The sequence below is a fragment of the Saccoglossus kowalevskii genome, chromosome 21 (assembly GCF_978046115.1).
Source record: "Saccoglossus kowalevskii chromosome 21, keSacKowa6.1, whole genome shotgun sequence".
NCBI classification, from domain to species: domain Eukaryota; kingdom Metazoa; phylum Hemichordata; class Enteropneusta; family Harrimaniidae; genus Saccoglossus; species Saccoglossus kowalevskii.
In genome coordinates this window covers 1,044,593-1,116,681 of record NC_140661.1, presented here as the reverse complement: position 1 = coordinate 1,116,681, position 72,089 = coordinate 1,044,593, and the positions used below count along the sequence as shown (strand labels likewise).

The 72,089-nt window shown below is 34.1% G+C and overlaps 1 protein-coding gene across 1 annotated transcript; it reads right to left on the bottom strand.

Moving 5' to 3' along the window:
* Positions 1 to 21,210: 21,210 nt before the first annotated feature.
* LOC100371334 (atrial natriuretic peptide receptor 1-like) lies at positions 21,211 to 61,347 on the bottom strand. Its single transcript, XM_085494815.1, has 21 exons — positions 60,291 to 61,347; positions 53,716 to 53,901; positions 52,470 to 52,588; positions 37,693 to 37,828; positions 36,896 to 37,004; positions 35,691 to 35,812; positions 35,499 to 35,577; positions 35,219 to 35,351; positions 34,678 to 34,806; positions 34,457 to 34,561; positions 34,125 to 34,196; positions 33,765 to 33,930; positions 33,501 to 33,665; positions 32,407 to 32,581; positions 32,111 to 32,251; positions 31,537 to 31,660; positions 31,339 to 31,407; positions 24,026 to 24,200; positions 23,566 to 23,664; positions 22,357 to 22,448; positions 21,211 to 22,064 (listed from the first exon to the last, which is right to left on the bottom strand). Exons 1-21 carry the CDS (start codon positions 61,009 to 61,011, stop codon positions 21,957 to 21,959), a joined length of 3,225 nt encoding a protein of 1,074 aa, XP_085350941.1. The 5' UTR covers positions 61,012 to 61,347; the 3' UTR covers positions 21,211 to 21,956.
* Between the last annotated feature and the right edge of the window lie 10,742 nt (positions 61,348 to 72,089).

The window sequence follows — 72,089 nt, the reverse complement described above, 5'->3', positions numbered from 1 at the left end:
CTTATTACGCAAGCTTCCGTCGAAGTGGTGTTTTTTTCGACGATTTGTGGCATGTTGCAAAACGAACGAAACATGCGGCATTCTTAGCGGTGGATAAGGAATCGACTATGTCGTCACATTTATGTCTCGTTTGAAAGAGAATAAACAACCGCTCAGAAAAATATGTTGCTAATATTTAAGTGCGGTGCCTTGAAATCGCCTTCCCGACGTCCAAATTTCAAAAGGATGTTCGATTTGCAATGACGACCGTTCATATGTACTAGGCGACGTTACTAATTACTACTAGGGTCGGTGTTTGCATTAAGAATTATAGAACAAAAGATCAGCAAAGCGGTGCTTTTGTCGGCGATTTTGTCAAAGGGAATATTGATAAAATGTTGCAAAACAGAATCGCGAGTTGGGTGAAAAATTGCGCCGGCGGCATTCTCAGCGATGGCGACACCCGAGAAACACCGTGTCACGGTGCATTCGTGCATCAGTACACCGAAGAAATACATACATATTGTTGCGGACGACTATTGTAGACTGTGTTCGTGTAGTCTTCGAGTTTGTGGACAGTTAAAGCCGTGTGTGAATTTATTCAAGCCAGGAAAAGCAGGAGGGATAACTTATGGAAATCGTCTTTCCAATTTGATCCAGTGCGACGTTGTGAAAGGAGCGACTCTGTCGTCTCATCTATGTCTAGTTTGTAAGAGAAAGATTGATAGCGCAGAAAAATCCGCCAATAATGTAAAACAGTGGCGTGAAATTGTCAGTCATTCTAATATCTCCCAACCTGTGAACGAAAGGGTTAAGCGTGCTGCCTTGAAATCGCCTGCCAAAACTAAAATGGCGCGTGTCACGTGACTTTGTTTACTAAAGATAGCGTGGGCGTTTGATTGACACTCAACTCATTAGTATTCCACCAATCACAGCTACATCTACTTTCTGGATGTGCGCAGTCAAATTGTATAGGAGACAAGCTGGAGTCTCGTGTGGCGATAGCGATAACACCGGGACGAATGGTCTGGGGTATTATCTCGCACAAGATAATCGATAATACATTTGCTTATATTCACGTTTCTGTAGCATGCATATTTTAGTAATAATTTCTTGTTGAATAATTCAAAAATAACTAAAATTACTAGCAGTGTCATCAATTTAGAACAGAGAATTGACAAGATGTATTCACACACATTGATTTTACGAATTCTGATTTACTCAAGTACCCAGACTTTAAGTCAAACGTTCGTTTTGATACATATTTATCTCTGACTGATATTGATAAGGTGTACATTGTCACTCATCATCGTCACAACTTTCTAGAGAATGTCCTTCTACGTGTATGTACGCAATCTTACTCTTGTACCACAGGACAAACTTAAGGTATTCATTTATTGTGAACAAAAATAAAACATAAAAATAACAATAATTGTGTTTTATTCATCTAGAACGTTTCAAAGCCCTTCCTCTGCCCTCAGCTGGGGTGCCTGCTTTATTACAATTATTATGTAATCAGGGTAATACGAACTCAACTGAAGTCAGTAGGTATGTATAGTTTCTAATAAGCCTTTATTTTACTACGCTCACGAAATAATTTCACACGTATAGCGCCCCCCACACAGGGAGGACTCTGTAACTGGAATGAAACGCCGTATATTTTGTTTTTATTTCCATTTTCTCTCTGAGTTGAGCTGAATATGATTTTTATGAAGTTTTCATAATAGATATTAGATAGATTGTTTCTGGAAAGATCGACATTTTGGCTTTAGCTACTGTCTGCTCAATATAATCCGCAACCCAAATAGGTATTTTCCAGCATAACAACTGAAATTATTTCATTTTCATTCATTTGCTGATATTCTGGGTGACGGTCAACGTCAAAATATTGACATTCTTTGGAGAAATCAATGTCTCACAATCACGTACAATAAAACACCTGTCATTCAGTCCATTTTCATTTTGCAGACTTGCAACTCTGTTCAATGTGTTATCCCACTTCGATGAGAAACTCGTCTCAACTGATGATATTTTAGATAAGAAAGAGATAGACAAATATAAATTGCTTATATCTGTGGCACTGGGAAGAAAACATATGAGGATTACCTCATCAATCGGTAAATACCACATATTAGATTTCAACTGACCGTTATACAATGCACACTAAACTGTCACGGTGGATCTTCATGGGCTGATGTCATGTTTTACAAGCCGCTAGTAGTTTACCTTTACGCCAGTAACATAGTTGTGTTTGTAATATTCTTCCTTCACTGAAGGTAAACAACTTCACGAGTGGGTTCGGAACGATTCATACCAGTCTCAGCAAGTCAAGAAATTGGTATGTATTCGTTAGCTTGTGTTTATTTTGTGACGGTTACTTTTAAATTGGCGACCCGCTCCACTTGTTGGAGTACCATTTCACCAGAAACAGCATTTAACTTTTCGGTGATTTTGGGTAGAATTTGATAGAGCGGATCGCATATTAACCTACCGGTTTGTTTGTTTGTTATCAAAGAAAAGTTTGTGCAAATATCCAATAGAAGGATCCAATCCAAATATTGGCGCGAGCACGTGTAATACTGTAAATAATATATTTATTGCAGATATGGTTGTTCAGAACATTATCTAAACTGTCTGATTCAGTTGACAACAATATCAGCTTATTGTTAGAAAATGCTTGCAGCGCAGCCACGGTGAAACGCACGATTAACATTTGGAAAGACGATGTGTTTGGTAAAATATTATGCGTTGATACAAAGAAGGACGGGTTTGGCACAATGAATACATTTATGAAAGTTTATTTCCAAGAGGATTTTGAAATTGCCTACGCACCAATCACTAGCGATGTCAATGATATTATACGAAAGGTATGTGTATATTCACTATGGAATCTTCGATTAGATATTTATTAACGAAGAGTTTATAAAAAGAGGCATATATAAAACTGTGTTATAGTGGTCTCACATCGTGTGAAATGTGCATGATAGTAGTATTGAAAAGGCGACTATAATCGATTACCTACTGTAATTTTGTCTGCGCTGTATTTAATAACCCGCCCAGTGTAGAATTGCAACATACAATCACCCACGTCTGTGTAAGATGAGAATTCCTTATTACTAAACCTCAAAGTAAACCTATTCTATAAGTTGAACGGGGTTCAACTATATGGTGGAGTGAAGTCCATCGAACGGGACGCTGCATGTAGACTAGACTGAATTGAACTATGATGAGAAGTACATGCTTTGACCATGATAAACGTCCGGTGTTTCAAGGCATGTCCACACTTGGCAAATTGTTTATTTCGGATTCAAAACACTTGGCTTTGTTCCCTATAATTTATTTTGACTGGCCATTCACTATTATCTGATTAAATAGTTGACAATAACCCGTGGCTATCCATTCATATCAATATTCGTTACAAATATATAATTTGTATTCACGAAGGTCATATCCATATAACATTGGTCACATTTTCAATATTACAACATTATACAAAATATACATTTTCAAGGAATATTTTATCAGGAATCAGAAAGTAATGTAAATTATGGAAATTGTATTAATGGCTTACAATACATGAATAATCATAATAACATTGATATTATTTGTGCTGGAATTCCTATTGTCATTTAATATTTAGCAAAGGGCAATAATAAGCAACATTTTCAACGAGTATTCAAAGTAGGAATACATTCACAGAAACCCAACATGTTATTATTTAGATTGATGAAATAAAATCCAAAATGTATAGGAATTTCAGCATAGATGTCTCCACCTGACAGTGAGTAAGCTAATCCGAAGGCGCCGAAAGTTAACACAGTCAACGTGTGTTTAGTGATTTTTGTCTCCTCCTCGTCCTCTTTATGTACTATTCATGGTATAGTACGTGTTACCACGGCTGGTCCAACCATGGTTGTTATCTCTGTAGGTCGAGGATCTTTTACACGTTACAAAAAAGCTAAATACTGCGAGTAAGAAATGGATGCAAATGTCACCAACGATACACAATATGTTGAACACAGATGAAATGTTTGCTGCTTACCAACTTCTACAAACGGTAATTATAAACTCTGACATAGTGAGTGTGAATTCTCCGTTAGAAGTTAGACTTTTGAAACTATGGGAAGGGAAATAGTAGAAAATCTGTGGAAATTATTGGTTATTAATATTTTTAGGATGACGATGGTGTAAACATTTTGTGTTATAAGCGTGCCGTATTCATTGTATAACTTTATTTTAAAAACTTCAGTGTAGATTTATTTTCCTTATTATTCCTGTCAGCACTTGTAGTTTATACATGCTTGTCAACATCACCTAGAAATCACCATTAGACGCAATCAAGAACATACCGACAAACACACACAATATGAGAAAGTCCAGTGCGAAAAGATACCACTAACAGAGCCAATTGGGCTAGTTTATTGAAAAATGAAGAAGATGAATGAATAGTACACACACATCGTGCACCATTTTAGACGAACTCGGCCCGGATCGCCCAGTGCCAATGTTAATAACCACTCAATCGGTAGCATTACGTTATTCCTATATGTATCCCCTATATATCAAAACACATAGTTTGCCTAATGGTCATTTTATTCCATATTAACTGTAGATTCAGAGTGTTATCCGAAGTGATTCGTCTATTACGCGTAACCCACACCTTCCCGAAGAAATAAAAGACATGTTTCATCCAATGACTACCCCAGAGTACTCTCAGCTCAAACGAGGGGTCCATTTTATGGACAAAATATCTTGTCACTTATCGAATTTAAAAGTTGAAGGGAGTATTTTTAAAGGATTTCCGGATGAAAAGTCCGCCGTGCAGTACGTCAAAGAAGAAAACAAGTCACTAGCTGGTAAAATAAATGCTTTTCGAGCGCTGATGTGTTGTCGTCCTTGTTATTGTTGTTGTTGTTGTTGTTGTTGTTGCAGCTATTCAAAGGTTACCTTTGGCGTAATATTCATTTCAGAATCTCAATTCTATGCCTATTTATTTCGTATTACTCTTTGAAAACGCAAAGATTAGCAAAACTTTAAGACGCACTACTCGTAAAGCCGTTATTAGTTTTATGTTGGTACGTTGGTACGAACATATGAGCTCATCTGTAGCGCACTATGGGACCCTGCTTACAAATCACGTGACAGCGCTGGTTGTGAGTTTTAAAAGCAGTAAAATGCATACAATGGATGGGAATGGGATATCAAATCACCAGATTTGGAAAAATAAATGTAACTACTCTCGTTTTTATTTTAGTTTATATTGTATGGTCACTAATGAGATACCGCTTAATCTTGTATGTCAGTAACAAAACAAACATGTTCAATCAACTTGAAGTATGCTTCAAAATAAGCGGGGACACCTGCTCGAATGAAGACGGGGAGATTATTCACTCAATTATTGTCTAGGTGAAGGGTATTTAATGAAATGTAACACTAAACGGGTTCTCATTGGTATAGTACACACACATGCTTCTTTTGATTAATATACAGATATAGTACTTGATGGCTATATTTTTTCATAATTTCTTTCTGATCTAGGTAGCATACTTGTTCACTGGCAGCAGACTTTGATCAAAATGTTTGGAATAAATGTGACAACATTACGTAGGTTGTGAAAAACGATAACCTTGACTTACGCGTTCAAAGATATAAAATCATTGGGTTGTCATTGACGTTAGTATGACATTGTATCTATCGTATATTTTTAGCTCTTATATTTGATGTGGATAGTGGTGGCAACTTACTGTCTCATGCTACGTACACCATTAGACACACCATAGCATTCAATACCAGGCAAATAAGACATAAACAGTGGATAGATTGTAAGCGTAATTGCTTTGAATATTATGACAGTGGATTTCTATGGATACAAGACACTGTTGACAGGGCATTGGTGGAGAAACTAACAGGAAAGAACGTGACTACACCCGGTAGTTACGTCAGAAAATTCCCAACGCCATGTTGCAAGGAAGACGAGTGAGTAATATTTTGAGTCTACGATGTGTAATTTCATCGAACATTTTATTTCCAAAAAAAAAATAATAATAGTGTGATCAATAGTTTATTTATATTTTAATTTGTCAAAAACCTTATTTAAATTGACAACATTTGGAGAAAGTTTCGTTCGCTTTTTTTAAAAACACATCCTTCCCATAAATATGTTAACAGTTACCGTGTATTGCTTAGTTGACTGACACCAATGTTAAACTCTAATTGTTATTTCTTTAGATTTATATGGGATATTAGTGCTGTAACTAAAATCATATTCAGTATGTACATGCTGTGTTACACCGCATCAATATGTGGAAGTATCGTGGATGAAAAACAGAAAGGACTCACTCAGGTATCGCCATGTCCAATATTCCTTACATACTATATGTCGGCTTTCTGTTAAATTGTTTTGACATCTGATTTAAAATTGACACGTACATACTGATACACGTGAAAAGTTGCTACAACCAGTTAACAGGAAAAATTATATTTTTAGCAACAAATACATTTATAAATGGCTTTAATAGCATTTACTATGAACTATTGATTTAAATGATTGACAATCGGATTCATTTAGATAGTTCTTTACCATTCGTATTTCTGTTATAAATAACTGAACCTATTCATATATATAGGTAATGGAATCAATGGGAATGAGTCACATCGCTCACATAACGTCCTGGTTCATCGCAGCAATGCTGGAAATGTCTGTGTCGTTAACAATCATCGTTTTACTCTTAACCTATGGTGGAATATTTCTTCATAGTGACCCAACGACACTATTGTTCGTTTTCATGATGGCGGCCATGACAGTATTAACTTTTAGGTATGTTTTTTGGTTATATTTTACTGTGTCTGTTGCAGATTATAAATCACTTGAAAGTGGTAAATGGTAAATTAGATGTCATTCTCATGCGATGAAAAATAAAACATAAATATTCTACATAAAGTCTGACGAGTGAAGGCAGCAGAGAAGTTGGTGCAACCCAGGACCTTGCTCAAAATTACCTGGCACAACAATTTGTAACTAAAATCCGGACTATCCTTGTCAGATCTCAATGAAAATGTACGCGACATCAACGCAACAACAACAGAGACGAATTTAGAGAGGACGCCCTAAAACCAACTTAATTAGTACACAATATCGTCATTGGTAATGCGGCCCTCAACCCGAATATCTTTCATCCGCCCTGATACGATGTATATGTAATACTCTACTTAATTATATGTCTAATACTCTACTTAATTGTATATCTCTTACAGTATTATGCTTAGTACTTTCTTCAGTGATGCTAATATGGCGACGACCTTCTCTGCTGTTCTCTATTTCGTGTTGTATATTCCATATGCGAGTATTCTTATCGTAACGGAACATGGTGCAGTACACATTGTGACAAGGCCACTCAAGTTGCTTGTCGTGGTGAGAATCTTGTTTACGTGAATGACATTTGTTGTTGTTTTTGTTGTTCGAAGGCAATTATGAGCAATTGCAACGATTATGCCAGTCATTCGTAGGATAATACTGATCAAATACATTGTTTGATGAGAAGATAATTTGGTACAAATGAATATATTACTCCAATGTGTGTTCTTATTACTGTAGGCATTGTTCCCGCCAAGTCTTGTTGGATGGTGTTTTTCCAATATTCATACTTTAGAACTACAGTCTAAGGGTCTTCAGTGGCACACATTAGACACACCATATGAAGAGGACTATAGTAATTTGACTATGAACGAGCTACTGGTAATCATTATCATACAGAGTGTCACGTGTATGTGCATTGCTTGTTATAAACCTTGTCGACAAAATCGTGAGTTAAACATGTTTATTTCATTTACCAAAGGCAACGTCGATATTAGCTTTTCTACAGTAATTTACTGTGAACTTTTATAAACAACTAGATAATGTAGCAACTGTAAATACGGGCGCACAAAATTTTAGAGGAATACAAGATTCTCTCCTAAAGTAATTCTTATGGTTGCGACGTAACTAATTTTATATAAAGTGAACATATTTCGCCCCACTATATAAATTCTCTTAACTACTGAATACATTACCAGATGAAAAAATGCAATGCGCAATGGCAGTCATTTAGTAAATAAGCCAATGTGATCACATTTCAAATTATTAATAATTCATATCATGTTCTTATAGTAAGCCCATCGCCACAAGAAAAGATCTAATCCTAATACATGGATACCTAATTTTACATAATTCTTATAAAGATGTAACATATTAACAGGGATTTGTTAATAATGTTGTTTAATACTGTATGTTAAGAACCAAATTTGAGTCATGATTTATCGTATGCTGAAAGCATTGATTCCGCAGAACAGTATTCGTTTCATGACAAGTGAAAACACTACTACGCATGTCTAGCGAGAAATGTTATACGTACTATAGCAATAGGTGAACATGGCTATTAAATATTTGTATAGATTTATCAAACAAATACAAACCTGTGTGCGATTTATTTCACAATAATTGTAATCCTCTGTGCATATCAACATGCAATTATACTAGTACTACAAATTACATGTTTTCATCTTAATCACGAAAGTTTAATAATTTTGGCTTTGTTTACTTTCAGCTTTCAAAATGGTGTATTCTTATATATTGACAGTTTTTCAACGCCTAAAAAGTGATTCTCACCATTCAATAAACATACCAGTCCTAGGTATTTTTTACTTATCACATAAGAAACGGCGATTTGTGTTTTCACCTCTATCATGCATTATTCCTTTCAAGACGTATGTTAATATTATTCCAATTTATTTTAGATTGTGTTTATAAGTATGACCAAGAACGTGGTAGCCGCCAACCACCATCAGCGTCGGTGCAGTGTATTAATATAAAGAAGGTGATGGTTACTTATTTGTCATGCAATTATTCGAGAGAACACATATTTGTAACACTTTTATCGCATTTGAAGCTCACATGGGCAGAGATGAGGTACACTGGCTAGTTGATGCCGGAGACATATCAATGATTTTGTAACAGCCGCCACTGAATGTAACATCATTACCTGTATTGTGACACGTGTCTCATTTTCGAGCTTGGATTATGAGACTTTCCCGTGTTACTGCACTAGGTATTCAATGGATATAAAGACGTTGCACTTGACGGATTAGATTTAAGTTTACATAAAGGAGATGTCACTGTACTGCTTGGTTGTAATGGTGCTGGTAAAACTACACTTATGTGAGTATGTCTCATTTCTTTGCAGCTATTTGCACCTATGCATAACATGAATTATTAGAGTGCATTCTCGACGACTATTCTAATATTTTACATGATGTAATATATTGATTTATATATCATACCTACATTTTTTACTTTTATATTATAATAATCTACATACCATATTATACATTATACTGTACATGACATTATATACATTGCTTAAAATGCTTCTAAATGTACAAAACATCGTTGATAATATTTTCTATTTCTTATTATATCTATTCCTAAATAAATAAATATTTTATTACATCACATACCTTGATGATTAGATTATCTGACAGTCAACTTTTATTATATTTACGCTAACATTGTGGTAAAACTATGATTGCTGCTCTTAATGTGATATCCCTACTAAAACATTTAATTGTGGTGGTACCCACCAAATCCAGCAGTTCACAGCAATTTGACATTATTGACGCATAGGCTCCAATGAGTTTACTTCGTGTAGGAGTGAACTCAATGGCGAATCTTAAATATTTCAAAAATACAGATACATATTGCATTGAAATAAGCGACGTAAACATTTTGATTGAAATAATTCTCGATAGTTACGTTATAAATATTATTCAAATCATTGTCACATGTCTGGTAGATAATATTTCATTTTTTGGAATAATTTATCTTTAGACCAGCCGTATGACATGTCATTCAGAGACATGATTGTATGCACACATACTGATATAAACACCAGGTTTAATTGATTTACCATGTATTGGTACTGCAATGCAAATAACATGTTGCTACAAAAATTACGTATCACTTAGTTGCATATGTGATAATGGCATAGAAGACCACGTGACGATAGTTTCACCACAATACATGTACTTGAAACTTCTAGTTTAAATGCCTGACTGCGCCACGGAATCGAATTTTTAATTTGTTGTTTAACCTTTGAATAGTTGACGATAATATTCTGGTATGCCAATTACTGATTTAAAATATATATTACATTCTGTGATTGAAATGCTGTCGTGAATGGAAAGATGACGTCGTCCGAGTCGTTTTTCTTGACAATATTTGTCACACTGTCTTACGCCATATACAAAATAGTCTTCTAGAATTTTAATAGAATGTTTTGTACAGGTTATATTCACGATTTTATGGTCATTGATTTGTCTACCCTATCTATCTTTGATTAGATTTGTCTTAAATTTAAACCACTATACAACCATAAAATGAGACCATAACGGAAAGCATATATTTGATAGACGTTTCATTGTAAACAAAATAGTTGTCTCGTCTGCTAACAATATAATTTTAGAATCCTAGATATTTTATTGTGAGCTGGAAATTGAAAACCTTTTATATCCTGTCTGTGAATGATTTTACAATATTTCTTTAACTGTGACGAAGAGAGCAGTCATGTCTGAATGAATTGCCAAACGTAAACCGTTGTAATACTTGCAATGAATACACATAATAATGCCTTGTAATATATATTTGTAATAGATCCGTCTTAGCTGGCTTAGAGGAACCGACATCAGGCACTATATTGATACATGGTCGTGACACAAGATCACACCCATATCGCATCGGAGTATGTCCACAGGATAACGCATTATTCGATAGGTATCTCTTTTGCGGGTGAAAGTTACAGACATTTTTATGACTATAATACTACACTGTACACTGTACTGCAATATAGCTATCAGTTCCCCTATATTGCAATCGTAAAATGTACTTTTGACTACTCACTCCGAATCTGTGGAACACCCACCATGGTCTCTGATCGTTCCTTCCATGTTTTCAATATCAACATTTAACAATAATTGTTACGTAGGAACAACTATTAAAAAATCGTTCAGAACAAATCACATTTTGTATTTGACAAAGCCATGGTTTTATTTCAAAGGTTGACAGTTGGTGAACATCTCAGTTTCTATGCCAATCTCAAAAAGACTGACAACCAAGATGTGACGAAAGATATCGAAAGGTAGATTTATGTGTCGCATGTTTTTGTTTTAATTTTTTACGACAATTTACTCACACCACGTTACTTCTTTCAATGTTGAAGTATATGTAATCCTACATACATACCACTATTGGTCATGTGAGTCATAGGTTTGTTCGTATGCGTAATTTATGCCATCACCTACTTATTAATTAATACTTGGTAACACATTGATTTCCAAAAACCGATGAACATAACTATTTTTATTTGATGAATCTCAATACAAAACAACTTAATAATAAAATATCAAAGTGATAAAATACAGTTCAATTTGCCTATACTAGGCTTATTGACGAGACTCCATTGGTCAGCAAAAGGGACAGTTTCGTGGCTGAGTTGTCGGGTGGTATGAAACGAATGTTATCTGTTGCCATCGCGTTTATTGGAAAACCGTCCGTGGTGATTCTTGATGAGCCTACAGCGGGCGTTGATCCTTATACTAAAAGAAAAATGTGGAACTTTATTTTGAAATTCAAAACAGGTGAGGAACAATATCATAGCAAAGACTATCTTTTGAAAATTATACGATTAGTGTGTGTTATTTATATACTATTACGTCGGTTTTGTTCATCGCAGATTGCGCTGTTTTATTTACAACACATTGCATGGAAGAAGCTAAGTACGTAGGAGACACATTAGCCGTCCTGACTAATGGAAAGATTAACTGCCATGGCTCTTGGAATAATTTAGTCGAGAGATTTGGCTACGATTACAAGTTGTCTATACACCGAGCTGTTCACAACTATGACACAGGTATGAAATATATATGTTTGATAGTATATAATAGTTTTATTCATGACTAAATTGAAAGTGTGGCGTTCAACCGGCAACGACCTGTAAGACATGAATTGTAATAATTATTCATAATAATGTAGGACACAAGGACACGTGGACGCCATCTCTGTCAGCAAAAATCTTGCGTAATATCAAGTGTTTTCATTTCTACGTAACAAAGAAGTAGTTGGAGCTATACCCACGTTTCATAGAATGTGAGTATAACTTCACTAATGTTTATATAATGTTTAGAATAATGCAATATGTCATCATTTCCAGGATTGTACTTTTCTGAGGATCGTGAAAATTTACTAGCTACTTTACGCAAACACGTGCTGACCACAGTTCCACTGAGCTCGTGTTTATTAGACTCAGCAACATTTACCGTATTTGAGATACCCAACGTTGCTGTAAATTCAATTCGTGGTGGTTGTCTTCTTAAGCACTTTACGTCCAGACAAACAGATTTCAAGATATCCAAGATATCATACTCAAAAGCGAGACATGAAGACTTGTTTTTAACTACAACATGCGAACAGTTTTACTCTTTGGGAGGTACGTTTGTTTATCATATAGGGGTTAAGTTTCACTTGATAGTTGTGTCTCAGTACGTCATCAAGTTCGACATGTCGTTTGTTCTAGTTCTTAACTAGCCATAGTGTAATCGTCACTAAGGCTAGTATTTAAATAACTATTCAAACAAATGAGAAGGCTAATATTTAAATCGACCTACTGCATAATCATGATACTGTAAACAGGCGTGTTGTACCCGTGGACACATGTATGTGTTATTATTTGCTGACTTGTGTGTAGTATCTCATGGGTTCCGGATATGCCACGAATTCACTCGGTTGGAACAATAGATAAACATATCGAGTATGGGTTTCATCAAGTTAATCATTATACCTTAGAACTTGGATTAAACTATATTTATTGACCTTACATTTGAAATTTAATATTCAGAATTGAATATGTCTAGAGGGCGTCAAATGAAGCGCCTAATGGTTGTTCTTGAAGACGCGGTAGATGAACACTCCCAGTCGAACATTATTGGTAAGATATGGAATTATTATTATTGTTATTAATATATTATTACACGTTCAGAGATTAAAAGTATAATTTAAAATTGTTAATTTCAGATCTGTAATTGGCCAACAAACAAATAAATAAATCAATAAAAACACAAACTAACAAACAAATAAATAAATAATCATCCAGGTGAAACCAATTTCCCTGTAGTCGTTCATATTGGGTCGGTTCGACATGTACATAGGACTAAGTAACGAGTTGCACTGAAATAAGATCAGTTATCTTTTGGAAACATTTTCCAATTTCTTTTTTTTAGTTTTGAAACAAGAAAATGCCCGATATTTGGGGTTGGACCAAAAATAATAGTCGAATCCCGAGTAATAAAATGCAAACCAACAACTACTATCAAAGCGGAGTGGTGTATCTTATAGCCGACTTTTGGGCGTGCCGGGAAGTTTTAAAGTCTGGCTGATTAATAATAACTAATATCGTGTAGACTTTAAACTTTAATTTATTGTAATATGAAAAACAAATTGATCCACGTAGATAAACGAATTGGAATTTACATTTGCGTGCCTTCGAAATTCGAGTAAACAACCAACGCATTTAAGCTATACGCGTTTAAGTTAAAGAACGTGGTGTTGAATGCACGCTGTCGCAACAATCAGTGAATTTAATGGTTTATATATCGCACCACACTTATTGGGCAGTACTCACATGACTTGACTGCATAGGAATGTACAACATTGTTATAATATTAATGTTATAAATGACGACTCTATATGAACATATGCTATGGCGTTCCTAATATATGTTTCCTGTATTAGTGTCAGACTTTCAGACATTGACGATTCGAGACAACATGATTGATTGTTTTTCATCATAGACAAAATTAAGCAAGTATAAAAAAACTGAATCGATTAAAATGATTGGGTTCTGTAAGCGAGTGGTTGCGATGGCAAGAAAACGGGAAAAAAACAATTAATATTCTAGTGATCGGAATATAAAAAAATTCTTCATTTGCGTTCATTATCATGCTCCCATTTAGCTTATTGTGCCATATCACTGTGCAAGATGTAGTGAGCGTACATAACCTTACATTTCGCTCTCATTTAACTTCAAAGCAAGACATCGGTCACTCAAACTGATTATTTGAGATTAGGATGTTGATAGACAGGACTGGTTAGTTTCATTCTACTGACAAATTCAAACCAGGTAAAATAAAGAATTGCTAAAATTCTTCATAATATTATACATTTATAAATATGTTCTTTTATTTATAGCGCCTGGATATGCCCACCATGATCACTTTTGTCTAATATATACGGCGAAATCACAATTCTCTGTCTGTTTCAGAATCACATATCCTTAAACGAGGATCACGGAATACAAGAATTTTTGAGAAAGTTGTTGAAATGTTGATTTTCTTCTCCACTGCCTTACGATACTTTAAGAAGCTTATCCCTGTGTTTGCCAGACCATCAGTTATACAGTGGACATCCAGGATGTGCTGTCTAAACGGAAATTCAGCGTGGATACATCATTTAAAGGCTCTACTGTTGAGAATGTACCTACACTCAATACGTGACAACAAGTCATTGCTCATACAATTTGTTATCGTACCTTTCATAGCAAGCCTTGGAATGAGTGGACTGTTGTTTGGCAATAGTATATTACCGATGAGATCTTTACCACTTTCCCCATCAGTATATCACAAGAATCGGCTTTTTGTCCCTTTAGCAGGCCAGTTTTCAGCGCCTAGTTTCAAAACACTTGTTTCGACATTTAAACACGGTCTTAGTAGTTCATGTATTCAAACACAGAGGTTTCATGAAGATCGTAGCCATACTATAATGCCGAACCATTTCAGTCAGGTAGGATGTAAAGACAGAAATAAAATTGAGTGGTCTACCACACGGAATAATACTAATATATTTTGTAAGTATTATTTATTTATTTATTTATTTATTTATTTATTTATTTATTTATTTATTTATTTATTTATTTATTTATTTATTTATTTATTTATTTATTTATTTATTTATTTATTTACTTATTTATTTATTTATTTATTTATTTATTTATTTATTTATTTATTTATTTATTTATTTATTAGACGCCACGAGTGGGAAGGTTATTAAGGATATTGGAAATGATGATATGGAGGATTATCTTCTTGACACGTACAATTATTACAAGAATAGTAGGTACGTCTATTTCACTTCGGGCGATGTGAAAGTTGTACGTGATAGGTGTCAAATGTATGTTTAGTAAAGGTATTTTGAATCAAAATGGCCGACTGACAGCCTTTTTTAATGCACTAAACTGCACTTTAAACTGCCCAGGTCCAGAACTTGGAATGATGACCTTATGTCTGATGTCTGATGTATTCCTTTGAATCAAATCTTGTACATGTGTAATCTCATTTTCAAACCCATTGGAAGTCTGCAATATTAACCACGGGGACTGTGCCATGCATGAATTTCTATAACTAACTTATTGTACTTCCATAGATACTTTGCATTCTCGTTCGCTGACAATAAAAAACAAGCACGAGTTATGACGTCAGAAAAAAATAAAGAAATCAACGCCATTTCTGCAGCTGAGAACAATGGTGCCAAAATCACGGTATGTAACCATTTATGTATACCACGTGGTTAGTTATGATGACTGGTATTTCAATGCGTGACAGTAAATTAAATTAGTCACTTCCGTTTTTATACATATGCTAAAAAATACGGCTATGAAGGAATTTATGTCTCGGTGCGCCGTACAGAGATTGTAGTACCGGCGACGGGTATTGTTATGGAGGTTTTTGTAAAAAAAAAACACGTTCAGCTCAACTGCTACATCAGGAGTTCACCATCAATATTCAACATGTGTCGATCATGCCACAAACTCGTGCACAGATAAGGAGCGTTCTATTCATGCTCGAAGCTTCAAAGAGCCATACAGACTTTCTATATACTGAAATGCACCTAAAATGCGAATTTAAACTAATCACAACAACAGACACGATGATTAGTATATTTCATATTGTATCTTATGCTATGATACATTCAGCAACTACATCAACCCAACTTAATATATATTGTTATATCTTCCCAGGCATGGCACACATGTGAAGTGCACCACGGTGCTCCAATAGTATTAAATGTGTTAAATAATGCCATCCTACGAGTTAATGTGGACCATGAAAACGCCTCACAGTATTCGATAACAACATTGACTCATCCTATCGACAGAAGTATGGCGTTCACCGTCGCAGCAGAGATGTACGTCCCTGAATATATTATTACTAATTTCATTTACTAAGGGTAAAAATGACAGTAACTAGTAATGATCATTCTAATTTGTGATGCCCATTCAATTCTAGATCACAACTGATCATGCACACTCGATCCCAGTTAACATTGATCATTCGTCCCAAACCTTTAATTTGAATTGTTGGCAACACATAATTTAGTCTGTTCCTAAAACAAAATATATTCTTTCCGCAGCAAAATTTCAAGTTCAGTGTTTAATGTATACTTGATTGGGTTGGCAATGTCTATTCTACCGCCATGCTTTGTATCTTATAAAATATTGGAAAGAGTGAGTGGATCAAAACATATGCAACACTTGTGTGGCGTCAGTGTCCGACTTTACTGGTTTGCTAATATCCTGTGTGATTATGTAAGTATTAGTTATTAGGTTATTAGTTTAGTTAGTCTTTGTACATTGTCAGGACGTGATTTAACGTACAACTAGTCTGCTATATCAAATATATCTACAAAACATTAAACTGCAATGTAACTTTGGTAAATGCTGTTCCTTGTTCCATACGCCTAATATATTGTCAATCATATGATGACGTCATGGTCATATATGTTTTTCATCATTACTTTCAGATTAATTATTGTCTCTCAATTGTCGTGTTACTGTTGTTAGTAATCTGCTGTGAAACGTATCCATATGTTGTGCTGAACAATTTTGCAGTAATGGCTTCACTGTTTGCCTTGTATGGGTAAGTATATTGAAGCATATGTTAGATGTTACCCCAATAATAAATGTTATTGGTGCGCGCATGCGTGTTGTGTGTTTGGACAAGTAACGGGATTCATGTGTGAATTTCAACAAAACATATATTTATATATGTTGTTTGATTTCAGATTTGTAACTCTGCCATATATGCACATATTAGGTGGATTGTTTAAAAACGCCGGTTCTGCATATTTATATTTAATGCAAGTCAACTTTTTATTGGGTTGTATGGCTTCTACTTTTGAAAACTTGGCTGAGACATTTCCTGAATCAATGGTAAATAAACTCCTAATATTCTGACACTTCATTGTGTAATACGAAGTCATATTTCGACACATGGCAACAAATTACACTCATACAATTTTGAAAACGAATGAATCAATGAATGCCACAATGAGTTGTAATGACTCGCCTTGTGACAAAAGAACACATATGTATATTTAAATGCTGATTATTTATATATGTCCACTTTTCTTAATTTAGCCGTTCGAAGTAAAAACTCTGAATAAATTACTGATGGTTTTCCCTGCTTACTGCATGATGCGTGGTTATGCAATCATTAGTTATTCATATAGTGCTGAGGTTGCCAACTTCTCATTGGGTATGAAATTTACAATTGTTCGTTATTGTATATAATAAAATAAACATTGTAAATATGTGTAATAGTTAATTGAATTGTTGTATGACTGTCTAATCGTTATTTCCATTGTATTTTAGCTAGTGTGGATATGTCAAAATATCCATATGATGTAAATCTAGTCTATACTATGATGAATATTATGCTTGTGGAAAGCATCATAATCTTTCTAGCGTTTTGTATCTACGATCTGTATTCAACAAGGTGAGCTTCAAAATAGCTGTAATATCTTTTTTATAAATTGTAGTAGTCATGGTTACAGGGTTGTAGTTTTAAGCTTGCTTGTCAATTGTTTTTTTTTTAATTGCAGAAACTTCAACAGTGAACAATTCTTGGTGTTGAATCAGCAGACTGTGTATTTACCGAGTGATTATCTTCAAGTAGTAAACCTATCGAAGGTAACCACTTATCTTAGCAGTGCATGTGTGTTTACGTTATACTGATACAGAAAACTCATAGTCGATTTACAGTGCACGTTAAACTGTTATTAACCGTTCACAAGTCATACTATTTATTGTTACTGACAGATTTATCATAAAAGTTCCACAGAAGTAGTACATGGTGTTTCTTTTAAAGCGGGCATAGGGGAGGTAGGTAATGTATATAGTGTATTATTTTATTTCGAGCACATATTAAAATATACGTTGCAACGCATCATTGAAATGTGTTTTAGTGTGATGATTGGATATTGACCTACACATAGAACATATTAGATAATATCATATTTAATTCAATGCATAGATTATGACGTCAGTAATATTAAGCGTCTTTGTTATTAGTGTAAATTGGCTTACATTGTAAACAACTAATAAATTGTATGGCTTAAGACGATTGTTTTTTTTTTTTTTGTATTAGTGTTTTGGACTCATTGGTCACAATGGTTCAGGGAAAAGCACAGTTCTCAGTATGCTAACAGGTTTCACGGAAATGACGTCAGGAAACATACGGATCGCCGGTCACAGGTGGGTAAATTATTTCCATAATACTGCGTGGTGTTTCCTCTTTTTCACCGGAACTCATAATATTATGATTTTAAATAGCCGTATAATGTTGTAATTAGTCGGTTCATTGAAATTATATTGTTCACTTGTAATTTTATATTGCTGCTTCTTCTGTTTCGAATATACAAAAAATATAGAAAAATAACAAAAACATTTCCTTTGTTTATTTGGGGTTTAAATACCCCCGCAAGCATGCATGTCTTCTCAAAGTATGACTAATGGCAGATAGTCCAATTATTAATTATTTGTGATGCTTTAACTTTGCAACGCGTTGATTAAATACAGTTTTCAAAATTGGTGTCACATATATTGTACAACTAATTGATTTATAACAGCTTTTCAGATCGATTTTGTATTATTGATAAAAAGATTGGTTATTGTCCACAATTTGATGCACTCTATGACGAATTGTCTCCAAGGGAACACATGACGATATATGCCAGACTAAGGCTTATTCCTGACAGTCTGATGACACAAGTGAGTACGATGGCATTTATTATGATTCTTTCAGACTAGTGTTCAGTCTTCTATCTTCTCGTCACTGTCAAATAAATTCATTATTTATAAATAGTTTCAATCTTCGCAGGAAATCAACTGGTATTTAAACTGGTTGAATCTGGTAGCTGATTCTGACAAACCCGTGAAGACGTTGAGTGGTGGTAACAAGAGAAAACTTTCAGTGGCGCTTTCCTTTCTTGGAGTCAAAAGATTGGTATTTTTAGTAAGTGATTAAATAAATTGTGAACTAATGAATCTTTGACACATCTATCTAGTATTCTATCCAGGGCCATATTCTCATATCAATGGTTCCTTCATCTTACATTGCGACATTGAACATTATAGTTTCATATGGTAGCTTTTTCTGATAACAATTTGTGTTTTAATTAATGAGGATGAACCAACCAATGGTATGGATCCGTCGAGCAAAAGACTAGTGTGGAACCTTATCAAAAAAAAGAAGATGGAATGTTGCACAATAGTCATGACATCCCATAGGTATGTACTCTATAACTAGGTGGTACCATACTGCCCTCAACGGTATTTGGTTTGCAATCACAATTGAATTCATAGTAACATAGTAATGATTGACCTCGTTATTGTGTAGTGTAGTGTAGTGTAGTGTAGTGTAGTGTAGTGTAGTGTAGTGTAGTGTAGTGTAGTGTAGTGTAGTGCCGATCAAAGTGTAGTGTAGTGCCGATCAAAATACAATTATTCATATTTTGATTAAACCCTACATAGCATTGATGAATGCGAGTATCTGTTTGACACACTGGCTGTCATGCGCAGTGGTGAGATAATCCATCGGGGTAGTATCCGTCAACTGCGATACACACACAATGAAGAGTACAACGTGACCCTAGTACCTGGTGACGGAGGATTGCCCGTCATAATGAAATGTCTTGAAAGAAGAGTCAGAATTACCAACGAGGTACATTTAATAATTTTCCTAAATTTTTGTGCAATTATATGATTGGTATCAAGGAGCATTTGTCTGTTTTCATCCGCCGCAATATCTACATGTACAAATATAATGGCTATATTTGTTTAGTTTGTATAATAACGTCTTTATAAAAGTTCACCATTCATAATGAAATTATGGCACGCTATTTCGGGATGGATATTTGATGTGTATGGCACGTAAAGATTGAATAAAATAATGACAACTGTTCACAAAACCACTCAGTTAAGTATCGCGTACGCAATCTTGGAAATACGCGTCACCACTCTTAAATTGGAATTTGTATTATACAGGATATACACAGATCACTGAACGTTATGGTAGCCTTCTGACAGATGTGATGTGTACTAATAAACCAATTTATATTTAATATACAGACTACATCGGCGAATAACGTGTTAGTTTGTGTAGATGCCGAAAGTATATCTGTAGAAGACATGGTGACATTCTTAGACACGATGAAGGAAGAAGGCACAATCCAGGATTACACAATCACAGAATACAGTCTAGATCGTGTAAGTTCAAAATAAACCTGTCGTGGAAGAAACTATTATTTTCACGATAAAACTATTGATTATTAATATCTTAATTATTGTTTGAATTTACAGGTTTTTATCCGTCTTACAGATGACGAGTTCGCAGAGAAAAATCATCGAAGTAATATTTGCTGATGTACTGACTAATTGGGCGATGTAATCATAACAGAGCATTGACCTCCACATACTCTTACGAACTACGTTTTTGTGATTGCAACAAAAATATACATTACTCGGAAATGGCCGCCAAGATTCCGATGAGAGTGAGAGTCGTCAGTGTAGAGAGCGCCCCCAAATAATGTTCCATTCTCTGACGTCATCGAGCTCAATGTTACACATGCAAACGTCACAACACTGGGCTTGGGAACGGAAGAATGAAACACTATTGGGGTGGGTAAAACTTGAAGTCGTTTGGCTCTCAACGAAGTAACGGCAACCATCTAAAAATAAAATATGTCATTCAGAGTTACATTATCACCACCCAGTAGCATCATCTTCAAGTTGATCCGTCTACCTGGTCCATGGCACCGTTGAAAACAATCACCACTTGTACCACCCTCCTCATTACATTAATGAAAAGACAATGTTAAAAAACTCTTAAATTTATTAGACAAATAGATTAATATATTATGTGTCACATTTAAACAACAACCTTGTGGTAATAAGGTCATTCTTATTTTAAAAATATAGTAAGAGTTATGTCAATGGTATGAATGGTATGTGTTGTGTAACATATATCTGTTAAATTTAAAACAGTCTTAATGTTATTGACACAATCCAACAATGTGCATACGTTGTCGCCTAGACATGTCTTATATATACACCCTGTAATAAGATTTGTAACTTACATTTAAATGATTGTAGAATAGTGTCATTTTTTCTGATATATTTAACTATGTAAATGGTATTTTTGAGTAAACTAACAGACAAATTGAAAATACCTGCATTCAACCCTCTTTTGAAACACAGTTTGTATTTGTGTAATTCCCAAAATATATATTAAATGCACAAGTTTAAATACACAATTGCATTTTGTTAAAAAATGTACAACAATCAACATTCTACACAAATCCAAGCGTGTTTTCGCTTATGCGACCACAAAAGGTCATGTGATCACAGATAGATTTGCACGAGAATCTGATTCTTAAAATCGTACAATTGTAATATATGAGATTACCTTTGAAAAAGTAAATCGAAATTTTGATTATGCAAACGTAGTTACTTATCAACATTATGTACAGTGTGACAACAGATATATTCATAAGTCTATATCATATACTCCCGTATTTGTGGCAAGAATCGGCAGGTTTTTTTTTGTGACGTTGAATATTGCTATTTGAATATGTGTTCGTCTACCGTGGCTGCCAATATAAGTTCTGGTAGTTTGTTCGCGTGATTGTCCCTTCCAACTAAAAAATACGTGACTATTGTTCCTTTGCCCTGAAATAAATAAAAATAGACTCTAAATATCAATCATAGTCGTGTGAGATTAATACATTTGTGGATAGTGGTTTTGAATATTCTGTGTTATTTTAGTGTTTAAATTTTCACCAACATCTGTGGAGTAATAATCGACGTATACCCGTATTTGTCTTGCGAAGCGGCGTGCCAACGTGTACTTTTGAACAAATACTCGTGAATATTGAAAATTTATCTTTACTTATTTCAAGCTATAATGATTTCATTGAACTCAGATTAATATCAGATGTAACATGGTCATTATTATTATTACCTTTAACGTGACAGGTCCTCGTTCTGTCATGTGATATCCACCAATTCCATCAAGTATTGTCTTACACTCTGGGCTCACGTGTATTCGTAGAGCTATGGGAATAAAGTCAATATATGATATAAAACGTAATAGGCCGGTACAAATGTTTATTTGAAAAGTTCAAGTAATACGTGTCAACATACTCCAGTATCCTGCCAAATGCATATATATGTCATAGTAACCTACCCAACACTTGAATTATTTATAGAAAATGGCAGTAAGGCCAGACTTTTATTATCCCTTGTTTCGCGAACCCGACGAATGAACAGGAGCCGAAAATGAAATAAAAATTATATTTTTTTAGCGCAATTTCTCGCGCCCGCCGACTTGTAAGTGCAACAAACTGCTTTAAAAAAACTAATTTTTATCTTAATTTTGTTTCCGCCCGCCGCATAACAAACCCAAGTTGCATTTTCGTGGGAGTATCATGATCAAAGTACCGAAGTCTCGCTCAGATGAGAAACAAGGTTATACATGGAATACAATTATTTCATATCTTCTGTCCGATCAATGATCTCACTTCTTTGAGAACCACACAAATCTAATGGAAAAAAGAATTAATTTTTGTTGTTGCCACCCTCCTCAGAAAAATTGCCTTATAAAATCTCGAGAAACAAGGAATAAAAAAAGTCTGGCCTAAGTAGCCATTGAAATTTTCTGCGCCAGCGCGAAGCTAGGGCAGAGTTAGGGCGTTCTGTGCGGTATGCATGTATAAATAGATACAAACTTGGCACAGATGTTTCATATGTCACCCTTCTTCATTATGTCTATGTATATAACTGTAGGGGGATAGTAGCCAGGGCGTTCAGACTTGGCAAACATGTTACACACAATACCTGGGCGCATTTTTGGATTAAAAGGTCAAAAGTCAAGTTTACATTATTGATCAATGAATGTGTTGAGCTACAATGGGGAGTAGCTAGAAACTTGGAGCACAGGGAAACCACATGACGTGTCAAATTTCAAAGACAAAAGGTCAAAAGAAACATTGTATATGTGTATGTAAGTTCACTACCAGGTAATTGTTTTTAAAACTTGGCACACTTTAGTACCAACCCACCCTAGAGACGGGTCTTTAATTCCCGCGTGTTTGTCTTAGTAATACCCCCTCCCTAGCATACATAACAGTTCATCTAAGTATGGTCAAAGTAATAGAAAATTGCTTCCCACCTAATCCACTAGATTCCATCCTCGACGCATAATTCACAGTATCGCCAAACAAACAGTATCTCGGCATTTTCAATCCCACTACACCGGCAACACAAGAACCTAATTAATTCACAATAATATTATTATAGCGCTTAGAAGTCAATGCCTAGTTCAACGTACAGTGATAAGGTTTATACAATAAATCAATTTATTTAAAACTACAGATGAATTATTAATGCGATTAAGAGTGTACTAATAGATAACGTATGACATGTTTTGTGTTTCCTCCCAATAAAAACAATTGAAAATGAAACAATTTATTGCACAGATAAAATTGAATTACTATCAAGGTTCCTGTACCTAGATTCTAATAGACCAATCAATTACAATATCATTCGTCGATTTATAACTGAAAAGCAGCTTTCCACTTTAGTTTAAAGATGTCTAATGATGCAGTTATATAATCCCAAGCTTCGTGTACCTGAATGTATTCCAATACGTAGCTGGAGTTGTTTTTCTGGCCGATGACGTATTTTGAAAGATGTTACTGAAGTAAGTAAATCAAGCGCCATATTGCATATTTCTGCTGCGTGTCTCGAACCATTGGGAGTTGGTAGGCCGCTGACAACCATGTATGCATCGCCTATCGTCTCGACCTTTTAGAAAATACATTATGATGCATATTGAAATGATGCAATATCAACACATTGATGTCATGTCACAATAAATAATGTTTGCGCTTGAAGCGGTTAAAATGACGATACACTAGAACATATCAAACATCTGACGATATATAAGAACATATCAGACATGTGACGATACATTAGAAAATATCAAACATGTGACGGCACATAAGAACATATCAAACATGTGACGATACAATTGAACATATCAAACATGTGAAATACATAAAAACATACTAAACATGTGACGACACATAAAAACATATCAAACATGTGACGATACAATTGAACATATCAAACATGTGACGATACAATTGAACATATCAAACATGTGACGGCACATAAGAACATATGAAACATGGCCGATACATTTGAACATATCAAACATGTGAGACACATAAGAACATATTAAACATGTGAAGATACATAAGAACATATCAAACATGTGACGGCACGTGAGAACGTATCGAACATGTGACGGCACATAAGAACATATCAAACATGTGACGGCACATACGAACATATGAAACATGGCCGATACAATTGAACATATCAAACATGTGAGACACATAAGAACATATTAAACATGTGAAGATACATAAGAACATATCAAAACATGTGACGGCACGTGAGAACGTATCGAACATGTGACGGCACATAAGAACATATCAAACATGTGACGGTACATACGAACATATCAAACATGTGATGACACATAAGAACATATCAAACATGTGAAGATACATAAGAACATACTAAACATGTGACGTCACATAACAACATATCAAACTAGGGATCGATACATAAGAACATATCAAACATGTGACGATGCATACGTACATATCAAACATGTGACGATACATAAGTACATATCGCACATGTGACGGCACATAAGAAAATATCAAACATGTGAGATACATAAGAACATACTGAACATGTGATGACACATAAGAACATATAAAACATGTGACGATACAATTGAACATATCAAACATGTGACGGCACATAGAACATATCAAACATGTGACATTACAGTTGAACATATCAAACATGTGAGATACATAAGAACATATTAAACTTGTGACACACTAAAGAACATATCAACATGTGACGGCACGTAAGAACATATCAAACATGTGACGACACATAAGAACATATCAGACATGTGACGGCACATAAAATATATCAAACATGTGACGGCACATAAGAACATATCAAACATGTGACAATACACTAGAACATATCAAACATGTGACGATACATAAGAACATACTAAACATCTGACGGCACATAAGCAACATATGAAACATGTGACGATACATAAGAACATATCAAACATGTGATGGCACATAGGAACATATCAAACATGTGACGGCACAGAAGAACATATCAGACATGTGACGGCACATAAGAATATAGCAAACATGTGACGGCACATAAGAACATATCAAACATGTGACGACACATAAGAACATATCAAACATGTGACGCCACATAAGAACATATCAAACATGGGATCGATGCATAAGAATATATAAAACAAGTGACGGCACGTAAGAACATATTAAACATGTGAAGATATATCAGAACATATCAAACATGTGACGGCACGTGAGAACGTATCGAACATGTGACGGCACATAAGAACATATCAAACATGTGACGGCACATACGAACATATCAAACATGTGACGACACATAAGAACATATCAAACATGTGAAGATACATAAGAAAATACTAAACATGTGACGTCAGATAACAACATATCAAACTAGGGATCGATACATAAGAACATATCAAGCATGTGACGATGCGTACGTACATATCAAACATGTGACGATACATAAGTACATATCGCACATGTGACGGCACATAAGAAAATATCAAATATGTGAGATACATAAGAACATACTGAACATGTGATGACACATAAGAACATATAAAACATGTGACGATACAATTGAACATATCAAACATGTGACGGCACATAAAACATATCAAACATGTGACAGTACAGTTGAACATATCAAACATGTGAGATACATAAGAACATATTAAACTTGTGACACACTAAAGAACATATCAAACATGTGACGGCACGTAAGAACATATCAAACATGTGACGACACATAAGAACATATCAGACATGTGACGGCACATAAAAATATATCAAACATGTGACGGCACATAAGAACATATCAAACATGTGACAATACACTAGAACATACCAAACATGTGACGATACATAAGAACATACTAAACATGTGACGGCACATAAGCAACATATGAAACATGTGACGATACATAAGAACATATCAAACATGTGACGGCACATAAGAACATATCAAACATGTGACGATGCATAAGTACATTTCAAACATGTGACGGCACATAAGTACATATCGAACATGTGACGACACATAAGAACATATCAAACATGTGACGCCACATAAGAACATATCAAACATGGGATCGATACATAAGAATATATAAAACAAGTGACGGCACGTAAGAACATACCAAACATGGGATCGACACATAAGAATATATCAAACATGTGACGGCACATAAGGACATATTAAACATGTGACGATGCATAAGTACATATCGCACATGTGACGGCACATAAGAAAATATCAAACATGTGAGATACATAAGAACATACTGAACATGTGATGACACATAAGAACATATAAAACATGTGACGATACAATTGAACATATCAAACATGTGACGGCACATAGAACATATCAAACATGTGACATTACAGTTGAACATATCAAACATGTGAGATACATAAGAACATATTAAACTTGTGACACACTAAAGAACATATCAACATGTGACGGCACGTAAGAACATATCAAACAGGTGACGATACATAAGAACATACTAAACATGTGACGGCACATAAGCAACATATGAAACATGTGACGATACATAAGATCATATCAAACATGTGATGGCACATAGGGACATATCAAACATGTGACGGCACATAAGAACATATCAGACATGTGACGGCACATAAGAATATAGCAAACATGTGACGGCACATAAGAACATATCAAACATGTGACGATGCATACGTACATATCAAACATGTGACGATACATAAGTACATATCGCACATGTGACGGCACATAAGAAAATATCAAACATGTGAGATACATAAGAACATACTGAACATGTGATGACACATAAGAACATATAAAACATGTGACGATACAATTGAACATATCAAACATGTGACGGCACATAGAACATATCAAACATGTGACATTACAGTTGAACATATCAAACATGTGAGATACATAAGAACATATTAAACTTGTGACACACTAAAGAACATATCAACATGTGACGGCACGTAAGAACATATCAAACATGTGACGACACATAAGAACATATCAGACATGTGACGGCACATAAAATATATCAAACATGTGACGGCACATAAGAACATATCAAACATGTGACAATACACTAGAACATATCAAACATGTGACGATACATAAGAACATACTAAACATCTGACGGCACATAAGCAACATATAAAACATGTGACGATACATAAGAACATATCAAACATGTGATGGCACATAGGAACATATCAAACATGTGACGGCACAGAAGAACATATCAGACATGTGACGGCACATAAGAATATAGCAAACATGTGACGGCACATAAGAACATATCAAACATGTGACGACACATAAGAACATATCAAACATGTGACGCCACATAAGAACATATCAAACATGGGATCGATACATAAGAATATATAAAACAAGTGACGGCACGTAAGAACATATTAAACATGTGAAGATACATAAGAACATATCAAACATGTGACGGCACGTGAGAACGTATCGAACATGTGACGGCACATAAGAACATATCAAACATGTGACGGCACATACGAACATATCAAACATGTGACGACACATAAGAACATATCAAACATGTGAAGATACATAAGAAAATACTAAACATGTGACGTCACATAACAACATATCAAACTAGGGATCGATACATAAGAACATATCAAACATGTGACGATGCGTACGTACATATCAAACATGTGACGATACATAAGTACATATCGCACATGTGACGGCACATAAGAAAATATCAAACATGTGAGATACATAAGAACATACTGAACATGTGATGACACATAAGAACATATAAAACAAGTGACGATACAATTGAACATATCAAACATGTGACGGCACATAGAACATATCAAACATGTGACATTACAGTTGAACATATCAAACATGTGAGATACATAAGAACATATTAAACTTGTGACACACTAAAGAACATATCAAACATGTGACGGCACGTAAGAACATATCAAACATGTGACGGCACATAAGAACATATCAAACATGTGACAATACACTAGAACATATCAAACATGTGACGATACATAAGAACATACTAAACATGTGACGGCACATAAGCAACATATGAAACATGTGACGATACATAAGAACATATCAAACATGTGACGGCACATAAGAACATATCAAACATGTGACGATGCATAAGTACATTTCAAACATGTGACTGCACATAAGTACATATCGAACATGTGACGACACATAAGAACATATCAAACATGTGACGCCACATAAGAACATATCAAACATGGGATCGATACATAAGAATATATAAAACAAGTGACGGCACGTAAGAACATACCAAACATGGGATCGACACATAAGAATATATCAAACATGTGACGGCACATAAGGACATATTAAACATGTGACGATGCATAAGAACATATCAAACGTGTGACGGCACATAAGAACACATCAAACATGTGACGCCACATAAGAACATATCAAACACGTGACGGCACATAGGGACATATCAAACATGTGACGATACATAAGTACATATCGCACATGTGACGGCACATAAGAAAATATCAAACATGTGAGATACATAAGAACATACTGAACATGTGATGACACATAAGAACATATAAAACATGTGACGATACAATTGAACATATCAAACATGTGACGGCACATAGAACATATCAAACATGTGACATTACAGTTGAACATATCAAACATGTGAGATACATAAGAACATATTAAACTTGTGACACACTAAAGAACATATCAACATGTGACGGCACGTAAGAACATATCAAACATGTGACGACACATAAGAACATATCAGACATGTGACGGCACATAAAATATATCAAACATGTGACGGCACATAAGAACATATCAAACATGTGACAATACACTAGAACATATCAAACATGTGACAATACATAAGAACATACTAAACATCTGACGGCACATAAGCAACATATGAAACATGTGACGATACATAAGAACATATCAAACATGTGATGGCACATAGGAACATATCAAACATGTGACGGCACAGAAGAACATATCAGACATGGGACGGCACATAAGAATATAGCAAACATGTGACGGCACATAAGAACATATCAAACATGTGACGATGCATAAGTACATTTCAAACATGTGACGGCACATAAGTACATATCGAACATGTGACGACACATAAGAACATATCAAACATGTGACGCCACATAAGAACATATCAAACATGGGATCGATACATAAGAATATATAAAACAAGTGACGGCACGTAAGAACATATTAAACATGTGAAGATACATAAGAACATATCAAACATGTGACGGCACGTGAGAACGTATCGAACATGTGACGGCACATAAGAACATATCAAACATGTGACGGCACATACGAACATATCAAACATGTGACGACACATAAGAACATATCAAACATGTGAAGATATATAAGAACATACTAAACATGTGACGTCACATAACAACATATCAAACTAGGGATCGATACATAAGAACATATCAAACATGTGACGATGCGTACGTACATATCAAACATGTGACGATACATAAGTACATATCGCACATGTGACGGCACATAAGAAAATATCAAACATGTGAGATACATAAGAACATACTGAACATGTGATGACACATAAGAACATATAAAACATGTGACGATACAATTGAACATATCAAACATGTGACGGCACATAGAACATATCAAACATGTGACATTACAGTTGAACATATCAAACATGTGAGATACATAAGAACATATTAAACTTGTGACACACTAAAGAACATATCAAACATGTGACGGCACGTAAGAACATATCAAACATGTGACGACACATAAGAACATATCAAACATGTGACGATACATAAGAACATACTAAACATGTGACGGCACATAAGCAACATATGAAACATGTGACGATACATAAGAACATATCAAACATGTGATGGCACATAGGGACATATCAAACATGTGACGGCACATAAGAACATATCAGACATGTGACGGCACATAAGAATATAGCAAACATGTGACGGCACATAAGAACATATCAAACATGTGACGATGCATAAGTACATTTCAAACATGTGACGGCACATAAGTACATATCGAACATGTGACGACACATAAGAACACATCAAACATGTGACGCCACATAAGAACATATCAAACATGGGATCGATACATAAGAATATATAAAACAAGTGACGGCACGTAAGAACATACCAAACATGGGATCGACACATAAGAATATATCAAACATGTGACGGCACATAAGGACATATTAAACATGTGACGATGCATAAGAACATATCAAACGTGTGACGGCACATAAGAACACATCAAACATGTGACGCCACATAAGAACATATCAAACACGTGACGGCACATAGGGACATATCAAACATGTGACGGCACGTAAGCACATATCAAATATGTGACGGTACATAAGAAAATATCAAACAAGTGACGGTACATAAGAAAATATCAAACAAGTGACGGCACATAAGAACATATCAAACAAGTGACGGCACATAAGAACATATCAAACGTGTGACGACACATAAGAACATATCAAACATGGTATCGATATCAAATATGTGGAGACTGTTACGCCTTAATTTACATTATGATAATTTGACCTGTCATTTATATAAATAGGAACACTGTGAATGTAAATTATCTCATTATATATTCATGTGGTACTTACTTTATACACATCGTGGTTCTCTATGATCGAATCAAAGGTAGTATACAAATCGTTTAATAGATCCACAACCTGTTGAGAGAAATACATCAGACTATCAAATAAACACATGGAATAATATATAAAGTGGTGACATATATATCAATATCCATTACCGATCCATGGCAAATCACATTATATATGGTGACTAAATTGACGTACCTGCATCGGAGTACAACTCCCCGCTAGCGCTGTAAATCCTACTATATCACTGAAGAATATTGTAACTGAATCAAAATTTTCAGGTTTCAAGTCCTTTCCTTGTTTCAATTGTTCAGCAACGGCTCTAAATCAAGACAAGAAGAAAGCCATATGTTAATTGTCAACTTCACATTGACCTTATTACAGTTTATTCGCATATTGAAAGTATTTAAAGTATTTAACATATTAAATAATGACTGACAACAACTAAAAAGCAGACATTGCTCTCTGTTAACATTGAGTGATTACTTCCTCTTTCCATAAAATTTTTGACAACTCACGTTTACGATTACATTCGTTCTATGTTAATGTTTACCCACATGCTGGTAGCACTTTGGGGTTTTCATTAATGACGATAATATATATCAAACCATTTATAAAACGAAACAGTGTTATCTCTGAACTGAAATCATAAAACATGTACGTCTATTTGCATGTAAAATCTTATAGCATTACCAAAAGAAACTCTTACAGTGTAAATATCACAATATTAAAGTCAAATTAAACAAAAATTGTGACTACGATTCTACCATACCTTGGAAGCATTCTGTAAAGAAGTTCGTCGGTTTTTCTTTGTTCTTCGGCAAGTTGTTTTGTTCTCTCAGACACCAAGTCTTCTAAATGGTTGGCATATTTCTCCATCATTTGAATCATGTTGTCAATCAAATTACTCTGCCTAGGTAAGCCAAACAGAGTTAATTCATAAGAGAAATTGTACCATGTAAAAGCAAGAAGACTAATAATTATGAATAATAATGGGACAAACAAACACAATATCCATTCAATTTGTAATGAGATTATTGATGTATTACGTTATAGCTGTCAACTTACTTTCCCTTATTGATTTTCTTAAGTCTTTGAACAATTTGACTGAATGTAGGTCTGTCGTTGGGATTTGAAACCCAGCAATCCCTCATCAGTTGTAGGTACCTAGAGTCTACTGTTTCAGATGTAACTTTTGGTCGAAACGGTGGAATTTCATGGTTCGCAACTTTTTCTGCAATTTCTGTAAACCAATACACGTAGTTATGCACATAGTATTCACATATCACGTGACTGTAATCGACGCAAATTACAAGTAAGGTTCTTCTTCATGAATTATAGAGCGACATACACTAGTATATCATAGTCGGCCTTATAATATCATATCTATCAAACCACCAAATAAACATTACTACACGATTGTAATGATTCTCATATTGTAGGCTCACGAATTTGATATCCTATCTATTTAATGTGTCCGTTTCACTGCTTTTGAACGAGTATGATGGGTGTAATGTTTGATAGCCTATCTCGGACTCATTTGCATATCATATATCGTTTGTTTAAGGCGACTATAGAAAATACCGTCTTTTATCATTTTCATTGACGCTAATGTTTATTGTGTTATCTGTCTTTGTTTTCTAGCTACGAATAAACAAACACGAACAATCATTCCGTTGAACAATTTTGACAGATTGTAAATAAAAAAAACTAAACGATAGATAGATTGCATACTCTAAAATTAATGTGGAGCCGGAGATCTTGCATTGTAATGATAGATTGCTTTGACCTATGACATTGGTAATCCCTTAAACAAACATTTGTACGGTTTATGCACTACTGTATTCACCTATATCTAAACTTTCAGAATATGTATAGGTTGTTATAGTAACAAGCTTAGGATGTCTAAATTATAAATCGACTCGTGCTTCTCTAGTTGATACCAGGGACACACGAGTAACATATCGACACAACTCAATCCGTGACCATTTCATACTTCATAAAACAGCTAAAGAGCGTGTCATGGTTAAGTTGGAAGAATTTGAAATGATTGGCCGATTATCATCAAATGACGTCACCGAACTTAAGTAATATCTATCAATCAAAATGTTTAATGAGGAAACTTCAGATTTACAAATCTCGTCGATGCAATTTATTCTTACCTTTTGGTTCTAGATCAGTCATACAGTACGGTCCGCCACGAGTTGCAATCTCCTGTAAGATAATGGAGTAGGAATACACATCTCCTTTCTGACTTCCAATTTCATGTTTTTGAAATATGTTGCCTTTCTCTATTTCCAACAGTTCCGGGGCCGCCCACAAAAGACCTGTAAATTAAGATTAAGAATGTTAAAACTCTGATTAATTTGTCTATGAAATCCATGGGATTTACTATGGCACAATTAGAGTTGAATATTTAAACTCACGTCTGTACTCAGCATGTTCACCGTGGCTACGTTGTTCATCACTAGCAATAAACGACTTGAGACCAAAGTCCCCGATTTTACAACACCAACGGCTATCGATTAAACAATTCGAGGATTTCAACTTCCCATGCGACTCAATGGGAGATGAATGCAGGTACTCCATGCCCTAGAATAGAAACAATTACAATGACTAAAGTAACATAAAACGTTTACTGTAGTTTGTATTTACGCTGAGAAATTCTTATATATCAAGAAATGCTTTGGAATCAGTCACAGTCTATATAATTATTTTAATTACGCACACGTTCAGTGTTTCCATTGTACATTTAGGTAAATATTCTAAAACATGTATTGACTTACCTTTGCAATATCTAATGCAAATGACATTTTGAACATCCAGTCTAGTTTGATACTGTCGTTTTCTAGCACATCCTGAAGATTGATAACAAATACAAATAGAAAACAAATTTAGTTTCAAAAAATACCCTAAATAACACATTTATTCGATCATATCAGTAGCAATTAATATACGCTTTAGGTTGTTTTGTGTTTTTTCTAAAACTTGTATATCCGACCCACAGTTTGCACACATAGGCCTCAGCGCACCGGGTCCTAACAAGCAAGAGTATTATACTATGTAATGGTGCGTGCTTACAAATACAAATTATTGTAATGATAGGGATATCACTAACCTGTAAACTGCCTTTGCTGCAATAATGATACACGACACATATATTTGGATAATCAATGCAAGCACCGACAAATGGATTGATATTGGGATGGCTGAAATCATGGACCTAGAAAACGAGTACATTGTATCGGTTAGTTGCCGAAATGGTTGCATGTTAATATTATATTATCGTAAAATAGAAACATCTACACATATCGCATTAAGGGCGTTCTGGAAATCTACCTGCTTCAGCTCCATGAGCACTTCACGTGTGAGGTGAATAGACCGCCTATTGACGGGTTTGATGGCCACTAGATGACCCTGGTATTTGCCTATCTGTGTAAACAGCTGATGCGTGGAACTTGTATTGTCCTACAGAAAATAGAAATTCTAGTGAATAGGATGTGTATTACCAATTCTGATATAATACGTCGTCATGTACATCTACATATTGTATACTTAGTTCATATCATTGTCTTCGTATGTGTCAGTGGCATGTTTCGATTACACTTAATACCAATATTATTTTGATCATTATAACGAACAGCCCACCATGCTAATAACTGTACATGGTGAACTATCTAACAAAACATATGCAAATAAGCCAGCGTATGTTCACACAATAAGTACGTTGTAAACCCTGTACGCATGGGGTTTACATCAATTGCTTCGTTCTAATACACAGATGAGATAGACAGTCACTCTTACATTTCATCTGTTGGTTGAATTAGTAAAAGTAAGATCTAACGCTGAATAACAATCGCATACATACTAGTGGCCATACCTTGTTAAAACTAGATTTGCTACCAATACATATCATACTTGTATGCGTGGCTTTCTGGTGTTCAGTTAATGTTATGTCTTCATAGCTAATTTTCCATAATTTACTCATAAGCTTTTGTTCAAACCGATGGTTTCTATAAGATAAAGATATTTACAACCTCCATGTCAAGCAGTGTTCAATATTCATATTGTATTGATGCTACAATTATTTTAGATTAAAATTACGAATTCATGTAAAATATTTTCTTTTCTTATATAAATATTTATGGTGTAATGTTTACCTGTACAGTATTAGACAAACAATTAATGCTACAATTAGCACAAATCCAATACAAGATCCGACTATCACTGGAGTAATATCTAATGAAACAACAAAAACAAATTCACCGAGTTAATTTGGTATTGCAAGGAATTAAAAAACGTCAGGTCTTTGTAAGGGTGTTCATATCCTGCAACAACAACAAGACACTTACCGAACTCTACTGGAGGACAGAATTCCTGATACCATCCACAGTCGGGCCTACCTATAGGGGGCGTAGTACTGCCACCAGGGAAGTAGATCGTCGAGTCTGGTCGAATGTCAAACATGCGACGACTGAAACAAACGTACATTAATAAGAATTTGTAATAAAAATACATGTGTGATATTTTTAAATAAGTCTAACGTGGTACTTGGATTTGACCTTTTCGCCGAGATACTTTCAGTCTGGATTATTGAGTAGCAAATGGATTTCACAGCGTGGGTTTGCCATGATCTCGTGAGTTGCTATTTGATACAATTATTTTGAACTTAAAAACGCTTTCATTGTCTAAACGTCACGATCAATATCACGGGGATAATTAGCAACTGATTCTGGTAATGCGCTTAATTTCTTGTTACAAAAGAAAAACAGAAACGACTTTTCATAAACAATTCTGAATACAAAATGGTAGATTGTGTTACGTCATTTGAGGAGTAAGAGACGATGCTCTGTTCATTATTGTGTAATGAAAGCACGAAATGTCAAAAACTCATAATACGCACGGAAATCGACCACGTGGATAAGATGGAATATAAGCTCGTATTTAAATCTACCTGACAAAACAAATGTATATGCTGGAAACCCTTCAGATGAAACAATTATTTCCCCACGCGGAAGAATCAAGCAATGTATTGCTTATTCATATACAGATAGGTACACGTGGTCAAACATTGATTTCAAGCACTGCCCTGTCATTGGTCTATTAACCGGACAGATCGTGGTATCGATGTACCAATCAGAATGCGTCGTTGATGTAACAACATACTACAGTGGCGGCGTCACCGTGGGGGCAGTGGGGCGGTCGCTTCCACGATAAAATAAGGTGAAACACTCATTTATATTTGTAAGAGAAATATAGCTAAGCGTACCATCAAAATTTGCTCCCCAAAATGCAGGAAATAGCGTTTCAGAGGGTCTAGATTTCAACATTTTCCCGGCGGAGCATGCCCTCGGACCCCCCAAGAAACGTCGCGGCCTCGGCGCTCGATTTGTTAACATTCACCAAAAATCTTCGCCCCACAGTCAAAAAAAAGCTGCCACCGCCTCTGTACTACTTAGCATATATCACTTTCATTTATTAGATACGTTAATCTTTCTGAATTAAGTAAAACCTAAATTAACACTAAAAATCAAGATAACAACAACTGACATATTACCTTGGGAACCAATTAACCACGGGAACAAGTTCCCCGTCAATGACATTAAGCATTTGGTAACTAGGTAACCGATCACCATCATTGCCAATAACCACTTCTCCATCAGCGCCTATTGATAAAAAACGGAGAGGTAGAATAACTGACCTCGATGTTATATCACTTAACTAATTGTATAGGAATGATTGCGCTATTGTTAATTTGTTCAGTACAATCTCAACTTCCAGTGAAAAAAAAATAACTGCAAGAACCAGGATTTGAATCATAATAATTAAATGATGTTGTCCTATTTTTATCCCCAGCTGACGACGTAGTTTAAAGATGAACAGAATTGATTCGTACGTGTGTAAGTTGTTAAAGCATAGATCTTATAAAGCAATGTTCAAAATTTGATTTTCAAGACAACTGACAAATGCGAACATGTGTAGCATATGTCTCAATTACAATTATTATTGTAACATCGACAGTTCTAACCCTAATTACACGAGGTAACCGCCATGATATTACAAGCTAATATTTGACAGTTGGCAAAGGCATATGCAGCTTTTGATAGCATGTGTTCAACAAATCATGTTCCAAAGAACTACATATATAGTACGTAGCGTGTGCAATGAGTATATCCTACCACTCGATTACTTGTCTGAAAAGCGTTTGTATTAAATGCCTCGTGAACATTGAATGCACTAAAAGCACATATGCATTAAGGTAACATAAATGGTACAAATGTGTGCACTGACGTGATTGGTTTGGTAAAACCGGTGAAGTGATTACTATTGATTTCTAATATGACAAAAATGTACCTGTGAAAGTTCTGTTAAACATTCGCTGACTAATATTATAGCCATCATTAGGTTCGACTCCTTCTGTCAGGGATTGGTTCAGTGCCAGTGCGTAAAGATACACAGCATCGTAAAGGAAAGCCGCATTCAGAAAAACCTAGAATTGTAAAAAGAACAATGCATATAAAACATGGGTGACAGTATTCTTTCAGTATGAATGTACACAGCGCATAACAGTAGTCAACACGATTAGGATATAATCTACATATGTGTTCTCGTTGTGTATTAATCTATATAGAAACATAGATAAATATGAGTATTTAACTTTGAACCGAAAATTTAGACAACAATATGAGCACAATAAAAACACACGGGAAAGTAATACGCTGATACATTTGAAAACAACATTTTACTGTAAATTTTGATTATTTTAAACTACATTATTGTGAATATCAATGCTGAGCTGATTCCATAGAAGGAGTATGTTTGAGTATATTCCAAATAGAGATGCTTGGAGATATGTTGTATAATCGACATTATATACTAGATGATAATAGAAAACGCGTTGTGTAATTAAAATGCAACATTATCTGTAGAACAACTGCCGTGACGTGGTGCGCAGTAAAAGCGTTAAAGAATATATATGCATAATTATGAGACAATTGAGATTATTCCCATTCGAGTAAAATACAAAATAATTGAAAATTGAATCGATATAAAACACACAGTTATAAATATTTATTAGTTTGTTGTGAAATTGATACACGATCGTAGTTATTTATTACAGCCTTGTGATATATACTTATGATCCGAAACATATATTTATTTAGACGTATAACGAGAATGCTGCATGTCCAACACATATATTACAATGTTATAATGGTAACAGTGAACAATAAAGGCCGCTTCCCAATCGTTGTCTCTATAATAGTTAGGTTAATAGTTAAACTACGACTAAGAGTTCAAAACGCGCAGTGTTTACTTGGTTAAGGCCACAAAAGATACAGTATAAGTTTAGTAGGTAGGCATTAGTTCTAAGATACTAACTTACTTAGATACTCAGATACAGTAAAAGTGAGGTTGGTAGGGATTACTTCTAAGATACTAACTTACTTAGACACGCAGATACAGTATAAGTTAGGTAGAGGCATTACTTCTAAGAAACTAACTTACTTAGATACTCAGATACAGTATAAGTTAGGTAGAGGCATTACTTCTAAGATACTAACTTACATAGATACTCAGATGCAGTATAAGTTAGGAAGGTAGGGATTACTTCTAATATACTAACTTACTTAGATACTCAGATACAGTATAAGTTAGGAAGGTAGGGATTACTTCTAAGATATTAACTTACTTAGATACTCAGATACAGTATAAGTTAGGAAGGTAGGGATTACTTCTAAGATACTAACTTACTTAGATACTCAGATACAGTATAAGTTAGGAAGGTAGGGATTACTTCTAAGATACTAACTTACTTAGATACTCAGATACAGTATAAGTTAGGAAGGTAGGGATTACTTCTAAGATACTAACTTACTTAGATACTCAGATACAGTATAAGTTAGGTAGGTAGGGATTACTTCTAAGATACTAACTTACTTAGATACTCAGATGCAGTATAAGTTAAGAAGGTAGTAATTACTTCTAAGATACTAACTTACTTAGATACTCAGATACAGTATAAGTTAGGAAGGTAGGATTACTTCTAAGAAACTAACTTAATTAGATACTCAGATACAGTATAAGTTAGGTAGGGGCATTAATTCTAAGATACTAACTTACTTAGATACTCAGATACAGTATAAGTTAGGTAGGTAGGCATTACTTCTAAGATACTAACTTACTTAGATACTCAGATACAGTATAAGTTAGGTAGATAGGGATTACCTCTAAGATACTAACTTACTTAGATACTCAGATACAGTATAAGTTAGGAAGGTAGGGATTACTTCTAAGATACTAACTTACTTAGATACTCAGATGCAGTATAAGTTAAGAAGGTAGTAATTACTTCTAAGATACTAACTTACTTAGATACTCAGATACAGTATAAGTTAGGAAGGTAGGGATTACTTCTAAGAAACTAACTTACTTAGATACTCAGATACAGTATAAGTTAGGTAGGGGCATTAATTCTAAGATACTAACTTACTTAGATACTCAGATACAGTATAAGTTAGGAAGGTAGGGATTACTTCTAAGAAACTAACTTACTTAGATACTCAGATACAGTATAAGTTAGGTAGGGGCATTAATTCTAAGATACTAAATTACTTAGATACTCAGATGCAGTATAAGTTAGGTAGATAGGGATTACTTCTAAGATACTAACTTACTTAGATACTCAGATGCAGTATAAGTTAAGAAGGTAGTAATTACTTCTAAGATACTAACTTACTTAGATACTCAGATACAGTATAAGTTAGGAAGGTAGGGATTACTTCTAAGATATTAACTTACTTAGATACTCAGATACAGTATAAGTTAGGAAGGTAGGGATTACTTCTAAGATACTAACTTACTTAGATACTCAGATACAGTATAAGTGAGGTTGGTAGGGATTACTTCTAAGATACTAACTTACTTAGACACGCAGATACAGTATAAGTTAGGTAGAGGCATTACTTCTAAGATAAGAACTTACTTAGATACTCAGATACAGTATAAGTTAGGTAGAGGCATTACTTCTAAGATACTAATTTACATAGATACTCAGATGCAGTATAAGTTAGGAAGGTAGGGATTACTTCTAATATATTAACTTACTTAGATACTCAGATACAGTATAAGTTAGGAGGGTAGGGATTACTTCTAAGATATTAACTTACTTAGATACTCAGATACAGTATAAGTTAGGAAGGTAGGGATTACTTCTAAGATACTAACTTACTTAGATACTCAGATACAGTATAAGTTAGGAAGGTAGGGATTACTTCTAAGATACTAACTTACTTAGATACTCAGATACAGTATAAGTTAGGAAGGTAGGGATTACTTCTAAGATACTAACTTACTTAGATACTCAGATACAGTATAAGTTAGGTAGGTAGGGATTACTTCTAAGATACTAACTTACTTAGATACTCAGATGCAGTATAAGTTAAGAAGGTAGTAATTACTTCTAAGATACTAACTTACTTAGATACTCAGATACAGTATAAGTTAGGAAGGTAGGATCACTTCTAAGAAACTAACTTACTTAGATACTCAGATACAGTATAAGTTAGGTAGGGGCATTAATTCTAAGATACTAACTTACTTAGATACTCAGATACAGTATAAGTTAGGTAGATAGGGATTACTTCTAAGATACTAACTTACTTAGATACTCAGATGCAGTTTAAGTTAAGAAGGTAGTAATTACTTCTAAGATACTAACTTACTTAGATACTCAGATACAGTATAAGTTAGGAAGGTAGGGATTACTTCTAAGAAACTAACTTACTTAGATACTCAGATACAGTATAAGTTAGGTAGGGGCATTAATTCTAAGATACTAACTTACTTAGATACTCAGATACAGTATAAGTTAGGAAGGTAGGGATTACTTCTAAGAAACTAACTTACTTAGATACTCAGATACAGTATAAGTTAGGTAGGGGCATTAATTCTAAGATACTAAATTACTTAGATACTCAGATGCAGTATAAGTTAGGTAGATAGGGATTACTTCTAAGATACTAACTTACTTAGATACTCAGATGCAGTATAAGTTAAGAAGGTAGTAATTACTTCTAAGATACTAACTTACTTAGATACTCAGATGCAGTATAAGTTAGGTAGGTAGCCATTACTTCTAAGATACTAACTTACTTAGATACTCAGATGCAGTATAAGTTAGGAAGGTAGGGATTACTTCTAAGATACTAACTTACTTAGATACTCAGATACAGTATAAGTTAGGTAGGGGCATTACTTCTAAGATACTAACTTACTTAGATACTCAGATGCAGTATAAGTTAGGAAGGTAGGGATTACTTCTAAGATAAGAACTTACTTAGATACTCAGATACAGTATAAGTTAGGTAGGGGCATTACTTCTAAGATACTAACTTACTTAGATACTCAGATGCAGTATAAGTTAGGTAGGTAGCCATTACTTCTAAGATACTAACTTACTTAGATACTCAGATACAGTATAAGTTAGGAAGGTAGGGATTACTTCTAAGATACTAACTTAATTAGATACTCAGATACAGTATAAGTTAGGTAGGTAGGGATTACTTCTAAGATACTAACTTAATTAGATACTCAGATGCAGTATAAGTTAGGAAGGTAGTAATTACTTCTAAGATACTAACTTACTTAGATACTCAGATACAGTATAAGTTAGATAGGTAGGGATTACTTCTAAGATACTAACTTACTTAGATACTCAGATGCAGTATAAGTTAGGAAGGTAGGGATTACTTCTAAGATACTAACTTACTTAGATACTCAGATGCAGTATAAGTTAGGTAGGTAGCCATTACTTCTAAGATACTAACTTACTTAGATACTCAGATACAGTATAAGTTAGGTAGGGGCATTACTTCTAAGATACTAACTTACTTAGATACTCAGATGCAGTATAAGTTAGGAAGGTAGTAATTACTTCTAAGATACTAACGTACTTAGATACTCAGATGCAGTATAAGTTAGGTAGGTAGCCATTACTTCTAAGATACTAACTTACTTAGATACTCAGATACAGTATAAGTTGGGTAGGGGCATTACTTCTAAGATACTAACTTACTTAGATACTCAGATACAGTATAAGTTAGGTAGGTAGGGATTACTTCTAAGATACTAACTTACTTAGATACTCAGATGCAGTATAAGTTAGGAAGGTAGTAATTACTTCTAAGATACTAACTTACTTAGATACTCAGATGCAGTATAAGTTAGGTAGGTAGCCATTACTTCTAAGATACTAACTTACTTAGATACTCAGATACAGTATAAGTTAGGAAGGTAGGGATAACTTCTAAGATACTAACTTAATTAGATACTCAGATACAGTATAAGTTAGGTAGGTAGGGTTTACTTATAAGATACTAACTTAATTAGATACTCAGATGCAGTATAAGTTAGGAAGGTAGTAATTACTTCTAAGATACTAACTTACTTAGATACTCAGATACAGTATAAGTTAGGTAGGTAGGGATTACTTCTAAGATACTAACTTACTTAGATACTCAGATGCAGTATAGGTTAGGAAGGTAGGGATTACTTCTAAGATACTAACTTACTTAGATACTCAGATGCAGTATAAGTTAGGTAGGTAGCCATTACTTCTAAGATACTAACTTACTTAGATACTCAGATACAGTATAAGTTAGGTAGGGGCATTACTTCTAAGATACTACCTTACTTAGATACTCAGATACAGTATAAGTTAGGAAGGTAGGGATTACTTCTAAGATACTAACTTACTTAGATACTCAGATGCAGTATAAGTTAGGTAGGTAGCCATTACTTCTAAGATACTAACTTACTTAGATACTCAGATACAGTATAAGTTAGGTAGGGGCATTACTTCTAAGATACTAACTTACTTAGATACTCAGATGCAGTATAAGTTAGGAAGGTAGTAATTACTTCTAAGATACTAACGTACTTAGATACTCAGATGCAGTATAAGTTAGGTAGGTAGCCATTACTTCTAAGATACTAACTTACTTAGATACTCAGATACAGTATAAGTTGGGTAGGGGCATTACTTCTAAGATACTAACTTACTTAGATACTCAGATACAGTATAAGTTAGGAAGGTAGGGATTACTTCTAAGATACTAACTTACTTAGATACTCAGATACAGTATAAGTTAGGTAGGGGCATTACTTCTAAGATACTAACTTACTTAGATACTCAGATGCAGTATAAGTTAGGAAGGTAGGGATTACTTCTAAGATAAGAACTTACTTAGATACTCAGATACAGTATAAGTTAGGTAGGGGCATTACTTCTAAGATACTAACTTACTTAGATACTCAGATACAGTATAAGTTAGGAAGGTAGGGATTACTTCTAAGATACTAACTTACTTAGATACTCAGATACAGTATAAGTTAGGTAGGTAGGGATTACTTCTAAGATACTAACTTACTTAGATACTCAGATGCAGTATAAGTTAGGAAGGTAGTAATTACTTCTAAGATACTAACTTACTTAGATACTCAGATGCAGTATAAGTTAGGTAGGTAGCCATTACTTCTAAGATACTAACTTACTTAGATACTCAGATACAGTATAAGTTAGGAAGGTAGGGATTACTTCTAAGATACTAACTTACTTAGATACTCAGATACAGTATAAGTTAGGTAGGTAGGGATTACTTCTAAGATACTAACTTACTTAGATAGTCAGATGCAGTATAAGTTAGGAAGGTAGTAATTACTTCTAAGATACTAACTTACTTAGATACTCAGATGCAGTATAAGTTAGGTAGGTAGCCATTACTTCTAAGATACTAACTTACTTAGATACTCAGATACAGTATAAGTTAGGAAGGTAGGGATTACTTCTAAGATACTAACTTACTTAGATACTCAGATACAGTATAAGTTAGGAAGGTAGGGATTACTTCTAAGATATTAACTTACTTAGATACTCAGATACAGTATAAGTTAGGTAGGGGCATTACTTCTAAGATACTAACTTACTTAGATACTCAGATGCAGTATAAGTTAGGTAGGTAGCCATTACTTCTAAGATACTAACTTACTTAGATACTCAGATACAGTATAAGTTAGGAAGGTAGGGATTACTTCTAAGATACTAACTTAATTAGATACTCAGATACAGTATAAGTTAGGTAGGTAGGGATTACTTCTAAGATACTAACTTAATTAGATACTCAGATGCAGTATAAGTTAGGAAGGTAGTAATTACTTCTAAGATACTAACTTACTTAGATACTCAGATACAGTATAAGTTAGATAGGTAGGGATTACTTCTAAGATACTAACTTACTTAGATACTCAGATGCAGTATAAGTTAGGAAGGTAGGGATTACTTCTAAGATACTAACTTACTTAGATACTCAGATGCAGTATAAGTTAGGTAGGTAGCCATTACTTCTAAGATACTAACTTACTTAGATACTCAGATACAGTATAAGTTAGGTAGGGGCATTACTTCTAAGATACTACCTTACTTAGATACTCAGATGCAGTATAAGTTAGGAAGGTAGTAATTACTTCTAAGATACTAACGTACTTAGATACTCAGATGCAGTATAAGTTAGGTAGGTAGCCATTACTTCTAAGATACTAACTTACTTAGATACTCAGATACAGTATAAGTTGGGTAGGGGCATTACTTCTAAGATACTAACTTACTTAGATACTCAGATACAGTATAAGTTAGGTAGGTAGGGATTACTTCTAAGATACTAACTTACTTAGATACTCAGATGCAGTATAAGTTAGGAAGGTAGTAATTACTTCTAAGATACTAACTTACTTAGATACTCAGATGCAGTATAAGTTAGGTAGGTAGCCATTACTTCTAAGATAAGAACTTACTTAGATACTCAGATACAGTATAAGTTAGGAAGGTAGGGATAACTTCTAAGATACTAACTTAATTAGATACTCAGATACAGTATAAGTTAGGTAGGTAGGGTTTACTTATAAGATACTAACTTAATTAGATACTCAGATGCAGTATAAGTTAGGAAGGTAGTAATTACTTCTAAGATACTAACTTACTTAGATACTCAGATACAGTATAAGTTAGGTAGGTAGGGATTACTTCTAAGATACTAACTTACTTAGATACTCAGATGCAGTATAGGTTAGGAAGGTAGGGATTACTTCTAAGATACTAACTTACTTAGATACTCAGATGCAGTATAAGTTAGGTAGGTAGCCATTACTTCTAAGATACTAACTTACTTAGATACTCAGATACAGTATAAGTTAGGTAGGGGCATTACTTCTAAGATACTACCTTACTTAGATACTCAGATACAGTATAAGTTAGGAAGGTAGGGATTACTTCTAAGATACTAACTTACTTAGATACTCAGATGCAGTATAAGTTAGGTAGGTAGCCATTACTTCTAAGATACTAACTTACTTAGATACTCAGATACAGTATAAGTTAGGTAGGGGCATTACTTCTAAGATACTAACTTACTTAGATACTCAGATGCAGTATAAGTTAGGAAGGTAGTAATTACTTCTAAGATACTAACGTACTTAGATACTCAGATGCAGTATAAGTTAGGTAGGTAGCCATTACTTCTAAGATACTAACTTACTTAGATACTCAGATACAGTATAAGTTGGGTAGGGGCATTACTTCTAAGATACTAACTTACTTAGATACTCAGATACAGTATAAGTTAGGAAGGTAGGGATTACTTCTAAGATACTAACTTACTTAGATACTCAGATACAGTATAAGTTAGGTAGGGGCATTACTTCTAAGATACTAACTTACTTAGATACTCAGATGCAGTATAAGTTAGGAAGGTAGGGATTACTTCTAAGATAAGAACTTACTTAGATACTCAGATACAGTATAAGTTAGGTAGGGGCATTACTTCTAAGATACTAACTTACTTAGATACTCAGATACAGTATAAGTTAGGAAGGTAGGGATTACTTCTAAGATACTAACTTACTTAGATACTCAGATACAGTATAAGTTAGGTAGGTAGGGATTACTTCTAAGATACTAACTTACTTAGATACTCAGATGCAGTATAAGTTAGGAAGGTAGTAATTACTTCTAAGATACTAACTTACTTAGATACTCAGATGCAGTATAAGTTAGGTAGGTAGCCATTACTTCTAAGATACTAACTTACTTAGATACTCAGATACAGTATAAGTTAGGAAGGTAGGGATTACTTCTAAGATACTAACTTACTTAGATACTCAGATACAGTATAAGTTAGGTAGGTAGGGATTACTTCTAAGATACTAACTTACTTAGATACTCAGATGCAGTATAAGTTAGGAAGGTAGTAATTACTTCTAAGATACTAACTTACTTAGATACTCAGATGCAGTATAAGTTAGGTAGGTAGCCATTACTTCTAAGATACTAACTTACTTAGATACTCAGATACAGTATAAGTTAGGAAGGTAGGGATTACTTCTAAGATACTAACTTACTTAGATACTCAGATACAGTATAAGTTAGGTAGGTAGGGATTACTTCTAAGATACTAACTTAATTAGATACTCAGATGCAGTATAAGTTAGGAAGGTAGTAATTACTTCTAAGATACTAACTTACTTAGATACTCAGATACAGTATAAGTTAGGTAGGTAGGGATTACTTCTAAGATACTAACTTACTTAGATACTCAGATGCAGTATAAGTTAGGAAGGTAGGGATTACTTCTAAGATACTAACTTACTTAGATACTCAGATGCAGTATAAGTTAGGTAGGTAGCCATTACTTCTAAGATACTAACTTACTTAGATACTCAGATACAGTATAAGTTAGGTATGGGCATTACTTCTAAGATACTAACTTACTTAGATACTCAGATACAGTATAAGTTAGGAAGGTAGGGATTACTTCTAAGATACTAACTTACTTAGATACTCAGATGCAGTATAAGTTAGTTAGGTAGCCATTACTTCTAAGATACTAACTTACTTAGATACTCAGATACAGTATAAGTTAGGTAGGGGCATTACTTCTAAGATACTAACTTACTTAGATACTCAGATGCAGTTTAAGTTAGGAAGGTAGTAATTACTTCTAAGATACTAACTTACTTAGATACTCAGATGCAGTATAAGTTAGGTAGGTAGCCATTACTTCTAAGATACTAACTTACTTAGATACTCAGATACAGTATAAGTTAGGTAGGGGCATTACTTCTAAGATACTAACTTACTTAGATACTCAGATACAGTATAAGTTAGGAAGGTAGGGATTACTTCTAAGATACTAACTTACTTAGATACTCAGATGCAGTATAAGTTAGGTAGGTAGCCATTACTTCTAAGATACTAACTTACTTAGATACTCAGATACAGTATAAGTTAGGTAGGGGCATTACTTCAAAGATACTAACTTACTTAGATACTCAGATACAGTATAAGTTAGGAAGGTAGTAATTACTTCTAAGATACTAACTTACTTAGATACTCAGATACAGTATAAGTTAGGTAGGGGCATTGCTTCTAAGATGCTAACTTACTTAGATACTCAGATACAGTATAAGTTAGGAAGGTAGGGATTACTTCTAAGATACTAACTTACTTAGATACTCAGATACAGTATAAGTTAGGTAGGTAGGGATTACTTCTAAGATACTAACTTAATTAGATACTCAGATGCAGTATAAGTTAGGAAGGTAGTAATTACTTCTAAGATACTAACTTACTTAGATACTCAGATACAGTATAAGTTAGGTAGGTAGGAATTACTTCTAAGATACTAACTTACTTAGATACTCAGATGCAGTATAAGTTAGGAAGGTAGGGATTACTTCTAAGATACTAACTTACTTAGATACTCAGATGCAGTATAAGTTAGGTAGGTAGCCATTACTTCTAAGATACTAACTTACTTAGATACTCAGATAAAGTATTATTTAGGTAGGGGCATTACTTCTAAGATACTAACTTACTTAGATACTCAGATACAGTATAAGTTAGGAAGGTAGGGATTACTTCTAAGATACTAACTTACTTAGATACTCAGATGCAGTATAAGTTAGGTAGGTAGCCATTACTTCTAAGATACTAACTTACTTAGATACTCAGATACAGTATAAGTTAGGTAGGGGCATTACTTCTAAGATACTAACTTACTTAGATACTCAGATGCAGTATAAGTTAGGAAGGTAGTAATTACTTCTAAGATACTAACTTACTTAGATACTCAGATGCAGTATAAGTTAGGTAGGTAGCCATTACTTCTAAGATACTAACTTACTTAGATACTCAGATACAGTATAAGTTAGGTAGGGGCATTACTTCTAAGATACTAACTTACTTAGATACTCAGATACAGTATAAGTTAGGAAGGTAGGGATTACTTCTAAGATACTAACTTACTTAGATACTCAGATGCAGTATAAGTTAGGTAGGTAGCCATTACTTCTAAGATACTAACTTACTTAGATACTCAGATACAGTATAAGTTAGGTAGGGGCATTACTTCTAAGATACTAACTTACTTAGATACTCAGATACAGTATAAGTTAGGAAGGTAGGGATTGCTTCTAAGATACTAACTTACTTAGATACTCAGATACAGTATAAGTTAGGTAGGGGCATTGCTTCTAAGATACTAACTTACTTAGATACTCAGATACAGTATAAGGTAGGAAGGTAGGGATTACTTCTAAGAAACTAACTTACTTAGATACTCAGATACAGTATAAGTTAGGTAGGTAGGGATTACTTCTAAGATACTAACTTACTTAGATACTCAGATACAGTATAAGTTAGGTAGGTAGGGATTACTTCTAAGATACTAACTTACTTAGATACTCAGATACAGTATAAGTTAGGTAGGTAGGGATTACTTCTAATATACTAAATTAGCATGATACTGAGCAGTAAATTAAATTAGTATGTATTTCAGTGTGTGGGTAAGTAAGTAGTTCGAAAATAACTTCTTTCTCTTTTCTGATCATAAACACCATATCTTATTATCACATTCAGTCTGATGTCTTTGAACTGTGTATAATGCAATGTCAATGCAGTACACGTTGTACGGCAAGATCTGTACGAGCGTAGATCTACTATACATCCCATAGGTTTCCTCAAATGCATATCATTTACATAGACTATATGCCACGTTGTTGCCTGTTTCACAAATAATGCAAAGTGAAACAGCTCATTCATGTCAAGACATTTCTAGAAATGTTTTCATTGGGTGATCGTTTTCCAACAACAAACTGAAATTAGTTTAGTTTTTCATCTTTGTTACGAGTTAGTTTGAGCAGCGGCGACACCCGGGCCATTCAAGGCCCCATATTAATTCCGTTCAACCCACGCGTGAACTAATAATTCGCGACGGCCGGAGCGCAAGCACTTCAACATTCTATTGTTACATCAGTTCTGTTCTTGACGATCGATGAACTACCCGCTGCGTTCACGCACCGGGCATTGTCTGTTTCATATTATTTACAGTTTACAGTAGCCGTGAAATACCGCATTGTATTTACACGTTTCCATGACCTATAATTTCACAGCAGCTTAATTCCCAGGGATCACTTGTTATATATTTGGGTGTATCGAATACATTTGAACTAGATGCCCCACTAGATGCGTGTTCTGAAAGTGTCGGCAGTGAATGCAGGTTTATATAGATGGGTTTCTGTCAAGTTATAGTAGTAATGCCACGATTGGCGAAGATGTAGGGTCCTGATATTGCATATTGCGTTGACGAATACCTTGGTTGAGATTTTAACGTTTAAAGGGACAACAAACAAGTAGTTTAGGCTGCACAGTAAAAACTATTGTTTCTGTTACAGAAGTTTTACGGGTCTTCGAATATGGGTCTAGCCGTGTGAAAACCAACATTAAGTCACAATACAAGCCATTGTTAATGACACAGTCCCCGTCCACAATTTTGTGATCTGACATATCAATTTGATGCTGATGAAGTCATTGAGATTAGATTGAAACCATTAATAGGAGATGGATTTGTAAAATATTATGATTTAGTGCTTTTACACGAGAATTGGACATTGGGCAGTCATATTGAATCAAATTACAAAAATAATGTTCATGTTGATGTATCTATTGGCATACTGTCTTTGTACAAAATGTAAATAGAAAAGTTCATTGCATTCATGGGAAAGTAGGCATGGGTATCATGAAAAACAAAATAGCCACCAGTCAGTCATATTAGTTTGAATCACAAAAAAATATGACATGCAACTATAACCCAATATATATGATCACCATACCAACTTTGATCTAAATCGGTCTAGTCATCTCTGAGAAACAGCTCCAGACATGTACAAATGACGATTTAGCGCTTTTAAATGAAAATTGGGCGTCTGCCAGTCATATTGAATTGAATCACCAAAAATCATGTTGGTGCAGATGTATCTCTTGGTATAACTATCTTTGTACAAAATTTAAACAGAAACGTTCATTGCATTCAAGATAAAGTAGCATGGGTACCATGAAAAACAAGATGGCCGCCAGTCGGTCATATTTGTTTGAAAAATGACGTGTACCTGCAACCCAATATGTATGATCATCATACCAACTTTGATCCAAATCGGCCAAGTCATCTCCGAGAAACTGCTGCGGACACGTTTAGGTATCAGAGATAGCAAAGTTTACATAAAAAATTGCCGCCAGTCAGCCATTTTTTTCTCCGATCATAAAGTAACTTGACGCACATATGTAAGACATTATGTATTGTCTACATGTGAAGTTTGAATGAAATCCGTCAATGGGTGTCCTTGATATAGCTACGGACGTACGTATGTACGGACGGAACAAACCCAAATGAATTAATAGTCCCCGTTTTCGGACTTCGGAGTGATAAAGCAGATTGTACATTGTATATCGTGTATTCAACTATCAGTCATTTAGATGATGGTAATACGATGAACTTGTCCACATTTAGGAGTTTCTAAGAATAAATTGTTATAATTCCAGGGATATATCGACCAAGAAATCCATCATGTGAAATTACAGCTAAGCGCGCATATCAGCAGCTGTTAACATGTCTGGGGTGTTCACATCGATTTTTACAATCATTATTACTGAAATCATATGTTTTGAAAAGTTAACATCTAGAAGACGCTAAGCTATATTAAGGTAGAGATGCAGTTTACCTGACAGGTATTTTAATTAGTTAATTAGGAAACCAAGATGACATCCCTTGTCCACAAAACTATATATTTTCGGAAAGCTTATTGTATGAATTTTAAACTTTTGTTAGTATTTTATTTTTATGGACACTGTAGTTTGAAATATGCACAAAAATGTGCTTTTTTGGTCAAAAGTGATTTAAAAAAAATTAGCTTCTAAACCATGCTTCTGTTTCCTGTCAAAATTGGTTTATGAGTACATTTGTTTACTATGAAGAAAGTGCCGTCTTGAAAACTGTCTACCAGTTGTCAATTTTGTAGGGCAGCAACTCAAATTTCACTATTTCAAGTTTATGCATAAATTAACATCCAGGCTAGTTGTCTGTACGATTGCTATAACACTATTCAACTAAAAACAATGCCCCGACGGCGTTTTGAAGATAAATACATTCTCAATCATTTGTGAAAATTTCAAAACAAAAGGTCAAAGCGTCTAGGAGCTATTTTTTTTTAAAGTTCTGGAATGTGCACTAAAAAGAAGCTGAGATACTTGCTAATTTGCATAACAATTCACTCAGTAAGAAGTTTGCTAATGCTCATAATTAAAATGGCTGTTACAGTTTCAAATTTAAATGTATTATCGTTTTGTAAAAAGTTAAATACAGTGCATAATATAGAGATCCCATCATTTCTTTTTTTCACCATGTTTCTTTTTTATTATTTATGTACAGCCTTGCTAAATCTTGCTAAGCATTCAAATGAGATAATGGTTGCAGTCTATGGCCAAGACTGTTTGGATAATAAAAAGCAAAAAAAATCACTATGTGCCCACAAACCTGCATCTCTACCTTAAATAAACCAGATGGTGTGGTTGAATGTGTTTACATTCCAATAATATTTTGGCTAAAGCATAATGTTATAGGCACACGCTGCTATGAGTGAAATTTACTTCCGTTTACAAGGTATCACACCAGGTTATTTCGCCAAATATAAACAGCTTCTAAAATTAATTTAAAAGTAAAAAATATCGTTTGTTTGTTGTTGCTTACCTCCTGATCATCTGGGATGACGTAATTAATTGGGGAATCCTGGGATCTGTCACGGACCCTTTGTTTGAATATATCATACTCATCATTATATGGTTCGTAGTAGTTGATTTCAAATAGTCCTGTTAAAAAATAATATGTGAGCTATAACATATATGTATTTATTTTTTCTTTAATTTTAAAAGATAATAACTTAATCACATGACTATTGTGCATATTGTTCAAAGCTATTACGTGCGTCTGTTTTTCTTATAGCGATACGAGAATTTCAGTATGCAAAAAACAATTACCCGACTGTTGCGATGACAATAGATTGTAACGATATCAACTGACAGTTTTTGTTTTTAAAAACGAATAACTTTAAATGCGCATACCACCAGCCAAGACCTTGATTGAAAAGGTTATCTGATATGATGTGTTCAGAAAGCCAGCAACACTATGGCGACATGAGATGTAAATTTAATTTAATACACCTTTGATTCGTGGATGACACTAGCCAATGACATCATTCGTGGATGACACTAGCCAATGACATCATTCGTGGATGACACTAGCCAATGACATCATTCGTGGATGACACTAGCCAATGACATCATTCGTGGATGACATTAGCCAATGACATCATTCGTGGATGACACTAGCCAATGACATCATTCGTATCAACAAGCTCTACAAACAAGTATTATCAGGTGATATCTTCATAATATTTAAACAAGTATCACAAATTTGACAGAAAATTGATTACTCAAATCTGTACTTATGTGTTACTGTGTTGCTAGAGCATTGGACTAACGCATAGAAAAGTGAGCCGATGTATATACTAATATCTGTATCACGAATGTAACAAACACATAATTTGAACTTACACAATATGATTATATTTTAATGTTTATCAAAGTGTGAAACCATCACACTAGTCTTACTTCTAAAACAATAACACAAATAAAGAGAAACTAGGCTATATAATTGTTTTCCAATCACTCAATCAATGACTTAAACTTATGCATGATACCTATACGTAATCCAGTGCAATGAGAAGCCAGACAAATGACACACTCTCGCATATAGTATGGTTATTAATAATGTACATAATTTTCCAATAGCACAATATAGAGGTGATTCAAGGTATATCAAATAAACCGGATATTTTAAATCACATGAATTGATTCTACGTTACTAATCAATATTTCACTCTCATGAATGAGATATAGCTAATTAAATAAGGTTTAAGGCTCTAGCTTGTTTGCACCTTCAAATGCTTTGATTGCGTCATCATCTCTACCATCGTCCCCCATCCATGTGTTTACACCAAACTGTATATCTAAGGTAGATATTTCTATCATGTAAAATACGTAGTTTCCGTTCAGAAGCCCTTTGTCATAAGCATGTAGAACAAGGTTTCTTGCATCACCACCGTAGACACACAGGATAAACACTGTAAGTAATATCACATATCAATATTATTAAAAAATGCACATATTGTTTTCATGCTGTTTTTAAAATAATGTTCACATACATCTCAGTTCCACAATTAAGGCCTTTGATTGCAGATATATAATTACAAATTGTAAACCACATTACAAATTTAGGTACACATCAAATAAAAAATAATTAATTAGATTGTTCGAAATAAACAGAGAAATTCACAGAATTATTAATTTGATAACAGAGATGTGAACCAACTGAACGTATTTTTTTGACGAATATTTTATTGAAATTTGGAATATTGTAAGTATGACTTATTTATGTGGCAAGTGTATCTACGCATGTTCCTCATTTTTCAAGGCTGTTGTGAATTAAATATGGCACAGATGTATATATTATAAAAGATTTAGTTCATGAAAAATCGTGAATTTGAAAGTAAAGTGAAATAACCTTAATGATTACAACAATAACATAATGTTTGATTAGGTATTATTGTAAAACATGTATTTTTTGATAGCATGTTATGTTATTCAAGATGTCGGTAAGTTAAAAGAAAGTATGACATTGTTGGCACTTTAGCTAAATCAATATTTTGTTAATTTGTGCATTGGGTCTAATTCGTTAAAATGATTATTTCAATGTGTTTCACGCCCTTCTATCCCAGCTAGTTTCACTGCTCCAATATTTCAAGATTTGCGCTGATTTTATCATGCAGAAAATAATTTCCTTTGCATATGATACTAAGTAGGAATACAACCTTAATGTTCAATATGAACACATGGTTCGCACAAGGAAGAAGTGCTTGATTGTATTGACAGCAAATATTCACAGTACGGTCCATATGGTGATGTCAATTATTATTTGTGTACCAATGTGTAGCCTACGAAACACGTGAACACATGTGTTTTATTGATTCTGTATTGGAACTATAAATAAAAAAGAGTGTGTATGTATGCAGTTATTGATCATATCCTAGGAAGCATTGCAACAAGTTACGTGACCGTATATTTTATCATGGTTTTATGTACAACGTATCTTCGCCAGCCAAGGACCATTTATTCGGCCGAAGCCTCAACATTAACCCTTGGCAGATTTCACCACGATTTACTGTATGTCGCACGCCCTCAATGATTATAAGATTCACTTCGGCTCATTTGTATCACCCAATCAGAATTCACGAAAGAAACTACACATTTCTTGGTAAAATTAAAATGGCGGAATCAAATAAATGTGTTGCTAGCTTTTTCTCTGAATGAGCTTACTTATCATCAAAAGTAAGCACTTAGTGCTGTATTTGAGAAAAATGACGTGTTTGTTGCAAACACAGTCCCTTGACTGTGTTGCAACGAACACCGAATAAGGCAAGACGATATGTTATCAGTTTCGTCAGTTTACTAAAACACAGTTTGCACAAATATTTAGACACTCCATCGTCCTCCTTCACTTGCCCACAAACAATTTTCAACGTTGGAATAAGAATTTTTGGAAATTCCCTTGCATACGAACACCTATAACATATAACCCTAAAAAACCGTATTTTTCTGAAAGATTGGTATTTTTGTCCTGATTTGTAGGATTCTGAAAAAACGCGTTTCACAACTTGTCTCTTATTTAGTTTTATGCGTCATTTAAGATGGCGGTCCCCATATAGTAAATATCGTATTTATTTTATTATCTCGTGTGCGCCAGCTGACTGTGCACATGGCATATGTTCATTTCAGAAACCTATTTTAAATTTGTCCAAAATTAACAAGTAAAATGTATGCCACCGTATACCTAAAGCGGTATGGTGATCGTTTCAACGAAAGTAAGGAGCAATCAGTAAGGAGATTTTAATTATCCATTGCCCTAAACTATGTAGAGATACATAATTTGAGAAAATTTAGTGCTGTCTATTGTTTTGGCAGTTCATTGAATCCTGTACGCCCGCCACTCCTAGGCTATTGAATAAGCCATTCAAGTCGCAGATTCTTTAAACGTGAAAAAGTGCTTGCACATTTGTGTCGACAAAGTGTCAGGCCTAATTCTCTTTATTTTCATGATAGTGACTAATCTCTTGGAACCTTTTATATCAGAGGTTTGAATTCAAACTCAACTCACGCATAATTGTTCATTTATCTCGGTTTACGTGATGTAAACGCTATAGGGCAATTACAACAGTGATGTACATATTTTCTAATTAACAAAAACCAATATTAATATTAGTTAATATTAAGTCACATATGTATCAGGAGCATGTGGGGTAGATATATTGCTACATACACTACATACTCCTTATTAATAACGCACACTATATAAACTAGAAATTGAATGATGGACAGAACAGCTGCTAAATTTTTGACCAACACTATTTGACGTCAAACGCAAACGTTAAATGCAAACTGATATACTCAATGAATCCCTGACAGGTAATATAATCAATCAAGTAAGATATCTTTGCATATAATACTTAATCAGTTGACATTAGACTTTTCATGGCCATGCATCAACAAATTAAAAGCTAATTGAAATATTTGGCATGGCATTTGTTTATTGTTTCGTTTGACGGATTCGGTTTGTGTTACTTTCTCTAACATAGCTCTCGGCTATTGATACCTATTATATTTATATACATATTATAGAAAGTGGTCCAGTTAGCGGTAAAATGTTTAATGGAACTGTAATGTTATCATCTGCTGCTGTTTCTATAAATTGTAACAACATCGAATGACTTTATGACAACACTTTTGATCTACATTAAAATACTTGAGAAAATAATATTGTTTGTTTAGACTTTCCAACCTTTGTTTCTATAGTAACCATTGCTATTAATATATCAATCATGCTGAATCAAAACGATAAAATCCACAATACTTTGCACGCGATTCGATAAAGGAGAATCGGCGTAAAATGGATTTCAGCGCTTATGTTTATGACATTCAATTAGATTAATGATTTTTGTTTATGGTGCATTGATAAATAAGATTTGCATTATTACATAACTTCATATGTTTATTTTTAACTAGTAAATTCTGTGAGATTACATAGATTTATGTGATATAGACATATATATAATTATAAAAAACACTAAAATAAAATGGCCGTGAGTCGGTTATGTTATCAATACAGGCAGTCAAATATAAACCTAGTATCGAGAACAGTATTTGATCTGCCAGTAAGTTATTTGTCTCATAATCGTATCTATCGGCAGTGTATATGGGATTACACCTCTGCCCTCTTGTCGGGTAACCTCGATATGAAAGTTTGTCAAATCGTTAATTGGCAATTCCCACTCATACTATAGTTATAATTTCAATTCAGATAAAGTTGAATTCGACACGATATGACATGCAGTATATATTATTACCACTGTGCCTGTAGCCACTAAAAATCATATATATTGTGAATTTAATATTCAAATGCTCGGCTCTACCACTCCCATGTAAATAGATGTCGTGTGAAAATGCAATAACTGCAGCTGTTTGTAATATATAAATCCACAGAAGTCGGTTAGCTATGTAGACATTTACAATAACATAATATTATGACCCCTTAAACCCTTAAACTAGCATGTTAACAGTTGTTATGTTCCCATATTGTGATTCGCCTGCCACAATCAAAGATGTCAATGTTCGGTAAATTGGAATATCATTGATCTTGTTTTATTGTACTATTTATAGTGCATACAATACTATATAATTTATATTCTAGTTTAACTAGTCATGATATTCTATTGAATAAAATCAGTGGTCAATTATGATATAACACACAATGCAATCATATAATTATTATAAATTATAGTTTTGTACTCTTGGTGGGCTATTATTGCACACACTTGCAGCAGCGCATATATGTTTTATGCACAGTCGGCTGACGTACACGTGACAATAAAATAAATACGATATTTACTATATGGAGGCCGCCATCTTGAATGCAGCATAAAACTAAATAAGAGACAAGTTGTGAAACGCGTTTTTCAGATTTCTACAAATCTGGACAAAAATACCAATCTTTCACAAAAATACGATCCGTTGGGGTTATATTAAGCCAACCGATAAAAAATTCAGGCGAATTCGGCGTTTTTGTGTGGAATAATTCTATTGCATACGAACACCTAATTACACCAAGAACCTAGGGGTATTTGAAACCAAAAAATTGTCATTCCAGCTCAGCAGCCAATCAGCGACAGGTTCACAGTTAGATGACAATTTCGGTTTCAAATACCCCCGGGAAAGTGTTCTATGTTCTTAGTGTAATTGGGTGTTCGTATTTGAGGGATTTTCCACAAAAAATGTCGAATTCGGTCGAATTTTGTTATCGGTTGACTTAATATTACCCCAACGGATCGTATTTCTGTGAAAGATTGGTATTTTTGTCCAGATTTGTAGGAATCTGAAAAACGCGTTTCACAACTTGTCTCTTATTTAGTTTTATGCATGTCGGATTATTTCTGAGAACGTTCTTCGTGTGGGAAATCACAAAATCCTTACCCTGTACAAATGAAATGAATCGACATGCGATGATTGCCAAAACAATTTGACAATCGGTGTCTCATTTGTTCACCGCCCCTCAGCACGGTGTTTTGTTATGACGGTGATTTGTTATGAGGGGTATTTTTCCCGGTCCTTTTCGTCGGAAATTACGAATTCATTGGCTCTAATATATCCTAGTTTTCTTTAGTTGTTTCATCCGAGTATTCTGTACATTGTTTTTACCTAGCAAAGGAAACAATCGGTGTCTGGCTTTGTCTGGCTTATTTACACTATTGCAACACCTAATGTGGGCCCCGGCGTGGGCCTCGTGTTTCACTGTTTTTTTTCATTGAATATTACACGGCACGATATCCCTCAAATAGGAAGGCGCATTTATTGCTCGAGTTACTGTTCTTATTAAGTTAAGCCATGGAGCAAAAAAATATATATTTAAGCTGAATACCATGCTTCATGTGGAATGTATAGATCATGATGTCCTGCCTGGTAAACAAAAACATGCGAATAGGTTTTGTTTCGAGCCACTTAAAATGTCCTGTGTGTATTTTTGGTTGGTACTCATCGCGTGCGACGTGCCCCAGATAGTGTCAATTTATACGCAGTAACAAATGAGACGCGTTGGGGATTACTTTGAATTTTATGTACCGAGAAGTCAGCCGTAAATTATTAATATTTGTTATGGTACTGAGCTGTACGATGGTTGTAATTTTACCATGTCGATTCTCGGGATATACACACCAATCGAAGGGGCTCTAAAGATTGTGATGCCTTCCTTATTAATATACATAACTAAAAATAAATATATATATATATAATATTTAATGACACACATATTGATGTTAAGATAGTGGTTTGAATTTTAGATATTTAGATTGTGATTGTTTGTCAGAAATTTACATAGTTGTTCTTACTACTTCGCGTTTTCCGTGTTAACTAAATTTCTAAAATATTTTTAAATGCCCTACAAGTTTATTTTGGGCATTTATTTGTTTACTATTTTCGTTGCATTTCATTTTCCCCAATGTTTTATGAATTATTTCAGTTTTCTTTTTAATGTTTCAATTTTGTGTAGACTTTTTAAGCATAATTTTAAGTAGGCTTATTGTAGGTATACGATGTCTATGTGTGTAGATGACTACTGGTGGCGCCCTATTTAATAGATTATTCATAATTTGTTTATTATTTTCAAACATTCCCGAATAATACATCATGACCCCTATTCCCTCAGCACACGAGAGTTCTTTCTAAGCATTCTTTGGTTCAATTGTTTTTTGGGGGGCAGGGCAAATATCCGTATAATACAAAATCATTGTTAGAAAGGCAATGTTCCTCATTTGTTCACTATTTCGCAGTAATTACAGACATTATTCCAGTAATGCCTTGACATTGAGAATCATTTCTCAGCAATTACAGACATGTGTCCAGTAATATTGTGACATTGAGAACCATTTCCCAACAATTACAGACATGTCTCTAGCAATACTGTGTATGTAAATAGTATATGTCAACGGTCTGGTCTGTTCATATGGTGTTACCAGACTGTATCAAAGACCAAACTATGCAAATTAATCAGTGTGTGTTATTAAGCATCTTGCAAACATACTCAGATAAACAGGTGACTTAGGTTTAACTATTATTGAGATGACATCATAGTAGTGTTACAAATTAGAAGACAGCGCAGTAGACAGTAACTTATTTATTAACGAAGCGAACCGTCGCCCTTTATACCGCAGTGAACTGTTACAATTACTTGGAAACACAGCACATAATGAATTGAGTTGAATGATTAGTATATTAAAAGAGTTCATGATATCGTAGGAGCGGTGGACTTGCCTTGTTTGTGCTAATAGATATATTTGAAAACAGAGTAGTGAGAATAACAGAACACTAATCATACGTTCTTCAATTGGGTATAATATATTCAACTCACCTCTCGAAACCTGTGCAGCGTTCTCCAGTGCCCTGTGCTGTTTCCATACATCATCTTCGGTAAATTGGTCGTGGCCGGGACTGAACTCTTCGAAGGCCGACACCGTGATGTTGTTCATTTCAAACTCATCTCTCATTGCCATAGCAGCGATCTTCCAGAGGTTTTCCTGTGATGTCAATATGGCCACGTGGTCCCAATTGTAATGTTGAAATATTGTAATGAAAAATCCAGTTAGTTTTGTATACGGTGCGACGGTCCTCGCAAATGTTGGATATAAACCTTTGTCACTGAGTAGGCTACTTGCACAATTCCACGATACCTGTGGTATTTCCCATTTCGCTGTCAGCAATCCAGTCGGTTCGCATACCACACTACATCCAGATCCAATCATTGCGTCCATCGGTGTACCATCGAACTTTCCTGACCATAGGTCAATTGTTTCGTATAGTCCGATGCTGGCAGTGCATTCGTCATTTCGCCAGGCGTAGGTTATGTTATGCCCGCCGTTATGTATTGCTGCAAACCGTGGGTCTGAAAGAATGTCGTCTAAGGCAACGTTGACAGCGCCGGCAACATGAGGTCCGACAGCCCAAAATCCGTCCCATGGTATGAGTACTCCAAGATGAAAGTTCTTTGCTGTAACAACTCGAACGTTTCGACTGAAAATAAATATTACGGTGACGACAGTAGCCAGTAAAACTGTATTTGTTTTTATATCCATGATTTCATAGATAATATATTCCAACACGTCTGTATCAGGGCTGACGGTACTGCACTAGCATAGGGGAGGTATAGCCAGATGAGTGAAAGTCTGATATGTTCAGGAATACAGGATCAAAGGGTCGCATATGTTCAAGCCCAATACCGTGAAATTATTACTCCAACAACAATTAACGCGGTGCTAATTAGTAATACGGTACCGATATCCGCTATATGTGTTCTAATACCGAGCGTGTGTCTGTGTTGACACCACACTTTGCTCCTTCCAACGCTGTACGGAAAAGAACAATGAGTACGCTCTTCTCTCTCTAACTCTCTGCGAATATATGGGTTCCCAGACACGTTACAAGAACCGAACAGCTGATACATGAGATAGTGACGCTCCGCTGCTCCTGTAGGTATAAAATTGATTGATCATAATGACAATTTGGTCGCGTTGGGGAGCAAACGTAAATTTAGCCAGAACTACTGAAGTGGATTGAAGAGTATAATATGAATTCAGTTACTACTGGGTTAATACGGTGTAGTATTCATATAAATTGAGTTAGTAGTAATAAGCTGAAAAAGCAAAATTAAACACACTCTAGTTTACGTAAAATATACTGTGCAGGCACACAGGTTATATTTAATGCGATATATCGGGAACATGTTTTATCACGTCTGCCATATTTATATCGGGGTCGTAAATGTATAGCTAGACAGGTCATTGTCTCCCACCCAGTATGATATAAATTTAAAATACATTTCTAAATAAAAATCCAGGTAAATCATATAAACAGTTAATTTAAAATGTCTATATGTCAAAATGAAAAATCACCAAATTTGCATATTAATGGATAGTTTGGATTAATGACAATAAATTTCAGTCTCAATCTGATTTATTAGAATTCGGATTACATTAAACCCTCATGTCGTATTTCACGATGTGTATTTTTAACTAAAAACACACGTGACTACAGACAAATTGCTTACATCACGTGATAGACGTGTGTTGTATACGTCACATCCGTTCTATAGCGCAACCAGAATGTGTTTATGTTATATTTGTAGTTGTTGTTTTGTTATTCTATTACTGCATAGGTCAAAGTTCATTTTCTGTCATGATTAAAACATAAGATTTCAAACGACCCCTTTCTCGTGAAACTTTGTGTATGAATAACGATAATTATTACTGGGAATGACAAGAGTCACCATGGTGACACTACTTTTACATAAATAAATGTACTACGAAGTGTGTTAAAATACTGGTGGTTTGATATGTACCTTGACTTGGACAAATTCCAGTCATATCAGATATAGATTATTTTGACTAAGCATTCATTGGAAGATGTCGATGGAAACAAATACTCGGGAGAGGTGCCAACTTTGAGATCATTATGTTTTAACTGCTAATAACACAACAACATGCGACCAATACCGCACTATTCAGACATAAAATGATTGCTTGCACGTACACTGGAGTATACTTAATACTTAAAGCGGAACAATGAATGTGTCAAAACTGACTTTCATTTCATTTCATTTCAAGTGCTAATGAGGATTATTCTGCTAGGGTACATCAACATGACAGCGGCACATCATAACAGTTATTTTATTACGTATTTAAATACGTCGAATTTGTATCGCTCACATCGCATGTTATTTTCATATCACTCTAAACACTATAATTACTCGTCGTCTCCGTTATTGAGACAATAGTTACTATTAAGTTATTAGTTTTTATCTTTTAGGTTTCTAAATACTATAGATGGTACTGTCATTTTAGTAGGTTTTTAAGCACAATGGTTTACCCATATTCTATGTCAGGATTATTCTGTCTGACATGTGTTTTATGTATTTCGCCAACCAGTGAGTTTATTATACGATATAATTACATTTAAAGAGAAATATGCAAAGCTGGGACAGAGGCTACACAATGTGTAGACCATCGTTTCTCATCATACCCGGTATTGTGTAAACAAATAATGCTTATATATTTGTTTATACATTACGGAACATGCTGACACAATGACATGTCACTACTACTCCACGCTACTTAACTCTGTGAGAATATGTTAATATACGACATATATTCACGAGCCGCAGGCGAGTACATATGAAGTTAACTGTACAATATCATTCTGTGATATGGAAATAACACTATGTACAGAATTGCGGCAACATCTGAAACGTTGTAAGATTTATTTGTGTAATCCTGTATAAACTCGTCTTAATCGACATAATAAAAGAAATAAAGACGCCGTCAGTGCCGTTACGTTTGTTAACAGAATTCACTCACATTGTGTTTTAAGCACAAAAATATAATGAGGATTATACAACAATGTGTGTGCCTACATTAGCTGCGATACGATATAGTGTTGACACTATTAAACCATCTGTTAATTGATGAGTGATCACTAGTTTTAAATAAGAGTTCGGTAAAGCCAAATAATGTAGAACACATTTTGTATTATTATAATAAATTATTCAATAAAATGCATTAACCCAACTCAAAGTACTGCAGAATTAGACCCTGAGCAGATGATAGGGTTTTAAACAAATACTGACCCAATATATTGCCCTGGTATAGATAATTTTTAGATGTGAAGTATCAATATTCAGTTATTAATAACAATTCTTAGTGATAACCACGTTTAAAATATTGAACTGCCACACTCAGCTGGGCAAACTTATCCAATGTTTCCAATGTTAATGTATTGCTGATTAAACTTCAACTACTATGTGTTATTACTGTGTTATTTTTAATCCCTGGATTTGGTTTTGGAAACTAATTTATTTGTTTAAAAATAACTGGACGCCAAATTTATTTACGCTATGTGTAATACACACGTATTTTTTAAAAATTGTTACTTTATAGTATATTAAAATATATCATTAAAATCTAAAAATATTGAAACAAAATCAGTTTCGATATTTCCGTCACAATCTACTCATCACTTTATTTAACCTGATGTGTCACATATTGATATTTTGTTGTACATTACCATTTTAATAGTAATTTAATTTGAAAAAGCCAAATAACGGGGGCAACATTACTGAATTATATGTCTTCATAAAAAAATATTACAATTTGCATTCTGATTTCAGTTTTCTTTTTCACATAAAATATTCTGTGACCCAATACCTCAGATGGTTTTCATAATTTTTAAAACTCCTGAAAATCACTCTTCTTTAAAAATGTTGTCATTAAAATCTGTATAATACAATTTAGGAACAATGCCAATTTGTACTGTAATACATTGAACCGATTGCATTTAATACTTAACATGTAACACCCACTATGTATCAGTCACAAGAAGGCATTAAGAATTGATGTCAGGTGTAAAATTAAATTCTAGCGTACATAACATTAAAACGAGACACAACATAGTTAGAAACTGTTTTAATTTCGTTTCTTCAATTGCCTAGCTAGTTTGAAATACTGTTCAAACAAATTGTTGCAACGATTATAGAAAGTTGTGTTGTTGTACTATTCTATTGTCGTTGTTGGTACAATTGGAACACCATTCATTTATGAATACTTATAAATACGGAATGAATATGGACATTAGTATGCATATTTCTACTGTCGCTTTGCATCGTAAAAACGATCCGGATATCATTCAAAGTAATTAAGTATTTTGCTTGGGGCTGGACCAGATTTATGCGTTTCTAAATATGTTGCATCTGGTGAAACCCTAAAGGTATTTACATAGTTCAGCCGACCGTACGATCGGTTAAGAAACAACTCGATCATGTATTGTCTGGTGGAAAATACAGATTACGTCATTGAATAGCAAAGCACTGGCGGCATGTCGCAATTATCTGCGTAAGTCATTAAATTCATCATTAACCGAGGCAGGTGCAGTACTCAATACTCATAATTGTTCGAGACTTTTAAAATTGAAGGCATAGCAAGTTTGACATAACGAACCTCATTGAATGGAAGCTCTCGACTCATGGCTGAAACATATAATAATTAGGCTTGATTGCTGATATATTACTCGTTATATCAAGACTACTATGTCGCATTGACCAACTTCAGAATATTCTATATTCAGATTTGCCTTCTATTATTTGAGTATTTGTTTGTCTTAAAATCTTATAATTAAATATATAGCAGATTTTGCGGAAACGTATTGAAAACAAACATGTGTCTTCTGCTTTGTTTAAAGCCATGTCTATTTTAATGGCATCAAGTATATAGTTGTCATTGTAACTAACAAAAGTTATTTATTATTTAATTCATAGGTTGCAAAGAATTGTCGTCAGTTTCTAGCATTGAACATACTCACACTAGACATTCATAACGTATGCATTTTTTGTTTAACATTTTACAATGTTTACATGTTCTGTGACGAACACAAAAACTGAAGGATGTATACCAAACACAACATTAAAGTGCAATTAAAGAATCAAAATGCGTGTTATAACATATAAATCCAAAGTTCTGTATTGTAGAACTCCATACAGAGTTGGGAATATATCTATTTGAAACATGGCTGGAAAGGGTACGTTACCCTTGTACTATTTGTAAATTGTAATTTAAGAATACAACATTTTAGAAACGCAGAGACAATTAACTGAACAACTGGTTTTCAGTTAACATGTTCGTTAGCATGCTTGTTTCGTTGTATTAATCGTGAATTGTGCCATTATGTAGAATCGTTTTTACAACATGTTCTGTCACGTTCTGCTATGACTCTGCTCAATGCAGGATTTAATGTTTTCAATTCATGTACTTTTACTGAATATGTAACGTTCATTACAATATTAACGCGCATTCCCAAAGTTGAGATCAACATTAAACAAATAAATGACACACTAACACGTTAACATTTTCTTAATATATGCATTAGATAAGCAATTCCATGCATGTATAATTAGACAATGACTATTGCTTTTCTCATCAATTGTTAGGAACATAATGTACGTGTATTGTATATATAAAGTGGTGTGCATAAGATAGACTCTGCGGGTTCTCTAGAACCTTCAATTTTAATATTTTTTTGTCCAGACTCGGATTATGCATTTTCTATTTCTATTCTATTTCTGTATTCCTCTATCATTAAGTAATATATCCATGCACAGCAAATAATAATTACTTATAGCAGAATAAATGTAACTAATGAGCACACATAAATACTAGTAATGTTGAATGTAGTCTATTGAATTGAATTGTGCATAATCACAAATTGCGCAAACAATTTATATCAACTTACAAGACTGTGTAATTGCGTTTTTTTAACAAACACGGCATATATATCAGCAAAAACTAGCACAACTGTTTTAATTACGTCACATTCAACATATCACATAAATTGTAGTACCCACAAGATGTTTTCACAACTTAAAGGAAACATCAAGCCAAACAACATAATGACCCCTCAATAAAAAGCTCCACAAATGTAGGGGAATGCAATTTACAGTTTTGTTATCACTTTTCACTTTCTAGATATTGAACTTTTCATCAGTATTATGTAGTCACCCATCTTGATTCTCAAGCAAAGGATTATGGGTAAAGTATGACATCATATGATGTCATCTATAACATGAGAAATACTGATGCGAATTAGTTCAAATTTGCGTTGTGCATATTACTCATGTACATAATTACAGCAATAGGAATTAAAATGTTACAAATACACATAAAGTGCCGATATTGTCAAAAACGTTAAAAAAAATTAAAAAAATATTTTATTGTGAAATATAGAATAATACTTGTTTGTGCCCGTTTAGTGATCAATAAATCATTTTCTCAGTTTTTAACGACAGATTCTATGATGTCATTCTTTACCCACAATCCTTTGCTGAAGAATCGAGATGGCGGACTACATAAATTGATGAAAAGTTGAATATCTAGAGAATGAAAAGTGATATAAAAAACTGTATTATGTTGTTAGTCTTGACTTTCCCTTTAACTAAACTAATGTTACTTTTTTTAAATTAAAAAGTTTAATTTCTCTGCTATTGTTAAGTGACAGAATAAACTCACAGTAAGCTTAAAACTAGCTAATTTCTTGATTTCCCAAGTTCATTATAACGGTAACTATATGTTTTTCAACTTATATTGGGCCCAATAGTCAACAAAATTTTGCAGATTTGATTTTTGAATACATGCGGCACGAATTAGCTACGCACCCAATCCGAGTCAATGTATTCATAATTATACCAAATGACATATTTAGCTTAAGTTTGAACAAAATGTTACCTTACTCAAGCATTGGGATAGTAAAATACAGGCATCATGTAATAAATAGCTTACTCAGTGGAATAAGAGATTGATGTTTGTATAGCCCAGTCTGTAACTTTAATGTTGGATACAACATATATAGAAATTTTCTTTTCAAATTCGAGGTTACAGATTGAGATTTCACTGGCACCACCCTATTTTGTGTACATCGATGTGTTGTTACACGTCAGCGATAGATGAATTAAACGATCTTATGATTTATGCGTGGGAACAAACATTGCCAGCCTTTGATAATGTTTGGGTTTTTATTAATGCTGGTGACAATTATTACTGACATAAAATGGGCATTTAAATACCAATTACAGTACACAATGTGGTATGTGTTAATAAAATACTGAGTAATAGAACAATTCGTAAAAGTGAAATTATCAAATTAATGAAATAATGTCCGAGTCGGCAATGTAATTATTCACACATAAATGCATGTTTAATCTGTTTACATTATTTTAGTGCCTACACTGATGATTTATATACAACATGGTCTCATAAAAGGTTTTCATTGAGATGAATTAAAACCGTGTAATTAATCGTAAAACAATATCTGGGTTACTGTGCTAATAAATTGCTTCCAATATTCAACAGAATTGGTTGCTACCTTGTTAATATGGCAAACGCAATGTATTCCTCTAGACAAATGTATTACTTTTATTATACGGCTTAAACCCCATGGTCGGAACAGACGCTGGCAATCAAACATCGTTTGATATGAAATAATCATTGACTATTCATATGAACGTCAGATAATAAAGGTAAGCTTAAATATGAAATATGTGTTATGCAGAAGGAGTTATTCACAGCTACATTTGTAATTAGGCCGATTGTAATCTCCAATAGTGTTTTCTCAGTTCACTAGAATAAAACAAAATAGCAACAAGCAGTCAACCAACTCAAGAATGAATATAATAATGTATATACAGCATTATTCTAAAGCAATATAACTGTGAGGCTTACCTAGTTGAGAAAGAGAAAGTGATGACGTCAATTACCTAGGCAGAAAAACTGTGCATACAAAGCAAGTAACCTCTGCGACTATCGAGTGTGTTGTGTCATGTGACTGCGTTGTCATGTGCAACAAATTGTTCATCGTTACTACTGAGTAATATTTCTAATTTTTAGTTATCAATGTTGTGTGTATTCAGTTCGTGGTATTCAGATAAGACTGTGCTTATTGCAATACGATAATCATACTGACTAAAATACAATGGTATAAATCACCATAGATACGAATCTCTTAGTTGGCTGTCAAAGACTGTGAATCCTTGATTGAAAGAAAGAACTTATAGTCGAATTCAATTTAATTGAATATTTACAGCGCATGGCTATTCTTATGAACAATCTTAATGCCTCTACAACATAATATGCGAAATGGCTGATAACAAGTAGCAAATATTGATAAACAAGTCATTGCTTTTTTTAGATTTGACTACTAACAAAAACACATTGCTAACCATTGTATGACATACGAACCAAATATTATAGAGTGGAAATATACACTTTGTTTAAATAGCGACAGACTTAAAATAATAATTGGATCATGAATATATCGATTTTGTCATGGTAACATAATCACGGTCTGAACATATTATTACAAAAACGTGATATATACGATCGTACGCGTCAGACTGCAATAACCATGCCCTAATTAACATATACATGCCATTTACTACATTTAGTTTTGATAGCGTTAGTATTGCCAAATCATCCAATCAAGTCATTATAACAAATAAAGGCGTCTATATCTGTAATAAACGAAATACAAATTATGTTCTTATCTACAGTAGAACGTCGGTTATTTGAAAATCATCAAACCATAAAAGTGTAAGCGATGGAATGACTGAATAATAATATTTGTAAAACGGATTGTTATAGGTATTGGTAATTATTTTCTATGATTACAAGTACATTTTATGTAACATATGTAAATTAAAATCGAATATTGTCAGCTTTGTTAAAGTGATTCCGGGTCCATGCCAATTACGAGTCGTTTACACGTCCCCATATATATACTGTATATTAAAAATAGCCTACAACGAAAACCTTGCGTACGAAATTTTCTAAGAAGGCTTATCAGTAGGCAAGGTTGACTTACATTAAGTTACGTTACTCAGTCACAATCTCGTTATTGAAACTAAGTGCAGTGGTGATTCAGGTCGCCATGAGAAGCTTGTTATATCGAAGATGAATTTCAAATCATTTTCGAATGACCCCGTATGGCACACGTTTGGCAGCGCTGGTCTATTCGATAACATGTAATGACAATTTGGTGACTCTTTTTGACCAGCATAATCTCAAAAGAAATATTTAACTTATCAAAGTTTATTTTCATAGCGTTCAGGCCAAAGAAAGAGACATTGCATTAAACCGTTATGTTATATATTTATTTATATTATTATTTTTTGTTTTGTATCCAATGGTTTCCTAAATACTAGTTTGACAATAGTTACAAAGAAAAGGATTAAAAACACATAGAAGCTCTTGCATTAGTGTCTTTTAATTCATTCTGCGTTACAAATTTTTAATATCAAATTACTTAATTAATATTTTGTAAATTACCTCGCAATACTGTATTACTTATCTCCGAATATAACGTAATAACGTATTACATATATTTTGAATTTTGAAATTTCGAATCATGTATTTGGTGTTTATGTGTGTGATGCGAATTTCAATCTAGTCACTGTAGGACAGGGTTCACGGTATTTCGGGACGTTTTATTTTAAGACGATTAATGTAGCGTGTGTGTAGTATAGTGTTACCGTCTGCATCAGCAGGGCGCTTGTCTTAATACACTTATTATACCGCATTAATTATATTTATATGTAAATTATTTAGCCAAACACAAAATAAAGCGCTGCCTAGTCATAAAAAATTGTTCATTATGTAAATGTATTTAAAAAGTTTAATATATGTATATTGACAGATTGACTTACATTGCCTGAATACAGTTTTAATTATTCAGAAAGTTACTACGCCGTTACGCTAGTCAACGCAGTCAGATTCCTAGTTCTAACTGAATACTGCTGACATTCAGTCATATTAATTATTTTTTATGAATTGTTTAATAATTGTTCTGTATTATTCCGTAGGGTCCTTTACGAAAGGTACGTACATGGGGTACACAAGCGGGGCTCAATCGAAATTATTGCATTATTGTTTTAATTAGCATTTTTATTTTTCCGGTTGTCTGGATGTAACTCAGGTGAAGCTAATTTTGGATCGACTCGCGTTTGTATATTGATTTATAGAGGGGGGCAAGGGGTAGCTGGTACAGTTTTACGGGAAATAAAAATGACTTTTTACAATTTCACAGTTTACAGTGAAAATAAAGGTTATTTTACATTTTACGGAAAATTAAGAAAGAAAACTTAGAAAATTCTTGTACGTACCGAGAAAAGTGACACATTTTTACAGTGTGCGAAAAAAATATTTGATTGATTACGTTGTACGTCTAGCCTGTGATTACAGAATTACGGAAATTATTTTTTCAATTTACGTTGTACAAACAAACAAATCTTCGATAAGATAATATAAAACTAAATGAAAAAATCTGTTAAAAAAACATTGTTCAGAAATATCTTATTAATTTAAAAATGGGTTTTATTGTGCATTTATCGACTTCGACTTTTGACCATGTGCATAGAATATATAATTTAGCAAATTGAGAAAAGCTTGGTTACGGGCAAATATATATGGGGCTGTCTTATAATGAATTTAGGGCGTATATATTGGTCAGCTCTGAGTTGGCTGATAATTAGGTTGAACTATAATGTTTGAGATAAGGGTGAGTTCTACTGAATGTTTTGTTTATTTGCTTTTTCATAAATGGTAATCATGAAAATTCAGTAAGGTCAAGAGGAGAGTTTGATTAAACTTTAAATTCTTCTCAGTCTGATCACATTTACTACAAAAAGTTCAAACACGTAGTACGTTTTGATAAAACTAAGATTATCGTCTTTAGAAATCGTGAAAAGAAATCAGTGCAATTATGTCCAAGTTTGAATATCTAGAAGTAGTCACACTTCTCACACATCAAACCCACCTGGGGAACCGGTTGTCATTGTTTTATGAAATGATTTGTATGTATACTAAACATATAAAACTGTTATTTCCATGCCATGACGTAGTAGTCGTCAAACCTTTTTTATTCTCTGTTTCAAAACACGAGCTATAAACAATGATCACTTGAATTCTGCAAGCAGTTATCAAGATCATTTCTGGCAATCGTGAAAAAGCAATCAGCCAGAGAGTACATTTCGATCTGAAATTCATTATTGCCGCTGATCACGGACGCAACTAGAAGCTCAGTCACAGCTGTTTTTTTAGTAACTGTGTCCCGATGACAAGAATATATATATGCACATAATGTATATATTAGCAACAATGCGGCCGTAATTACAACAAACAGCATTGAAAAGGTGGACTGGTGACCTTTTCACCTACCTCTTTAATGCTCAGACTCAGACTGTGTTGGCCGAGTTTTGTTTTCTTTAATCGTAAAATTGATTATATAAGCAATGAAGCGATATAGCTATGCCTTAACATGTTCCATGTTGGGATTTCGCCAACTTTGCAGTCCTAGAACACACGCGTGCAATTTAACGCATATACACCTGCATAAAATAATGTATCTCCAATGTGTCTGTTTTTCAACATCTGTCTAGCAATTAAATTATTTTCTCATTATATTTGCGAGAAAATTAAAAATCAGTAAAATCGATGCGGTTTTTATTGGTTCTCAACAATGATGACGATATTTATCAAATTAAGGGGCATAATGCCCCCTATTGCACATAGCATATTTAAAATATTTTATTCAGTAAATATAGGAAAATGGGAATATTTGTATC

Bases quoted from the DNA above. Each gene is read 5' to 3' on its own strand.
- LOC100371334 (XM_085494815.1), bottom strand. From the start codon at position 61,011: ATGGATATAAAAACAAATACAGTTTTACTGGCTACTGTCGTCACCGTA. The intron at 35,813-36,895 runs GTAATATGTCAG...CGTTTGTTTCAG, and splicing joins GTGGTTAATTGGTTCCCAAG to TCGTCGCATGTTTGACATTC. The intron at 31,661-32,110 runs GTATGGTAGAAT...GTCTTGATTTAG, and splicing joins CTTTACAGAATGCTTCCAAG to AGCCGTTGCTGAACAATTGA.